At 37.0% G+C, this 70,826-nt stretch overlaps 6 protein-coding genes across 8 annotated transcripts; 3 read left to right on the top strand and 3 right to left on the bottom strand.

The window, feature by feature from the left end:
* Positions 1-1,817: 1,817 nt before the first annotated feature.
* LOC121254070 (axial regulator YABBY 4) lies at positions 1,818-4,004 on the bottom strand. The gene is made up of 6 exons (XM_041154033.1): positions 3,404-4,004; positions 3,175-3,312; positions 2,848-2,965; positions 2,697-2,745; positions 2,525-2,600; positions 1,818-2,340 (listed from the first exon to the last, which is right to left on the bottom strand). The coding sequence occupies exons 1-6, from the start codon at positions 3,485-3,487 to the stop codon at positions 2,242-2,244; spliced, it is 564 nt and encodes a 187-aa protein (XP_041009967.1). The 5' UTR covers positions 3,488-4,004; the 3' UTR covers positions 1,818-2,241.
* A 4,909-nt stretch (positions 4,005-8,913) lies between these two features.
* Positions 8,914-9,715, bottom strand: LOC121255958 (ubiquitin-40S ribosomal protein S27a-like). Its single transcript, XM_041156527.1, has one exon. It carries the CDS (start codon positions 9,559-9,561, stop codon positions 9,091-9,093), a length of 471 nt encoding a protein of 156 aa, XP_041012461.1. The 5' UTR covers positions 9,562-9,715; the 3' UTR covers positions 8,914-9,090.
* A 7,841-nt stretch (positions 9,716-17,556) lies between these two features.
* LOC121254813 (CRS2-associated factor 2, chloroplastic) lies at positions 17,557-24,639 on the top strand. The gene is made up of 6 exons (XM_041154981.1): positions 17,557-18,350; positions 18,453-18,580; positions 19,282-19,507; positions 19,987-20,114; positions 22,858-23,002; positions 23,920-24,639. Exons 1-6 carry the CDS (start codon positions 17,690-17,692, stop codon positions 24,333-24,335), a joined length of 1,704 nt encoding a protein of 567 aa, XP_041010915.1. The 5' UTR covers positions 17,557-17,689; the 3' UTR covers positions 24,336-24,639.
* An 892-nt stretch (positions 24,640-25,531) lies between these two features.
* On the top strand, positions 25,532-31,823 carry LOC121254814. 2 transcript variants are annotated; one of them, XM_041154984.1, is made up of 9 exons: positions 25,532-25,737; positions 26,577-26,931; positions 27,517-27,550; positions 29,035-29,259; positions 29,557-29,646; positions 30,227-30,292; positions 30,390-30,481; positions 30,635-30,682; positions 31,346-31,823. In XM_041154984.1, exons 2-9 carry the CDS (start codon positions 26,606-26,608, stop codon positions 31,461-31,463), a joined length of 999 nt encoding a protein of 332 aa, XP_041010918.1. In that variant the 5' UTR covers positions 25,532-25,737; positions 26,577-26,605; the 3' UTR covers positions 31,464-31,823. The 2 variants fall into 2 exon arrangements, with proteins under 2 accessions (XP_041010918.1, XP_041010916.1); XM_041154982.1 differs by having other exon boundaries at positions 26,566-26,931.
* An 813-nt stretch (positions 31,824-32,636) lies between these two features.
* Positions 32,637-36,635, bottom strand: LOC121256293 (signal recognition particle receptor subunit beta-like). The gene is made up of 7 exons (XM_041157038.1): positions 36,505-36,635; positions 36,124-36,358; positions 35,909-35,991; positions 34,504-34,590; positions 34,109-34,257; positions 33,724-33,855; positions 32,637-33,098 (listed from the first exon to the last, which is right to left on the bottom strand). Exons 1-7 carry the CDS (start codon positions 36,610-36,612, stop codon positions 32,909-32,911), a joined length of 984 nt encoding a protein of 327 aa, XP_041012972.1. The 5' UTR covers positions 36,613-36,635; the 3' UTR covers positions 32,637-32,908.
* A 29,443-nt stretch (positions 36,636-66,078) lies between these two features.
* Positions 66,079-70,497, top strand: LOC121255994 (ATP-citrate synthase alpha chain protein 1). 2 transcript variants are annotated; one of them, XM_041156571.1, is made up of 13 exons: positions 66,079-66,225; positions 66,387-66,529; positions 66,765-66,941; positions 67,120-67,281; positions 67,420-67,500; positions 67,647-67,698; positions 67,803-67,917; positions 68,053-68,134; positions 69,223-69,318; positions 69,439-69,540; positions 69,748-69,864; positions 69,956-70,072; positions 70,216-70,497. In XM_041156571.1, the coding sequence occupies exons 2-13, from the start codon at positions 66,431-66,433 to the stop codon at positions 70,285-70,287; spliced, it is 1,272 nt and encodes a 423-aa protein (XP_041012505.1). In that variant the 5' UTR covers positions 66,079-66,225; positions 66,387-66,430; the 3' UTR covers positions 70,288-70,497. The 2 variants fall into 2 exon arrangements, with proteins under 2 accessions (XP_041012505.1, XP_041012506.1); XM_041156572.1 differs by having other exon boundaries at positions 66,113-66,225; positions 66,393-66,529.
* Positions 70,498-70,826: the final 329 nt, after the last annotated feature.

Here is a 70,826-nt window from a genome sequence, read left to right as displayed (position 1 = left end):
AATTAACCACTTTATTAGTTATAATTAATGTGTTAATTTGCTAAACAAGCTGGTCTCAGGTCATGATGTGATCTCTAACATGAGTCCCATAATGCCATTCTTTATTTACACCTCCATGAACCATCACAAGGGAAAAAAAAAAAAATAGAAATATTTTAGTTACAAAGAGATCACACAAAAATAAACACATAAATTGATCACATGGCTTGATATAGTATGACGTTTGGTTGTAAAGTTATTTTTATTGTAAAACAGATTTAACTTATCATATAAAACGATGTCAGTTTGTGAGTTTATTTTGTAGGATCTCTTTGTAACTAGGGGTGTAACCGGTCTGATTTGGACAAATTTTAGAACCAACTAATATACATCGATTTTAGAAATTTAAGAATCGATATGGACCGATTCATCACCGAAACTGGAACTTTCGATTTTTCCAGTTCAATCTGATTCGATTTTCTAGTTTACCGTTTACATGTGTGACACTACATAAGTTGAGACTTGAGAACCGGTTCCTCTAATCCTTGTTCTGCATAAGTTTATTATTTACCCGTGTGGCACTACATAAAATTTTATGTTATATTAATTAATGTTATAAAATTAAAATTTATATGTTACATCAAATGTAATATTAAAAATTATAAAATTAATTTTTTGTTATATCAAATTTTATATTAAAATTTATAAGATTCATTTTATGTTATATCAAATGTTATATTAGTTTTATGTTATAAGATTAATAGATATGAATAATAAAATTAAAATTTCATGTTATATTTTCTATACAATATAACAAATTAAAATACATATATATCGATCAGTTCGGTTCAAACTAATTTTCAAAATATAAAAATTGATTTACCAAATCGGTTTCGATTCTTAAAAATCGATATTGGACCGGACCGATCTGATTGGTCCAACCGATTTTTCAATTTTTCTTACATGCTTCTAAAAAAAAATAAATAATAAAAAAAAACCTTGCTATTTAGGACATGAAAAGAGACCAATCGATTAATCCTAGAAGATTTTTGTTTTTTATTTTCTCACTCAATCAATGAATGGGTAACTAGTCTTGTACAGCTTGCAGTGAAAACCTCATTCCCAAGAGCATCTGCCAGACGACCTCTCTAATTGAGGCATATATTGGTAATCCCAACACCAACCCAGAAATAGAAACACATACGACTAGCTTTCTTTTCACCCAAAGGGTGTCACTGCCCATGTGGCCTCTCCGGCCCTGATCGGGGCCTTAATTTTATTTCACCAAAACGCTTTGGACCTGCAAATTTTTTTTATAGCAGAAAGTCACGCACCACTGCTGAAATCATTTCAATGGCTTGATTTCAGCGGCTGGCATCCATCAATTCTACAAAGACGTACGTATAGTAACTAGCTAGGCTTCATGAAGGCCTTGCCATGTTAGAATTCCCTAAAACTAAGGCCGACGACGTTGCCTCGTAAATATGATATAGATTTATGGACGGAACCACATGCCAGAAAGTGACCACCACCTTCGTAATATTCAAAAAGTTTGGATGAGTATGTAATATATACGTACGTACGCGGACTCATATTACATATAAAATTTAAGATCATCATGTGTAAAGTCTTCTACAAAAATTTACACCAAACGTGCAGGTTTTGGAACAATACAAATAATTTTCCTTGCCACGTCATCCTTAGCACACAAGAAAACGCGTACAGACAGACATGGATGTTGTTCATCATGAGATGATCATGAGAACTTGATGCATGCCAACGTGCGTACGTACCTCTTCCAAATATGGAGATATGAAAAAATGGAACCAAAAGCCATAACCAAAAGAAATATTCCAAACAAAATTCGGGATTTCATATTGATCATCAGCAGATCATCTCCATGAATATATATGCATGGTGATCATACCTTCCTCCAAATCATGACAAATTGAAAGCTAAACAAAATGTTCCTTGAAATTAATGATATACATACGAAACCTTAAAATTGATGGCGCCTGGTTATATTAAAAGATCGAAACATCTGTTTTTAACCTCCAACATGCGATCTGATCGTGATGCATGATTGATCATGACATATCATCATAACATGATGTTATAACAAACCCTATATTACAACCGATTTAATTTGCTCAGAAGAAAAAGTTGACCAATATCGGCAGTCCTCGATCGTGAATAAAGTGGGAAGAAACTGCTGATGATCATGATATTCGATGAGTTGAAGTGCTCTTTACCTCATGGACCTCATGATCGAGAGTCCCAATTTATAGCCATGTTTTCCTCAGTACTCTGACTATAGTGATCTTCATCTGCTTTGGACTGAAATGCAGGGCAATGAGCCCACTGATCAAAATAGTTTAACATGTCCAGCAATTAGTTTAAACCCAGGCCATTTGAAATTCAATTTTTCTTTGCATTTTTTTTTCTTCAGTTTCAATATCATGTTATACAATATATATATATATATATATATATATATATATATATATATAGATAAACCGCAGTTCTTGGTTGATCTAGAGCATACATTTTTGGCAGCTGTGCTGAAAGCTTCCTTGTGAGCCATGTTTGGATTCTCAGCCTTAAGCCTCTTGATCTCCTCTCTGTTACAATTTAATATTCATTACTCAAAGGCACCATATGTATAATGTTTGAGCTAAACTAGAGGAGTAAATTAAATTTAAAGATGAAAATCTTACTTAATGAAGCGGTTATAGGCTGATGGAGCTCGTTGTCTCTTCTCAGGGGCTGTACGTACAGAATCCAATCCAAATAGAATCTCTTAATTAGTTTTTCATCATTTTCAACTATATAAGAAAATAAGAAAAAAAAAAAAATGAAGGGCCTTACGTTTGTTAACGATGTGATTCCCGGAGATTACATCCTCTTCCTCATGGTCAGAAGAGGCCACCATGGATGGGCTGCGCCGGTCCAAGACCTTCTGTGCATCATTTTCCTCTGGATTTGGCTGCAAATTAGCAGTTCTCACATGAAAATGAGTACTTATTTAGACCCTGAGACAACGGATATATAGTCGAAACAATCAAAGAAAGACCGTAGACAGTGATATATATTGAGGGTACTATGGTACAGACATGTCGTTCTTAAAGTTGGATCTAATAATAAAGAAACAGTCACAAGGAATGAAGAACTCAAGCAATCACTAATATTATATACCTCTTCATGGTTGAAAGCTGAGGTTAAAAGATGGAGAGGTAAGAAAGAAGCATTGGTCATGTTGACAGAGAGGAGGCTTGTGCAGTGGCCGCATCTCACTGTTACCACCACGGACAAGCTGCTACATGGCACACTTACCTGCATTATATATAGACAGATGAATAGAAAGAAAAATGAAAGGGAAGGTGAAAGAAGGCGGAAACTAGAAGAAGTGTATATTTGTATGTACCAGTAAAATGGTCGTGCAGAAACCACATTGCACGTAACATATCTGTTCCGAAAGATCAAAGAGATGATTGAGAACTGATGACATCTTCTATGCTTGGTGGGGAGTGTGTATATGTTTTTGTCTTGTGTGTGTGCGGAGAGAGAGAGAGAGAGGACCTGAAATTGTTTGGTCAGATGAAACAGGGAGATCATTTATAGATGTTAGAGGACGCTCAGCTCACAAGGAAAGATTATCTTTCTTTCATGATTGTTTATCCTCGGTACAAGACTGTTAATTGTCGTTAATTATTGGTCAAAAGGCAGGTACTTGCATAGAATGACAAGGTGGGAAGATCATCAGTACATATATGTTTAATCATTTCAGAATGTTTTTGGGTCCCTAAACCAAATTACACTCACACCCCTGACCTGTTGAAATTCTCGGTCTTGCCATTTTTTTTCCCCCCCTAGAAATTATCAGTGGGAAACTTCTACTTCTGAGGTTGCAGAGGTTCAAAGTTCAATGGCAGTAGGTAATTGACTACAGTGCTTGTTTGTTTCATGTGTTGTTGTCTCTTTTAATACTAACCCTCCTTTCTCTCTCTCATTTCAGACCTCTCTCTGCATCACATGAAGTGTAACTGCAGAGACTTTTACTATGTTAGAGGGAAGGGGAAGTTTCCAGAAGGGTGCATGCAGAAGGAAAATGGCATCTTAGGATTTGTCTTTCCTGAAAGAAAGCAAATTTAATTGACAATGACGAAGGGATCACTCCCATTTTCTGTGCTCTCTTTGTTTATGTCACTTCCCATTTCTTTATTTTTCAGTTGTAGCCAGGTTTGGTTTTTAATGCCAATATCTACTTATCATTTTCATTCACAACCACTTTACTGTGTTTTTGACTTTCACCCATGTGCTTGCACATGAATTCTAGCTCAAGGATCCTCCTCCTTGAATCAAATGTCAAATCTGAGGAAACGAAGTTCAAAATAACTTTGATTCAAAGAATGATGCGTGATTGCATAAATTCCTCACAATGAAAGCACTGCTCTGAATCTATTATCATGTGGATCGATTGAAAAAAAGAGTCAGAAAAATGATATTATTTTACACATGCAACTAGAATGGGCAACCTGGACCTTGTCCTATTATCTAGTATATGGAGAACTGATTCTGACAAATATTGAATTTATGACGGCCCCTGGAACAAAATTAATATCATTTCATGTGATGGTGGCCGGTAGGAATCAATACTAAGGGTTGGTTTGCATTCAGGAACCATCTTACTTTATTTAGATGGTAAAATAAAATGAGATAATTTTAAATGAGTTGAATAAAATATTATTTTTTAATATTATTATTATGATGATAGAAATTTAAAAAAATTATAATGATGAAATCAGTTGAGATGTGATGAGATGAAATACTTTCACTATCCAAACAGAAGCTTAGTATTCATTCCTACCCAATTAAAAAATAATACTCTAATAATATTTTATTTAATTTTTAATTTTTAACTTTCATCTAAATTCATCTTATCACATCTCACTATCTAAACTGAGCCTTAAGAGACAATGAAACTTTGTTCTCCCTCTCCCAGCATTATTTTGGATTGGATTGGGTTATTTATCATTTAAATCAAATTGATTTATGTATTATTATTTTTTTTAATCACAACATTCACTGCATTTAGTTGGAATTCCATCGAACCTCAAGATATGCGCGCTGAGGTGGATGCCACATATAAAAAATAACTAAAAAATAAAACTAACATTGAACAGTAATAAAGATTTTATTATAAATTTAAAGAAGAATAAATAATAATCTTTTAAAATATAAACCTTTTTATATGCTGACGTAGAATGCGAATATGAGACAGACAGGAAAAGGTAGAATCATAGATAGATACCATTCGAAGTGGTGTGGGTGCTTGTCCTCGCTAGTATGATGAGCCCAAGTTATGGCAGCTACGAATGAAAGGAGAATGGGGATATTAACAAAGGGGATTTCCCAAGGATCTAAAACCTCCATCCCTTACCTCTATCGCTACTGCAGATGTCAAAGAAAAATGGAAAACCAGAACAAAAACAAAAAAGAACACAACCTTTAATATACTAAATAGAATATAACCATAACGAGTTCCTTGTTGTATGGCTTTGATATGTCATCATTCTACCATGGACTCGCATGGAACATCACTCCACCGTACCAACGTCATGGCATGTACAAGAAACGGGTGGATGAAACATTTTTAAAAATCAACAATTCACGACTTCCCAGTTGACAAAACAAAGGGCTAAATAGTGCCAGTGATTCTCTTTCTCTAAGCTAGTTTAGATTTCCAACGCCTTGAGAAATTGATCGAGATACCCCTGCCGCCGCGTGGGTGGGGGAATATCACCTAATTAAGCAACCCACCAATGTAGTTGCGGCCTATGGGAATGATACGCTTCTTTGCGACGAATGCTTCAAAAGGTGACTGCTGGTCACTACGTAATAAGAGTTAATACTCTACAAATGGTGTAGAAACACCCCCTTATCTTGTCAATGTCCATGCAGCCATCAAGCAGAGGGAGGTGTGGATCTAACAGGGCCACCTAAAGGTGGCTTTATGTGCGGCATCATGAGGTGATGGAATGGCTAAATAAGTTAGTGTGGTATTTTAAAGAACGACGTCCCTACTTGCCTTCCTTTATGTTGAATGAATTGAGCTTTAATCAAAGTTATATAGTTAACTTCTAAGCTAGAAGGATTTTGAATTTTGTTTGCACATCGAAGCGCAGAGTCGAGTTTCTAAACGATCTCAAAACCACTTATCGCACTCCCCCTTTTTTTTTTTTTTTTTAAATATGCCCAATGATTTCATATCCCATACATGAGGTTGTTTCCACCTTGGACACACTTTCATTTTCAATTCTAGGAAAGTTTGGATACCAAATTCATCTCAACTCATCTCATCTCATCTCATAATTACAACTTTTCCAAATTCACAAACAAAATACTATAAACAATTCAATTTTTTCAAATCCCAAAACAAAAATAATATTCCAACTCATTCACTATCCAAACCTAATTGTCGCTTCTTTTCCTTGTTGATTCTCCCCTCGTGTAAAACTGATCCTTTTGTAAATGTTAGCAATGACAGGCAATGTTTTTAAAAAAGCATTATCAGCATAAGCGCAACATTAATGACTTGGTGCTGATATGGTGGAAAGTGGAAAGACTAGTTACACGAGTTCTATTTCCAGAACCACCAATCTCAATACATCATGCCAATGAACAAATACCTGTAAATACAACTCCACTCACCTCTTGTTTTTGTAATCTCATTTACTAATTTGTCACCCAACACATACCCTCCCAATCCAGGCAGACCCTAAATTAGGGTTGGCATAGCCTGGCCGGGAGCATAGAATAGCAACATTACTATCAAATTTCTAGCACTCTCCCGCAAGATAATTGAGCTGACCAAATGAGTCCTCTCAGTCAAATACTAATCATTAATATTTACCTATTAAAGAAGATGCAAAGTTTTACATAATAGAATACATAAAACCCTAAAGATACTCATTTAATTGCCTTGAAGCATAAAAGATATGCCACGTCCTCGGCAACCCATGACACATCATAATGAGAAAGACATTTAAAGACCATAACTAGGAAGAAGGATAACGGCAAATAATGTTCCCTAGCCCAAAATCAAAGGGGTTAAGTGCAAGGACAACCTCATTCATTTCTTTGTAATTTAAAGTATACCCTTTTTTCTATAGAGTATAGATTCACATATACAATATATCATCACTCAACGAAGTAAAGATCAAGCCGACGGCCAAAAGACACATATGTCAAGGTTGGGTAATATATTCCAGTTCAAGTAAAGAACCGAACTTTAGTCAACAATGAAAAGGGCAAAGACTGTAAGAATTTGGTCTAGACCAATCAAGCTATAATCCAAAACACCATACTAAGTAAAACAACACATCCCATATCTTTGCCCTATTTAGGAAACTAAACTAGAACTTGTAATTGTTCAATTTGTTTAGAACAAGAGTAATAGTTAAAGTTATAACTATTCATTTGCACCAAAAAATACCTAGACCAACTTACTATGTCAAAAAGAGACCTAGAAAAATACTAACAATCGTCCTAAATTGCTATGTAATAGCAATTGCTCGTTTATTAATTCAACGCAAGATTTTCAATGCCTGTTCCCATGTGTTAATTTAATTCTCTTTTAAGTTTTAATACAGACCATGAGACACATGCGCACTATAGAGACCAATTTCTCCTCATAAAAGGCCTAATAGGAGGAGTGGGGTAACTTCTTATAAATACTAGGATGAATTTGTTCTAAGTCATGTGGGACTTCTCAACACGCCCTCTCATCGTGGGTAGGTCACAGGAGCCCATCATCGGTCAAATATTAACCTAGCTCTGATACCATGTTAGAATTGCATTCTATTCATCATTGTGCAAGTTACAATGTGGCCTAAGGTGGCTTTTCTATAGGAGGCCAAACCACTACAATGTCCTCACTTCATCAATGTGGGACATACCATTCATACAATCACATATACACTAACAACCCCCCTCAAACTCAAGGTGGATGAGAAATCAACTTGAGGTTGTCAACCAAATAACGAAACTGAGCTGTAAGTCAAAGTCAAAGGTCAACAGTTTGATGTGGACAACTGCTGACTTGGCAGGACGATGTGGAAGACTGCTGACTTGGCAGGACGACGTGGAAAACTGCTGACTTTGCAGGACGTTGTGGAAGACTGCTGCTGAATTGGCAGGATGACCCGGAAGACTGCTGACTTGGCTGGACGTCGTGGAAGAATAAAGATTAGAGCACTGCTCTGATTTGGGAGACTGCTAATATCGCAATCTACTAACTTAGCTGCTGACATGGCATGCCCACACGGCAAAATAAAGATCAGAGCACTGCTCTGCTTTGGTAGACTGCTAATATGGCAATCTACAAACGTGGCTGCTGACATGGCATGCACACATGGAAGAATAAAGATCAGAGCACTGCTCTGCTTTGGTAGACTGCTAACAAGGCAATCTACGAATGTGGCTGCTAACAGCATGCCCACGCGGAAGAATAAAGATCAGAGTAGTGTAGACTGCTAACATCGCAGTCTACTAACGTGGCTGCTAACATAGCATGCCCACGTGGCACAATGACGTGGCTCTGATAACATTTAGAGACACCAATTTTGCCTCATAAAAGGTCTAATAAGAAGAGTGAGGTAACTTTTATAAAGACTAGGATGAGTTTGTTCTAAGTCGTGTGAGACTTCTCAATCACGAGCTTTTACGGATTCATACTTGCAATTTTTATGCATACAAAATTAACACTTCCATGTATTTTGCTACTATAAACGAACAAAAAAACCACATAACCATAAGAAACCGAGAACCAATTAAATACCCAAGATAGGAAAAATAACAATGCATTAGATAAACAAATAAAAAATACAAATTGCAGAGAATCAACTAGAAACTAACCAAAAAGCATGCAAAATGTAATCCCAAAAGCACAATCAATCAAAATTAAGACGAATATAAATCGATAATCATCCCCAATTCAAGGAAATTAGGGAACAAAAAACCTAGCAGTTCAGATCCATAGCAGTATTCGCTATTTATATTATAAATAACGCCGCAGAAACAGAGAGTATCACTAACATCTAATAGCAGAATCTAATCACCACCAGCCTTCTGGTAAACATAGGTCAAGCCACACTTGCCGCAATAGTGGCGGTCAAAGTGGTTGGCCATGAAGGTTCCTGCTCCGCACTCAGAGTTGGGGCATTCTTTGCGGAGCCTCTGTACCTTTCCGGAGTCATCGACCTTGTAGAACTGGAGCACGGCGAGCTTGACCTTCTTCTTCTTGTGCTTGATCTTCTTCGGCTTGGTGTAGGTCTTCTTCTTCCTCTTTTTGGCGCCACCCCTGAGCCTGAGGACAAGGTGGAGCGTCGACTCCTTCTGGATATTGTAGTCGGCTAGGGTCCGGCCGTCCTCGAGCTGCTTGCCGGCGAAGATGAGACGCTGCTGGTCCGGTGGGATGCCCTCCTTGTCCTGGATCTTGGCCTTAACATTGTCGATGGTGTCGGAGGACTCGACCTCGAGAGTGATAGTCTTCCCGGTTAGGGTTTTGACAAAGATCTGCATGGTTTCCGGTGGTCCTGCGCGCAGAAGGGCTGCGCGGCCTGGTGGATAAGGAGGAGTAGGAGGCTAAAGGAAAGGAGGGATCTTATAGTAGGGAGGGGACGCTAGGTTTTGTGGGGGTGATGGCTGGAGTGAGATTTTTTTGTTTAGTTTGTGTATTGGGAATAATTGACTGTTATTTATTATTTTATTATTATTTAATATTTTATTATTATTTTATTATTATTTTTTTATTACTATTTACAGAATATTTAAGAAGAAAAATGATATATACATATCCTAAATGCACAAGCCTCGCTAGGGTTGTACAGGAACTGGCCAAACCGACTGTCTCCTACATGGACTGGCCATCAGATTCAAGAACCAGCCGAAACCTATGAAGAACCGGTCGGGAGGCGAGAGGATTTGAGGAAAAATCGATGTTGGCAGTTCGGTGCCGGTTTAAACCCTTGGGAAACTGCTGAATCAACCGATTCTTTTTTATTTTTGAATATATGTATATAAAAAGGCATCGTTTCACTTAAATGAGTGAAACGGCATCGTTTTTCCAAGTGGAAGTTAAAAAAAAAAAACATATAAAACGGCGTCGTTTATCTTTAAACCAAACGACGCAGTTTTGAATTAGGATTCATTAACCCCTCATTCTTCTTCTTTCGCATCTTCTTCTTCTTCCTCTGCAACCTTAAATCCTAAGCCTTCTACTCTCACTCGACAATGGACGCGACATCCCTCCATCGTCATAAAGATGCGGATAGTAGATTGAAGAATCGAACCGCGCTGCGTCGAGATTGATAATATCGGTTTTCTCTCCCCAATCGAGCGGTTTCAACTAGTCCTGAACTCTCATGGCAGACGTCGGTAGGGTCTCGATTTGGTGCCGAAACTAACGCCGAAACCATCGGAATACACCCCTAAGCCTCGCGCAAGTCCTTTGTAAAAAAGATGATCCCACTATGAAAAAGTGTAAAAAATTCACTTTTTCTTGATGAGGCCCACATTTTTATAAAAGACTTATACATTTGAAACTTATACTAGCATTACTCTACCTAATAATACTTACTTTTCATTAATATTCACATAATAGAGTAATTTTCTACGTTTATTTTGAAAACTGATAATTATGTAATAAAAATATAAAACTACTACTATTAAATGATTTTTATACAACTTTGTGAGATGAGATGAAAATTTTATAAATAGTAATAAGATAATTTGTGAATAATAGTGAGATAGTTTAATAAATGTGAGAGAAAAAATTGAATAAAAACTATTATAAAGTTAAAATATTGTTAGAATATAAATTTTTAATACTATTTTATTTAGAGATTTGAAAAAGTTGAATTGTTCTTTCTTTTATATTTAAAAGTTTGGAAAAATTGTAATGATTTAGTTTGAAAAGGTTGTAATAATTAGTTTGAAAGTATTTGTATTTGAGTGATATTTGAGAAGGAGATGGAATCATGATATGAGAATTTTGGGATGAAATTTTTTTCCAAACAAGCCTGTTGGTTTGGTTATATAAAACCAAACTATCTCATCTCATCTTATATAATCATTATAACTTTTTCAAATTTTCACACAAAATATATTAAATAATTCAACATTTTCAAATCTCAAAATAAAAATAATATTAAAAATTATATTATAATAATATTTTATTTAACTTTCAATAAAACATCTTATCTCATTTCATATGAACTGCGTAACTAAACGAGGCCTCAGTGTCACTCTTGTTTGGATACCAAAATCATCTCAACTCATCTCATTTCATCTAATCATTCTAATTTTATCAAATTTCTAAATAAAATACAATAAATAATTTAACTTTTTCAAATCTTAAAACAAAAATGATATTAAAAAAATAATATTTTAACAATATTTTATTCAACTTTCAGCTTTTATCTCATCCCATCTCATCTCAACTCATTATCCAAACCTTCCGAGATAACTAAAATGCTAACACGAGTATAATTTTATCAGCATTACATTATTTTAAAATAAAGCATACGGTTAGATGTAATATCAGTATCTAGGTTATCATATTTTTATACATCAAGGTCATAATTTTCAACTTCCACAGCATTAACACTCAAGAATAAAATGCTTCCAATTAAATACTTTCGTCAATCTTTCGTTAGAAAACTAACAGAGTGATTGCCACCTAGTGTACTAATTGTTGGGAGAAATCTTAACAGCGACTTAGAATAACCAAATCAATTACCAAACATCAGAAATAATTCTCTTCCACTTTGTATAAATTTGTTAGGAAGTAATTTAATAGAAAATAATCTAAAACAAAATCACACACACGCAAAGAGCTAAGAATTTTTTTACGTGAAAAACCCTTCAATGTAAAAGGAAAAAACCACGAGAACTAATCCAGTTGAACCTTCTACTATCAACAATGATGTGTACACAAATTTTCTCTCTAGATAACACTAGATGCATACAATCAACAATCATTTCAAAAAAACACTTTCTTGGCAACCAAACAGTGTGATAGAAGAGATTTCACCAAAGAGATGCGTTACTGTTCATGATCTCGAACACCATAAATACTGCTCCAAATTCGATCTCCACCATTCAGATTATAGAACCTTGAGTTGTGAATGTACCTGCAAAATCTCAGCTCAATTGGACGACAGGTGACTCCGATCATAGCATCTGATGAAAATTGGATGAACTTTCCTGTTTTTGGCTGTCTTTTCCTATCCCCAATCTCTCACACGTTTTTCTCCTTTTTGTTTCACACTCTCTTTTCTGCTAATAAAAGTAGCAGCACTTAGGTTTTAATAAACCTAATTAAACTGGGTCTAAACCCTCTTTCCATGTGGGCTTAATGGACCCAAATGGGCCATCCTACATATAAAAGGGAACCCACACAACAAATCTCCCTCTTCCCGACTATGTGGAGGGACTCACCATACTTGCTTTTACTCTGTATACTTCGAGTTTTTGCTTAAGTGGTGGTTTTGTCATCATATCTGACTCATTCTCATCAGCATGGATTTTTTCAATCTATAACAACTTCATATCAATTGCATTACAAATTCAGTGATACCTTACATCAATATGCTTGGATTTTGAATGAAAGGTTGAGTTCTTACTGAGATGGATGTCACTTTGATTGTCACAATAGAGAGTATACTTCTTTTGTTCTTGACCCAGTTCTTCTAAGAATTTCTTCATCCATATCAACTCTTTGCTTGCTTCAATTATGTCAATATACTCAGCTTCTATGGTAGACAAAACAACACATTTCTGTAGTTTGTATTGCCATGACACAGCTCCCCCTGAATAAGTAATCAAATATCCTGAAGTTGACTTTCTAGAATCAATGTCACCAGCTATATTTGCATCTGTAAACCCTTCAAGTATAGGTTTATCATTTCCAAAGCACAAACATACCTTGGAAGTACCTTTGAGGTATCTTAAAATCCACTTAACTGCATTCCAATGCTCTTTTCCTGGATTTGAGAGAAAACGACTGACTACACCAACTACATGAGCTATATCTGGCCTTGTGCATACCATTGCGTACATTAAACTACCCACTGCTGAGGCTTATGAGACTCTTTCCATATCTTCCTTCTCTCTATTTGTGGAAGGACTTTGCTTCATACTTAACTTAAAATGAGTAGCAATAGGAGACCTAACTGTCTTAACTTTATTCATATTGAATCTGTTGAATGCTTTTTCAATATATCGCTCCTGTGACATACACAACTTCTTCTTTTTTCTATCTCGGTAAATTCGAATACCAAGAATTTGCTTTGCTGGCCCCAAGTCCTTCATGGCGAAGGACCGATTTAATTGCTTCTTCAGATTTTTAATTCTTGAAGAATTCCTAACAACAATCAAGTGTCATCAACATAAAACAGTAATATTATGAAGTCATCATCGCAAAATTTATGCACAAATACACAATGGTCAAATGTGGTCTTCTTGTAGCCTTGCACTTCCATAACTGACTCAAATTTCTTATACCATTGTTTGGGCGCCTGCTTTAGACCATATAAATTTTTCTTTAGTCAAAACACACAATCTCCTTGCCTTTCACCCTGAAATCCTCTGGTTGCTCCGTATAAATCTCTCCTTCTAAATCACCATGTAGGAAGGCAGTTTTCACATTCATCTGTTTAATTTCTAAGTCTAGGCCAGCTGCTAAACCAAGCACCACACAGATGGAGAACATCTTCATAACTAGAGAGAAGATCTCATCAAAGTCGATACTTTTTTGTTGACTAAATCCCTTAACAACAAGTCTAGTTTTATATCGTGGTCAGGAAGTGTGTTCATCTTGTTTCAATCTATAAACCCACTTGTTCTTGAAAGCTCTTTTGCCTTTGGGCAACTCTACCAGTTCAAAAGCGTGATTGTCACGCAATGACTGCATCACATCTTGCATGACATCAACCCACTCTGCCTTCTGTTCATTTTTTATGGCTTTTGCATAACACTCGGGTTCTCCCCCGTCAGTCATTAACACATACTCGTCTGTAGAATACCGAGTGGAATGATTTCGATCTCTGATAGACCTCCTGAGTGGAACATCTGGTAGCATCTCTAGTTTCTGGCAACTGACCAAGGGTCTCATTCTGTAAGGGAGCAACTGCATCACTTGGACTCTGTTGGTCATCTTCAATAGCATGTTCAACCTGTGGTGGCAAATCTGTCAATGGCACTGGATCCAAGTTAATTGAACCATCATTGCACCGGATCACTACTTTATCTGTCCTCTCAATATCTTGTATGGTTTGATCTTCAATAAACACAACGTCTCGGCTTCTCACTAGTTTCTTATCAACTAGATCATATAATCTATACCCAAACTCATCCAGACCATAACCTAGAAAGATGCACTGTCGGGTCTTCACATCGAGCTTAGACCTCTCATCCTTTGGAATATGCATAAATGTTTTACAACCAAAGACACGTAAGTGATTATAAGTAACATTCTTACCAGTCCAAACTCTGTCTGGTACATCAAACTGAAGTGGAACACATGGTGTCATATTAAGAACGTGTACAACTGTACTCGAAGCCTCACCCCAAAAAGATACAGGCAATTGTGTCTATGAAAGCAAACATCTCACTCTCAGACCAAATAGAAAGATAAAAGAGGCGTATAGTAGAGAAATCCTATTCAAAACAAATTACTACCTCAAAACATATCTAATAAAATAATAACAATAAAGATAACAATAAAATAGTAGTAGTAGTAGTAGTAGTAGTAGTAATAATAATAATAATAATAATAAAATCACACTTTTGGGGTTGGAGTGTTACAATGGGTTTTGCTCATAAATGGATTGAGGTTATTGTGAGGTGTGTCTCATCTGTTTCTTATGCTCTTATTATAAGGGATTCCTCAGCAACCCTTCACTCCTTCTCGTGGCATTAGATAGGGTGATCCATTATCACCCTATCTTTTTATTTTATGTACTGAAGCTCTTAGCAGCCTCTTCCAGTCAGCTGAATCCTCAGGTGCAATTACAATGGTTCCTTTAACTTGAAACCAGTTGCACATAAGCCACCTCTTTTTTGTTGATGATAGCCTTCTGTTCTGTAAGGCCAACCCTTTAAAATGGAGTAGATTAATTCACTTACTAGACATTTATGAGCTTGCTTCAGGCCAAAGATTAAACAAAGAAAAGACCTCCATATTCTTCAGTAAAAACACCAATCCAAAAGTCAAGGATATCATTATTCAAGTTGCTGGTATTCAATCTACACAACCTTATGAAAAGTATTTAGGCTTGCCAGCTCTGATTGGCAGATCTAGATCAAAGGTTTTCAAGAGCATTCTTGATAGAGTGAGGGGCAGAATCAGTAATTGGAAAACGAAGTTCTTGTCCCAAACTGGGAAAGAGATCCTTATCAAGGTTGTGATTCAGGCTATCTCCACCTATTGCATGAGAGTTTTTAAGGTTCCTAAGAACATTTTAAGGGAGCTCAACAGAACCATGCATAAGTTTTAGTGGGGTCAGAAAGCTAAAGAAAGGAAGATTCATTGGTGTTCATGGGATAAAATGCGAATGGCCAAAGCTGTTGGTGGACTTGGGTTTCGAGACTCAGAACATTTCAACATTGCAATGTTAGTAAAGCAAGGCTGGAGATTAATTCAGAATCCTCATTCCTTGGCTGCTAGAGTTCTTTCTTCTAAGTACTTTCCAAATGGTGACTTCTTAAAAGTTGGTTTGTGTAAAGTTCATTATCTCATTTGGAGGAGTATCATGGCAGCCAAGCCCCTACTTGAAGAAGGGCTTCTGTGGCGAATTGGGAATGGTAAATCTACCAAAATCTAGCATGACAAGTGGCTGCCGCTACCTACTTCCTTTAGAATACAAAGTGGGGTTCAAAGACTTAATTCCGAGGCAAGAGTGGTAGAGCTTATTGATCCAGACACAAAATCTTGAGATTTGCAATTGATCAAAGAGATTTTCTCTAAAGATGAGGTAGCAACCATATAGAAGATTCCACTGAGCCTTTGTAATACTCTAGATAACTTATATGAAGATGCACAACTAATGGCATTTTTCCTATAAGAGTGCCTATCATTTGCAACTTGAATTTCAACAGAGGGCTAAAGGGCAATCTGGCTGTTTTGAGAAGAAGGAAAGATGGGGAAAGTTGTGGAAACTAGCTGTTCCAAATGCTGAGAAGCTCTTTCTTTGGAAGGCTTGCAATGATAGTTTACCAACAAAGAAAAACTTATTTAGAAAGAAGATAGTCGATGAGCCAAATTTTCCAATCTGCTTATTGCATGAAGAAAGCATTGGACATGCAATATGGGAATGTATTCAATGAGAGATGTTTGGGGCCTATGTTCTATGCAACTACATCAGAGAAGCATCAGGAATCAAACTTTGAGAGAACTAATGTTCAGCTTATTGGAGGAATTGAATGAAGAAGTGTTGACAAAGATGGTTGTGGTGGGATGGAGATTATGGAAGAGAAGGAGTGAGGTGGTTTTTCAGAAAGAGTTTACTAGTCCCATGATCCTTTTGAAACTAACTAATAAAAAATTACAGGATCTCAAGTTGCTGCACAACAAATCCTTAGTAGCTTCAGAAGCTGAGTCTATCCCTATTGCTCAATGAAAAGCCCCTCCAAATGGTTATTATAAGATCAATTGGGATGCTGCTATTGATCAGAAGAAGTGTAGAGTTGGCATTGGCACTGTTATTTGAAATTGGAAAAGGCAAGTCATGGGCGCTATGAGTATGAACAAACCCCTCTTTCCTGATCCACATCGTTTAGAGGCATATGCTACTCTTCATTCTATTTTGTTGGGAATTGATATTGGTTTGAAGAAGATTATCCTTGAGGGTGATGTTTTTAATGTTGTTAAAGAGATTAATGAAGTAAGTGAGCAATTGAGTCAAGCTGGTATGATAATCTTAGATATGAAAAAAAGAGTCTTAACAAATTTGAAAGTTGGATAATGAATCACACCAACAGGTCTACCAATCAGGTGGGTCATTGTTTAGCTAAGAAGATCTTGATATTGATGATGTAATTGTTGAGTTTGAAGATGTCCCGATCTTTATTGCTACTCTATTTGAATTATTCTTATGAATAAGGACAATGCTACATCCCCCATTGGGGTGTAGAATTGTTTTACATGTGTTTTTTTTTAAGTTAATTTTTATATAGATATTTTAATACTTTTAAATATTTTAAAAAAATAAAATAAATTTAGAACATCATTAAAAAATACTTCCTTAATTAGAAAGTAAAAAAAAAAAACATTAAAAAATACTTTCTTAATCACGAAGTAAAATAAAAAATATTTATAATTTTTTATTTTACTTCTTAATTAAGAAAATACTTTTTAATAATATTATGATTTTTTATATAATAAACAAATTTCAAAAAAATACTTAGAAATACATTGCTAGATCACAGCGGGACAAAAAAAAAAAAATACTTAGAAATACATTGCTAGATCACAGCGGGACAAAAAAAAAAAAAAAAAAAAAAAAAAAAAAAAAAAAAAAGCCCAGTCAGAAATATCTGCCGTGTCGTCCTCGGTAGCCATCTCCCTTCCTCCCTCCCTTATCCGTAGTTGTACACTGTACAGATATATGCAGAGAAGCATCTTTCTTTCCGAGAGCTTTTATTGTCGATGGCAATTATTACAGCGTCGTCACTGCCAGGCCTCAACCTCTTCTCCTCTCTCCCTTCGACACCACCCCCAAATGACCCCTCTATCCCGACCTCCTCAAAGCCTCCTCCCTCCCCGCCTATCCCTATACCCAAATACCCTCCTCCTACTCCTCTCAAAAACTCCACCAAACCCCCTACCAACCCCGCCCTCAAAACCCTCCACCGCCGCACCAAATACTTCAAGCCCGTCAAGGAAGGTGTCATTGCCTCCGACGGTGACCGCTCCGTCATTGTCGGCGATTCCGGTGTCTCCTATCTCCTCCCCGGAGCCCCCTTCGAGTTCCAGTACAGTTACTCCGAGACCCCCAAGGTCAAGCCCCTGGCCATCCGCGAGCCCGCCTTCCTGCCCTTCGCCCCGCCGACTATGCCGAGGCCCTGGACTGGGAAAGCCCCATTGAAGAAGAAGAAGGATAAAAAGGTTCGGCTCTTCGACTCGTTCAACCCTCCGCCACCGGGGAAGATGGGAGCTAAGCAAATGGAAATGCCGGGCCCGCTTCCGTTGGGAAAGTATCCGAAGGATGGGAAAACGAGGGAGGAAATACTTGGAGAGCCTCTGAAGAAGTGGGAGATCAAAATGTTGATTCAACCCCACTTGAAAAATAACCGCCAGGTCAATCTTGGTAAGGTTTCCGTCGGATTATTCCTATTTGCTACGCTGTTTGATGCTCTGTTTACGTTCGTAAATTTCTGAGTAAGATTTGTTTAAACTTGGATGGATTTAGGAAGGGACGGGTTGACGCATAACATGTTGGAGCTGATACATTCACATTGGAGGGGGCGGCGCGTTTGTAAAGTTCGTTGTAAAGGAGTTCCCACTGTAGATATGAATAACGTTTGCCGTCATCTCGAGGTTATTACATATTTTTACCATTCTCTAATCTTTCTCATTTTACTAGCTTATTACTTCTTAGGTGTTGTTTGGACAATGAGGTGTTTTTTGGACAATGAGTTGGGTTGGAAATTAAATAAAATATTATTAAAATATTATTTTTTAATATTATTATTATTTTGAGATTATATTTTACGTGAAAATTTGAAAAAATTATAATAATTAGACGAGACGAGACACTTCTTGTATCTAAAAGGGGCCTTATACTTTACGAGAAAGGCAATTGAAAGAGAATTTAGGTGGCGGAGAAAGAGAATTTCATAAAATCCCGTTACACCTTTGAGAGATGTAATGAGATGGTGGGTGCTCAAGATGCACAAGCTATAACAGGCTGCTGAATGTGGCTACATATTTTGCTGAAAGAGATACACCTAGATCGCCTTAGTTGCCTCTATTTCTGATCTAAGTTGAATTAATTTCTTTATTTTGCCAAATGAGACATTTATCTTGCATGAATGAGTTTTTTTTTTACTATCAGAACAATGTATAAAAGGCCCATTTTTTACGCTTCTAAAATCTTGATGTCTTAGAAGTTGCTAACAAGTCATTAAATTTTTTTCCCTTGAAGGGATGGTCAAACTAAATGTGCAATGTACTTTACTCTTAAGTTACTAAAGAATACTCTAGCCTGCTTTGTGCTCAAGTTTTCCTTATAATGCCAGGAAAAAACTGGGGGAAAAATCATTCATCGTGTTGGTGGTGTAGTTTATCTTTTCCGTGGCAGAAACTACAATTATCGCACTCGTCCACAGTACCCAGTGATGCTCTGGAAACCAGCTACTCCAGTCTACCCAAAACTTATCCAAGAAGCTCCAGAAGGACTTACAAAAGCTGAAGCTGATGAATTTCGAGAGCAGGGAGAGAAACTTTTGCCAATATGTAAATTAGGTAAATTCACCAGGACTATTACTCATTCTTTTGAACTGTCACCTTATCAGAAAGGTTGTTTCTTGTTGATTTGATTCATGGTTTGTTTGTTTTATCTGTTTCAAGTAGCTAGAGCCATAGGATGTGAAGGACACTAGGAAAGCTTTTTGGATAAGCAGAACTAGGCTGAACTAAGGATTGACTAATCCATTGATGTTTAGTCATGGCAGAAAAATATCATCAGTTTAAATATGGGTTCTGAATTTCTGAATTTAATCATGACCTCTCACACTTATACATACTTTGTCTATGCGAAGCCATTTGCTTAATGTTCGTTGCATGTGTATGCTGCAAGGTGTTATTGTTCTTTAGGTTTGCTATCATGGTGGAGATTTAGAGTTTCAAATATGACAATGTATAAATGCGTCATCTACGCTCCAGTTCTGTTCTTTTCAATTCCTAGTCAATTAAAATTATGTCTTCCTTCTTTCACATTGCAGCAAAAAATGGAGTATATATCACCCTGGTGAAAGATGTTAGGAATGCTTTTGAAGGAAGTCCATTAGTGAAAATTGACTGCAAAGGGATGCACGCAAGTGATTACAAGAAGTTAGGTGCTAAGCTTAAGGTATGTAACATTTTCTGTTATTCTAACTCCTCAGGACTTGAACCTGCACCCTTGTGCTTTGCAGCCAAAGACTTTACCTGTAACACCCCCTTCCCGTAGGCTAGGAGTGCCACGTATTTTCCATAAAAATAATCCGGTAATAGATCCCATAATTTCATAATTTAAAAAAAAAACTGAACTTTTATTATGCGGAAAAATGTCTAATAAAACTGTCTTCCAAAACATTAAATGAAATAAACTGAAATAAATTCATGTCATAAAAACATGTTTATTTTAGAAAGTCTGAACTAAAAAAAATAAATGCTCCTTCTACTCCTGGCCTACCTGCTCGTAATCATCATCTTCACCTGGGTGGTTAAAAACATGAAAACAAACTAAAATGAATCGATGACTCAGTAAGAAATCTATCACAACGTAAACGTAATAAACATAAGATTTTCATAACAACTTTCATGCTGAGCTTAAAAATTCATGACTGTTCATGCTGATGCTTATGCTATGTATGACTGTTTTAACTGAATTAACTGACTGATCTGACTGATTTAACTGATTTATCTGACTGGCCAACACACTTAACCCTGTGTGCAAGGTTGTGCACTGGCCCCACATCCCGCTGCAGCAAGGGGAACCGCTGATAGTATTCTAGCATACTATGATGGACCACGACTAAGTTCATGGCTTGCACACCACCCTGAACTGAACTGAACTGCATTGGTATCATGCATTTGAATGGCCATCTTATTAACTGATCTGATATTATCTTACACTTGAATTTAAGATGGCTTAAGTGTCTTATACACATGAGATGCATGACATACTACATACATAATCATAAATTCTGAATTAAAACATGATGCGGAATGACATGGTCGTATGCTATGCTAGATGACATGCTTGCATATGACATGAGCGGTTCATAAATAGTGGCTATCAATGAACTGGCTTGGATAATACATACATATAAGCTAACTGTGATGACCTAATTTATGATCAAATTTACTTACCTCGCTGTGTGTCTTCTTGAATAATACTTCGTAACTTGAGACCTATATTCAATAAATAACTATCACTAAATTGTTTGGAAAATAAATAAATGCTAATATCTTACTTAACTAATTTCGGAATTCTAAAATATAGTCAAACCAATATTTGTTTAACACTAAAATCAATAATTCATAGTATTTAAATTACTTAAAATACTAATTTATAATTTAGTAGAAATACTCGAGCTATTTAAAATAATTCACAAAAAAAAACTTAAATTCTTAAACTAAGTTTCATTTCTCAACATAATTATTAAATCTTATAAGAAACTTAACAAATTCCACTAAATTCTTAACATAGAAATTTGATTAAAATCTTACTAAATTGACAAAGGAAATTTAACTCAAATATTAGACTTAACATTATTCTTTAAAAAACATATTTCTAATTCTTTAAACATTTTTATAAAAAAAAAGAACCTTTAATTAACTATATTTATTTAATAACTCAACTAGTAATATTAAACTCAATAAAAATCACTAAAATAATTATTGAAATAAAATAAGATCAAGTTCAATTAAACATCATTATAGTCTGTAAAAAGGTTAAAAACTCTGGCCCATAATAATAATAATACAACAAGAGCCCAATCAAAAGAACAGGCTCAACACACGTACGCACAAGGGCTTAGGGCCCAACGGCCCAATAAGACCCACGGATTCTTGAAAGAATCCGAAAACCTGGCTAATAAACAAAGGAAAACAGAGAGTTGAGAGAGAAAGAGTCTGCGATGGAGGAGCTCACCGAGGGAGAGGGGCTAACTCGACGGCAGTTCTGGTGGCTGGGAGTGGTCGGCGGCGCGACTGGGGGTTCCAACGATGGTGCGGCACCGAGTGAGAGAAAGAGAGAGAGAGTTTAGAGAGAGGAACTACTAAACCGAAACCAAGAGAGAGAGAGAGAGCTGTGGCGGCCGAGGCCTTACCGGAGAAATGAGTGGCTCGACGGGGGTTGTGGGTCGGCGGCTTCTGTGTCGTCGAGGAGAGGTTCGGCGCCTCTTGAGGTGGCCACCGAGGAGAAGGGGCGACGGCACTGGTTCGGCAATAGGGGTTTTTCGCAACTCACAAGTTTGTCTTCTCATGCACAGGTAAGCACGTTTTATAATGGTAGGTGATAGAGAAACCCTAGAAGAGCATAGACGTGCACGTGCAAGAGAGTGGAGACGTGCATGTATAGAAGATACCAGGCAACAGAGTTGGTGTTCCACTAGGACGTTAGCAAAACAAACAAAATCACCGAGAGAAACATACGGGTTGGGTGGTTTGAAGTTCTCAACAGAGGCTAACAAAGTGATGAGGTTCGGTGACTAGAAAAAAAAAGTTTTAAACTTTAAATTTCAAAACAAAACCGTAGTACATAATCTGATACACTTTAGAAATCCTTATTAAAACTAAACTCTAACAAATCATAAATCGCAACTATAATAGAAAATATAAAGATAAAGTACATATAAATTCTGATAAAACTATAATCATAAAAATATAAATTCTAAAAATATAAGTTTACTAGAAAAATTTACTTATATACCCTAAAACCAAAACTGGTATGTCACATTACCATCGCACCAGATGATGGCCCCTTTAGGCATTCAAACAGTTAGTTAGTAGGAAATGTATGTTGTGAATGTTGTATGATTTTGTTTACTTTGTTTATTGTTGCTTCAAGATTGTTTTCTAACCTTTGTCCTCTCAACATGGGATAGGAATTGGTTCCTTGTGTGTTATTATCATTTGACAATGAACAAATACTAATGTGGAGGGGACGAGATTGGAAAGCAATGTACCAAGATGCTCCTTTAGCCTCAATGCCCTCTGAATGTGGGATTGCAGATGATATCAATTCTTCAGGTATGCACTAGAGAAGGGAAATGATGAGCCACATTGTGATTGCACAACTTTCCTTTGTATCTATAATTTTTTGGTTGGTAACTGAAAGTACACACAAGTCAAGGGTCCTACTGCCTGCTCCATTGTCATACTTCTGATAAAAGATGATATTATGCAAACATCAAATTGTAGTAGATAACATCCAGTTTGGAGGGCACTTCATTTTGGATGTCATAATCATAGGAAGACAATATGTTGCTGAGATGGGTTCTAGATGATGGAAAAGGTGATAAGTTTTGTGTTCATAGTGCTCACTGTGTATTGGATGGTAGATCTTTTGCACAAATTAAATGTATGACTGAATCTTTAAGAACTTAAAAGAAGATATCTCCACTCCAATTTCAAGGAAGCCTTTGTTGCCCATTGGATAGGAAATGATTTTGCATAAGGCAGGTACCTGATTGCATCCTGCTTCTTTTGGAAAAAGTTAAACAGGACCTAACCAAGTGCTGCAAGAGAAGTGGATTCCTTGATAATGCAGTACCAAGAACTGCATTATACTGGACTAAAAGTAATCCATGTGCTTCTTTTGTTTTCTTCCCCTAATTGCAAATTTGAACATTGCATGTTCACCTGGGTTTAAAAATCTTAGACAATTAGTTGGGTAGTTTAGGAGTGGCATGATATTAGCTTGTAGGGGCACCCCCCCCTCTCCCCTTTCTCCAAAAAAATAAAAACAAGGGGGCCCAGTTATGAGGTTGGTTTGAAATGTGGTATATGTTCCAAAAATAGGAAATTGATATCCAGTCCACAAAAGATTAACTTTCCCCAGCACTGTTTGATTTTGTGGTTATCTTGTCAAGTGCCCACCAATGTTTGATAATATTGTGACACGATGATTGTCAATGTTAATTTTCACTTTTCATAATTTTTCGCAGGCAAAGATGATGATTGTATTGATGCTGATGCCAAAACAGTGAGCACTAGCCCTAAAATGATGGCGTTGTGGAAGAATGCAATAGAGTCCAGCAAAGCTTTATTGCTGGATGAAACTAATCTTGTTCCTGATGCTCTTTTGAAGAAGGTGGAGGAATTTGAGGGTATTTCACAGGCCACAGAGCACTCCTATCCAGCATTAATCTTTTCGAGCAAAGGTGGAAGAAGCAGCTCAGTAGCAGAATCTGAAGATGATCCTCAAAGTGACGTTTATACTGAAGATGACATCTACAGTGATAGTGATGACGACGACGATTACGTAGATTATGATAGTGATTCATTTGAAGATGTGGACTCATCAGTCCCGCTGGGTTCCTTACCTGTCGATACGATAGCAGAAAAGCTCAGATGGGAATGAAATTGCAAAGAAGGATCTCACAAAAGTACAAACGTGGGTTTGCGAAGTTGCTTACTTTTTACTAGAAGAAAATGAGGAGCTTGGTAGCTTAAGATTGGAGGGAGGAAAGGGAAGAGTAGAAAACGAAAATATGGGAAATGTATAGATATGTTTGACGGGACAATCTTGTTGTCTTCATCCGTAGCTGGATCACATGGGTGTTGCCTAATCAAATATTTTGGGCAATGAAGATGGAATTGTTGCACTTGCCCCAACTGTATCTTTGTAGATTATGAAAATCTCTATAGCAGCATTTCTTTTCCCAGCTTCTAGTTAACGAGATTATAATATTCAACCTTGAAGTCAAAAGGGTGGATGGAAAGAAAGGGCACCAAAAGGATGAAAAATAAATGAGAACTGTTACAGATATAAATAGATTATATAAAATAAATTTATAAATTAATGTGATTTTATAAAATTTGTTAAATTTATTTTATAATAAAAATAATTTTATAAATATATCATATCAAACTTATTAGTGTCAGATTGGGTAGAATCTCACTTCTAGAATATGATAGATATTTAAGAGAGAGAAAAATAACATTTGTAAATGATAAACAAAAAAGAGAGAGAGAAAAATATCATTTGTAAATGACATGAAGAGAAATCCCAACTTCAAAACGGAAAGGGTGACGTAAGTTGGAATTGAGCCATTAGATTAAAGCCACGTGTCCGAAGAAGTGGACCCAAGCCGGAGTCTAGAAACTACGGCAACGAAAATGAAAGAAAGGAAGCAAAGAAAGACGCTAGGAAGGGGAAGGCGAAGGGAAGGAAGTGGTTGCGTTGGTGTTATTGGTATTAGTAATTTCGAAAAGTTTATACAAAATAATGAAATTTGTTAGATTTATTTTATAATAAAATTAATGTGATAAAATAACGTATTATATTAAGTCATATTGATTTAAGTTTATAAGATGACGTGTCGCTAAAATATTTTTCAATTTCGAAGAATGAATTTGTCCAAATTCAAAGGGGCCTGAGGCGCTCTCTCGGTAGTCCTCACACTGTCTTTGGTTTGCTTCTTCCGTCTGCAAATTGGATACTTCCACCCAATCCTTTCAAAATAAATTTATAAATATATTTGATATGATAGATTAAATGATAAAAATATTTTTATAAAATAGATATCAATTTATTTTTATGAAATCACGTAACATTTTATTGAAAAAAAAAAAGAGTGTATTCTGTCTTTATCAACTGAATCTTCGCTAATCCAAGAAGATAGTCTGCGCCATCAGACAACAAAAGCGCCTCTCTCTCTCTCTCTCTCTCTCTCTCTCTCGATCGATTGCAGCAAAGGAAGAAGCAAAGCATCTTCCTTTGCATTGACGCCTCTGCCCTCTGCATTTCATTTGGCTAAACCGTAAGTGCCACACCTTTCCTTTTCGTAGGAATAGACCTTCTTTTCTCTCTTTTTTCTTGTTTCAATGTTATTTTTTGGGTAAAACCAATCTAAAGAAAGGAATCTCTGTGGTATTTGGTAATATTGACAATAATCCATATGATATATCAGTCCTTAGTTCTTCTGCTTGTTCCTTACGTGCGTAACACGAATTTTGAGTAGCTTAAAAATTATTATTATGATAAACTACTAGCTCGTTAGTGGAATTTGATTGCCGTGTAGAATAATGGGGATTGAAGTTTCGACTATTGGGTTTCTATCCGTATATGCATACTTTGTTTTGTAGATTTGCTGGTTCTTCAAGTTTTTAAACTCTATAGCCTGGTTGTAATCGAAGTGTTTGCGGGATATTGTCTCACTGTAACTTCGTTTTTTCCTCCGAATTTATTTTTTGAACTCGGTTTTGATCTAGAAACTTGTTCTTTTTTATTGCTTCATTGAATTATTTGGTTCCGGCCGTATCTATTTTGGTACAAAATATTTCAATTGGGAAACTTTGATCTTATTTGTGCTTTTTTTTTTTTTTTTTTTTTTTGGGGGGGGGGGGGGGGGGGTGTTCAAACAGAACTTCTCTCGAGTTCATTTCTTTTTCCATCACAAGGCACACGCACTTCTTCTTTTTTTTCCTGTCGCCTAAACAATAAACCAATAACTGTATGCCTTTCTTCCCTGAAATGTGCCATCATTCATCTGCATGCTGTAGCCTGCCATTTTATACCAGCATATGGCTCTAGGAAATAAACTCGAAAATATGATGAATAGTGGAGCAAGTGATAATGGTGTGTTTAGTTTCCTGACAGGATCCTCAACCCATACTTGGCAGCCTGTCATGACTAGTGATAATACAAACACTCTAACTTATTGGTTGAACTGGAGGTTCTTCCTCTGTGCACTATGGATTTTGGCCGCAATGGTTCTGGCATCAATTCTAATATGGAAATATGAAGGCTTCAGCAAGCAAAGACCTGACAGGAGAGAAAACCAGCGAGAAGTAGTGGGGTCTTTGTATGAAGATGAAGCCTGGAAGACGTGTCTCAAAGGACTCCATCCTGGCTGGCTGCTTGCTTACAGAACAATTTCATTCATTGTGCTTTTGGCATTGCTCATTGCTGATGTTGTTGTCGCTGGAGGTGGCATTTTTTACTTCTATACTCAGTAAGCCCTCCTTTGCCCACCTATTCATCTTTCATCTGTGTAATTTGGCATACTTCCATGTAAGACAGGTTTCAAAGTGCCATGCTCAAATAAGAAACCTCCTTTAAAGAAGTCTCCTCTAAATTGTATAATATTTTGGATGTCACCATTTGATTCTTGACTGCTTCAGTTTTTAAATCTACATTATTCTTCTCCTCACAAAACCCAAGCAGACAATCTAAATTTTTTTGGGGGCTTTATTCAGCTTGCTAGAAATAGAGGATGGTATATGGTATACTTCTACCCACTTCAATGGTTCACAGCTTCGATCTATGGATTTTTTAAAACCCCCGGAACATAATATATTTTCTGTCTTAGTTGTTTACTTATATATATATATATATAATAAAAAAATAAAATAAAATAAAAAAATCTGTCTTAGTTAATAATGGGAGCTTATGTCAGGGAGGGAAAGGTCTTGTGATTGGTTTCTCATTAAGGGAGTATTTGTATAAGCAGCTGTCAAATATCAAGTTTGATCAGAGGAATAAAAGAAACTGCCACTTTTGCTGATTATGTTCCTTGTGATTTTTTCGTTGGCAACAGGTGGACATTTTCTTTGGTCACAATCTATTTTGGGGTACATTTTCTAACTCTTGAGTACTCATACAGATTCTTGCTTTTACAGTTTAGTAACTTTGTATCGTGATCAAATTAAAAAGGAGTCTAAAGTTTGATAGAGATGAAATTGTGAAATTATTCTCTCTCTGTGTTTGTTGGAATAATTCACTAATTGTCTGTTCTTTTCAATTCATCTTCTTGTCCACCTTTTTTTTTTTTTTTTAATGTATACATATATAAAAGACGACGGTACCCCATAATCCCTCACTTGTGGCGGACGAATACCATGGTTACAATTCTTCACCTTAGGGGTTACATTATAAACACCCAAAACCAAGGTGCAAAAGCATTATCAAATTCTTATTCCTATACAAAAAGAAATTCATTTACTTCAAACGTATGAAAGCCAAGCTCTATCAAGTACCAAAGCACCTCGCACATTTCGTTGTAGATTGTTCCAATAATAAAAGCAAGTTTCTCCTAGCGCTCCTAATTTGGCTAAACTGTCTACAACTTGGTTAACTTCCTGAAATATATGTTGAGGTGAGAAATTGCATATCCTCTGCATATCTCTGATCCGATCACCCAGCTCTCTGAAATACCATGGACAGCAACCTTTTTCTTGCACCCAACTAACCACCACCTGTGAATCCGATTCCAAAATCAACCTCCAAGCGGTTTTAGTTAAATGCACAGCTGAATGCCTTCCGGGAAGGTTCTCATCTCAGTCCCTGTGTTGGTACCTTCCCCATATCAAGCAGAGAAGGCCACAAAGAACTGCCCCCCTTTCATTTCTCACCACACCTCCACCACCGCAAGGACCCGGGTTACCAAAATAACACCCCTCTACATTAAGGGGAGGTTTGGATAGTGAGTTGAGTTGAGTTGAGATGAGATGAGATGGAAGTTGAATAAATGTTGTTAGAATATTATTTTTTAATATTATTTTTGTTTTGGGATTTGAAAAAGCTGAATTGTTTATTGTATTTTGTTTAGGAATTTGGGAAAGTTGTAATGATAGATGAGATGAGATGAGATGGTTTCTGAATCCAAACAAGGCCTTAGTTTAATCCTGCTACCAGCCGGCTTCCTCTAGAATTGGACTCTAACCTTCGACCTTTGATCCTCTATTGTCAGTATCCCAATCTGCTCAAGAATCTTCTTGTCAAAACCAGAAATCTGTTTCACCTTAGTTATTATGCACACAACATCAACTATCAGGCTATCATCATCCTCACTTTAATACAGACACTCTCCAGATTTTGTGGCTTCCCTTCCATTCTTGCTTGGCATCTTCTCACCCAAAGGTTCCCACTTATGATTCCCACTTATGATAGAGGGGAGAATCCTGTTCACACATGTTTGATATCACTACTTGGCCGTGCAGTTTTCCCATGGAAAAACACAACAACCATCTGTCTGTCAATGTTTCAAAATCTATTGGAACTCCATTTTGCTTGTACATCACCAATAAGTTACCAATCTCTCAACTGTAATTTGTAGCTTGGGTCTTCACTCTCCATTTATGGTTGTTGCAAGCGCAACAAAGTTGGAGGGAATGCAGCTTATCATGCAAGTTTAGATGAAGAGCGAGGAACCTATATAGCCCCCACAGTAGGGGAAAGTGCAGATATGTCCAATATGTACAAGACTTCAGATACCAGTGAAGAATCTCACACTCACCATACTGCGGGTGTATGGGGTTATATCTTTCAAATCATTTTTCAGGTATTTGTTTTCAACATGCCACAGTTTTTTTTTAATGAATTTAAACTTGTATGATTCTTGAGTTTTTTGTCTTCTCAGTAGTTATTGTTACATATATTCTATTCATTATGATCCTTTAGATGAGATTTTAATCTTGATTATCTGATTCTTTAGCAGAGAAAAAAGTTCCAACTTTCCATAAATTTCTTCAGCATCTTCCCGCTATTAAATAGTAGTGGGAAACGGATTACCTAAATTGTGCTTATTTTTGGCTTTGGTGGACTAGAAAGTCTGTTGAATTTTATTTTCTACCTACAGATGTGTGCAGGTGCTGTGGTGCTCACCGATTGCGTATTTTGGCTCATTCTTTATCCCTTTCTAACAGCCAAAGATTATGATTTAGATTTTGTAAGTACAAACTTAATATCACACTTGCCGTGTTGCTTCCTTTGTTTAAACTATATATGTCACTGCACATGTGATCAAAACCTTATTCAGACCCCTTTCTCCAATGTTCTGGCTTTATTAAGGTTGACATAGAAAGTTCAGACTTGACAGATATATATGTATATATGTATGTGTATATATATATATATATATATATCATTTGGGAAGTGTTTAGACCAAGGTAATTGGTTCTGCTTGAACAAAAAACTTAAGTCAGAGTTGAGCCTTGACATTTTCATTGGATCTTAAGTCAACTTGCAACTAGAATTCTCTGCCCTCTTCCCATTATAGATACTGAAAGCAACAAAAGGAGTAGTGGGTAGGAGAAAAATTTGGGGGATTTAGCAGTTGCAAGTTTTCTTTTATATCTTGTTCCCGCAATTTAGCAAGTCCGGCCTGAATACAAACTGAAAGCAAAGTGCTTGCAGTTTCATGCCAATGTCATGATCTTCAGACCTGTTTTTTTCCTCAAATATGACTTGAATTGTTCTTATATCACAACTGGTTCCATCTGAGGAGTGTATTCACCTTTAAACTGCAGTTGATTGTTAGTATGCACTCAATCAATGCCATTCTCCTCCTTGGTGAGACAATTTTAAATTGCTTGGTAAGGGTTTCCTCGATGATTTTAGCAGTTTTTCTTCCCTTATTTTAATATCCTTATGATCAGTTAAAAATGACAACTATATATCTCCTTGTTCCAGCGATTTCCAGTGTTTCGGATAGCATATTTTGTGCTTTGGACGGCTATATTTGTCATTTTCCAATGGATCATCCATGCTTGTGTTTCCATATGGTAAATATTTACCCTGTTCTGTTCTGTTAGTTAGTTATTGTTATAATCTTATTTTTACTGTTGTTATCCCTTTTTTATATATATTTAAAATATCACTTTATGTGTAGTTGTTCTGCATTGCATTTACACCTTTTCCCTCTCATTTCTCGACAGGTGGCCATATCCATTTCTGGACTTGTCATCTGCGTATGCTCCGTTATGGTATGCTGTCATGATCTACTACTATTCTTGAACCACCTTATTCTGCACGAAAGCTTTTCACTTTACTCATCATGAAAATATTGCCATTGGGAAAAAATAACTCCCAACATAGAAAGACATGCTATTTTCCAGAAACGGATACTAAATAAAGTTAAGAAGAAAACATTTCTATTGCTAATTGACTCATATTTGGTCCATCAAAATGTCAGCAATTTGCATCAGTAATATGATTATTCATTGTGATGGCAAGTATATAACTGAATGCGTGCAGTACTTATCACTAGAATCATTGTTGATTCTATGATTATGTGTAAGATGTCAAAAACTTACCACCAGAATCTTAATATCAGATAATCATTGCCCATATCTTATATGAATTGGTCTCATTAAGTGTTAGGTTCTATACAATACTTGCTAGACTTCATATTAATCATTTCAAGGGGCAAATCTGTTGGCAATAATATGCCTCAACACAGAAACAAATATATTATGCTTCTTTTGGGGGTGGGGGGAGACGATTGAAAGGGTGGCATTACCTGTTCTATGATTTTCAAGCTTCAGTAGGCAACTTTTAGGAATTGCAACCGTTGAAACTAGGCTCACCTAGATATATCTACTGCTTCTCATGATAGTATTGTTTTTGTTGCCATGGTCGTTTTACAGGTACTTTGGAGTGGGTTTGATGCATATACCCTGCTATGGCATATTTGCTTTAATTGTTAGATTGAAGCACTTGTTACTGTCAAGATCATTCCCGGATGGATATCAGAGTAGTAGGTGAGGAATTAGATCAGGCATTGCACCGCCCTGACTCAGCCATGTCAGTATTAGTAGGGCACTGGTTAACCGTATACAAGGGCAAACGCCACCCTGGCCGAACCATTTCATAATTCATATTTGAAGATTAGTAATTCATTCTTCTTACTCTGAGTGATTGCTGCAAAGGTCGTTGCTCTTTACATCAGGTGGGGAATGGGAAAGAAATTGGGTATATAAATAGTTGATTCTTCTAGGATAAAATTCATCAAACATGTATTTTTGTCTCCGCCAGAGGCGCGCAATTGTACTAAATATGATTGTGCTTGCATAAGTCACCAAGCATTTAAATTTCTTACAACAATTCAATTATACTTTTCCTTTTACAACTAGAGTGTGAGGTTGGTAAATGAATTCACCTAAAGTTATCCTCGGCCATATAGACGTTGTATTGTAAAGTTACTGCTGCTCTTCCATAAGAACTCTGATTTTGAGGGGTAAGAAAACTCTGATTTTGAGGGTTTTTTTTTTTTTTTTAATGAGATCTGTGCATGATATTGTGACATCTAGCTCAATCCTTTCTTCGTTTTCTTTATTTATTTGTTTTTATTTACTTTGATTTGGTTGTCATGGTGCTTAACATGCTTTTTCACGTAATCTAGCACGCGTTCGTGCATGATTCATTGTTTGTTTATTGGCACAATGCTTTGCCTACTGCCTACATGCACCCCTCTGAGCGAGATAAAGCTCTGCATCTTTAGACGGACAAGTAACTGCTTCAGGATACAGTATTTTATTGTTTGGGAGAAGTGATACAACAACTATTTAACAATTACATAATAAAAATCGAAAAAAAAAAAGACTAAAAATTAATTTTTATTGGTTAGTTGTATGAAAATGACCTAATGGCATTTTTACATTTTTGATATGCTAAATGGATAATGCGACGGATAGTAGATGGATACTAAGACTGAGACTGAGAGGGCCATATGCACTTTGGCAAACATGCACTCAAATGGCAGAAGGCCGTGAAACGCAGAGATGAGACATAGAACGGATGCTGTGTCCCAGACTCCCATCTGTTATTCACTTTTACTCCATATTCTCATATGTTCAAGGTCCTACATTTAAATAAATAAATTGAGCGAACATCAACAAGGAAAATATCCATGAAAGATTATGGATAATGGTCAGGCAGTAGGTCTATAACCCCTTGGTAGGGTTGGAGGAGGCATGGTGATGCCCTTGGTCAATAAATTACTCAAAGATCTTTTAATTAAGAAAGATATCCTCATCCATTTCTCTCAGTCAACCGCTACGAGTTCACAGTTCACTGCTCACAGTTCCTCTCCCCCCTCTCTCTCTCTCTCTCTCTCTCTCTCTCTCTCTCTCTCAAGTTCAGTAACATGGGGCAAATATCCAGGCAGGCAAAAAACACCACGCATTCAAGAAATTGGAGAGAACATTTGGTTAGGGCTTTACGTTTTCTCTGAGAAAATGTTCCACCTGAGATACGTCGCCAGTCAAACCAGAAGCTTCTGCAACAGTAACTTTGTTAGAGCACTGAGAGAAAGAAAACACTTCTCCAGGTACCCCAAGTGTGAAGTCATTCGCAATGTCAGCTTCTGATATTGCACTTCTTGATGCCCTTAATTTGTCGCTGTAAAATGAAAGAAAGCATGGATTAGAATTTAACGAGGCAGAATCATAAGTATCATGTAGCAGTTTAAGTAAGCAAAGAAAATATATGACTGCCGTTTGAGTAGCTCTAGAATTTAAGTAAGCAAAGAAAATATGACTGCCGTTTGAGTAGCTCTAGAAGGATTATGGATGGCAATTACAACCACCTGACTGTAACCAATATTTTCTTGGAAAGCAATTGATGCCATGGTGTAAATTTCTTCCTCGTCTATAGGTTGCATAGAAGGAAATTTAATGAAAAGTAAATTGTTAGAATGAACAGAAACAAGAATCCATATATAACACATCGTTCAATATTAGAGCACCATTCAGTGAGCTAAGAACAGAAAGACAATAAAATAGAAAGTAGATTACAAGGCTACCTCTACACTAACTCAGGAGACAATCGCATTGGCTATAACGAAAGGAAAATTTTGGGGAAAATGAATTTACTGGACTAATCTCTCTTCCACATCTTTAAATATTATAGAGCAAATGAAAATCAAAAGGGAAAATCCAGAAGTGCAATCCCCTCCACAGCTTAAAAAATGAGTAATAAATGTAATCAACCAAAAACAACAGATAAAAGAACTTAAAAGCCATACATTTCCTTCTCCATCTGCTTCCTGATAAACTCCTTGGTATGTGCTGTCACTTTGTCAGTTTTGTTGCAGAGAATGAGTACTGGAATTTTCTTCTTTACAACACTGGCCTTGGTCAAGATATCATACAGGTACCTTTTGAAAGTAGTATCAAATGTTACACATCTTTGTAAGCAATATATACTTTTTTTCAGTTCTATTTGTCATTTGCTCACCAACTTTGTATCACTTATTAGGATGGATCTAAGACTCATTGGGGAGGGACCCTGTAGGGTCCAACCCAAGGTGCCAGGGTGATATGAAGTAAGCAGGTGGTGGTGGGTTTTGGGGGGATGATTTTCTACCAGTGTAGCTTTGGAAAACATAATGAATATGTAAATAAAATTACTCTGAAGCAGCACGGCAGTTTGGTAAGAATTCCAAAGCATCCACCACAAAAACTATTCCTGCTGCTTGAGGCAAGAACTCATCCAGTTTGAGTCGAAGACGAGAATGCCCAGGAACATCAACCAGATGGACAGGTTTTATTTTGCCCTTCTGTCAAACACAAGGTAAGATAGGTTTCAGTTTAATGAGTGTGGTGCAATGATCAATTAATAAACAAAAATGAGATGAAAAGAAGCAAAACGCTATAATCAATCTTATGTTCACATGGCAGCTGAAAGGATTGGGATTCCTCTCGCATATACAAAAGACTAAGCATGATCAGATAAATAAATATGTACAGAAGAAATTTGGAATCGTTTCTCATGCATCTGGGCATAAGGAATTAAAATGTAATACCTTTGTTGTTTCAGAATGAAGCACAAAAGTGCCCTCATTTGGTTCCATTGATGTAACAGCACCCTGATGGGAAGAGCCATCTCGAAGCTGTCACAGACATAAAATCAAAGCATAAAAGTGAAGGTATAAACGAGACCTTTGTATATGAAGTAATCAATAGTAATAGGAGGTGCATATGGGAAAGTATCTACAAATTCTAAGGAACACCAGCTAAATCTTGTTGATAAAAAGTTCAACCCCTCGAAACCTCAACCACTGTGCTATAGCAAAAAACTAAGCATGACAGCATCCTCCTAGAGACAACATTGCACTTTTTTCGCTAACTGCAACACTGCAATACACCAAAAGCTTCAGAACAGAATTGGCATAACCATAAACAAGCCAAAGTACAAATAACAGTACTGTCAGGCTGGCAAACACGGCAAAATACAGTTCCCTAAATTTTTGAAGCTTCCCAGCAGCTATTTTTAATAAAAAAACAAGCACCAACAACACCACTCATCACCACACCTTATCTTTTTGATAAGTAACCACACCTTATCTCATTTCTATGTTCACATTTATGTGTGATTTGAAAAACGTTCTGAGCCTAGTGTTTTTTTTTTAAGTTATTTCTTCTCTGAGGTTGCACGCAGAGGCCAAAGAAACAGAAATAGGAGAAGAATCTAGTTTTTTTTTTTTATAAATAAGCTCAGCAAGATTTTGTAATGACATGTACTCCAAAAAACTATGTTACTAAGGCGTTACATGGGTTACAGGACTAGGGTGAAAAAAACTTATTACAAGACCTAAAGAACTGGCTTTGGTCATGCCCAAAATAGTTGACCTTTCTTACTCTTGGAGAGGGTTCGTAAGATGTGCACAAATTGCAGCAGTGTGGAAGATGGTTCCTACTGGCCTACTATGGTGCATTTAGAAGTAAAGTAATGATGGGAATTTTGAGGAGTGTTAACAGACACTGAAGGAGCTTTATTTTTAACACTCTATTCCTTTGGACAGCCTGATTTTAATGGGCTAATTTTTCATGATTTTCTTGTATCTTTTTCTACCCCTAGACAGATGTCTCTCTTGTATCACCTCGTGTACTTGGATGCGCCTTTTGCGTTGATTAACAAAGTTTTTTTACTCATTAAAAAAAGGACTTGATATAACCAACCATCAGGGCTTAACGAAGTGTTTAAGAAACGTGTGCAGGACTCTGCATCAATCCCTTTATTGGTTTAGTACAATTTGTAAAAACATATAACGAGCAACAGGACATAATCTTGACTATCAACTCGTACCATGAGCACTGTAAGACTAATGTAGGAACATTCTTCAAAATATATCACATCTCCTACAACTGGATGCATTGAGTTATTAAAATCTTGACAAGTTAACACATATCAACGATGCCAATGTTTACCTGATAGAATAGAACAGTTTTCCCACTCCCACTAAGCCCAGTTAGCACGATGGTATTAGATTTCGTGCGCTTGAACACCCGAACTGCCACGCAAAGCGAAACGTCATGAAAAAAACAAATCAACATTTGATACGAAAAAAACACACCAGATTCGCGGATGAGCATATTGAACATAAAAGTATAGCCCAGTAATTAAGAATGTGACAGAATAATACTCAAAAGGAGCAAAAGGGATGTGAATAACAAGACAGCGATAGCAGAGTAGAGCTGGGTTGGTGGAATCTGCTGAATGTATTCAATCCCTTGGTTCAACCATTGCTCTAGTTGATTCTTCCACGGCTCCAGTTGGTTCTTCCACTGCTCCAAATGGTTCTTCCACTGCTCCGCTCCTGCCATTTCTTCTTCCACACTTAAATCTCCGCCTCCTCGGCGCTGGTGAAATTCTGAGATCCAAGGACACGAACCAATTTAAATGTTTGTGGCATTTACAGTGAGAAGAGGGAGGGGAAAAAAGGAAGGCTTGGAATTCGAATTCAAAAAGCACAGGAAAATCGAGAAAAGCGTATGGTCGGAGATCTCGATTGAGTCAGAGTTACCTGGTCGGAGATCTCCCCAGAGACTATGGGGAGTACACCTTCAGAAAAGCAATTGAAAGACACGAAAGACTCTCCGACTGAAAGCCCTAAACACGATATATCGATCATTTTTTCCCAGGATTACCCTTTGTACCATTAAAGGGTGCGGTGCTACTCTGCCGCCTGAGTAGCACCGCTTATTCTTACGGATAGTATGTTTTGTAATTTTTTTTTTAATTCATATTTTTTTAATATTTTTAAAAAATAAAAAAAAATTATACTAATACATTTAAAATTATTTCTTTAATCATTAAATAAAAATTAAAAATTGGAAAAAAATCCCAAGCAGTCCCCCAGAACGGTAACTTTAAGGCGGCAAAACAGCTTTTTTCATTATGGTATGGATGGTATTTCACCTATTTTATACTTGTTTTTTCAATAATTCTAGTTGTTCCAAGGATTTACACAATGGGTTTCGATATAATTTTTTTTATTTAGTAATTAAAGAAATATTTTTTAATATGGTGTATTTTTTTTTTTATAAAAGATCTTTAAAGATATAAAAAATGTATGAAAAAAATCAAATAAAAAAAGAGGCCAAATATTGTTCTCTGTAGAATTTGTTGGACTAAACTCTCAATAGGTGTAGCATGACTCTTGTTTTTTATTGGTTTATTATCATGTAGCCTAGCAGTCAAGAAACACCAAAAATCTTCATTAATTACTTAGATTATTCAAATATAACTTTACTATAATTAAGGATTAGCTGCGCCCATCAATCCAGCCAAACACAAATTTTAAGTAATCCCCACCCACGAGAATGAAAAATATCACTAGGCGTACACATCAGAATATTTCAAATACTGCATATGTATCTTATTTTTATCTCACTATAATAAGGTGTCATTGCTTATCAAGTATTGAATTTCGTTTTTATAAAAATAAAGGATTATCGAATGACTTCTTCCTTTTCAACTTGTTCTTACAAAATAGATTTTAACAGTTGGCACTATCTGTAGAATGCGATTATTCTCTACGTTGAAAGTGGGAGAATTATGATTTTCTGGCGTACAAAATCATACCCGAATGAGCAAATAAAATTTCCCTCAAATAAGTGTTTTTGTGATAACCAGAAACTTACCTAAATTTTATCTGTAATTATTTTCGTTGTCTTAGTATTATTTAGGGCAATGAGAATAGATATAATTAGATAGAGGCCTTGGATTTGTAGTTAGCAACTCAAACCTAAGAGAAGGCCAACCAAGCCCATGTATATTCGGCTACCATAAGAAAATCCAAGCTCAAAAACCCTAGAAACCCATAGCCCATGACCAAAGCCTTTGCCACTAGTGCCATATGTTATGCATGCATAGCACTATATATTTGGGCGTGATAGTGGGCTAAGAGAGAGAGAAAAGTGTTTGGAAAATCAAAGGAAGTCATGCACGCCAACCCTAATTTGATTGCCACTTGTCTTGCATGCAAGAGGTCTTCTAGAAGAAAAGAATGATGCAATGACCTAGAAGAGGCCAAAAACCACTCGGCCAACTCATCCAACACGCCTACACCATGCCATTTAGCAAATGTCTGGGTTCCAATATTGATTTCCATGGGAAGTGACGCCTAGGGAAGACAAAAGGGATTCTTTTCAAGGGATTTGTATAGGGAAACCCAAGGACAAATAGGAGTTTTGATTTTCCTACACCCACATGCCCACTTAAGTGCTTTTTTTAAGATTTTGTCACTTGTCAACCATGCAAGGAGTTTCTAGAAGGAATGAAAATGGACATTTGTATAAAATGACTAACCTACCCTTATATTTTCGGCCACTACACCCAAGGGCACACTCACACACACCAATTGTCACATTAGAGTTACAAAGGAACCATTGGTAAGTGAAAGGTCATCGAGGAAAGGGGCACTAGAAGATAAAGAATCAACATGGGATTTGGAGAATGAAGTGGACGGCTAGGGCAAGGCACACGCCTATGCCATGTGTCACACATGCAAAGTTTTTCTTTTTGGAAGATGAAAGGACTTGGTGATTGTTTTACCTTTTTGCCTTGAGGTACATTGCATCTAGACAAAAATAAAAGAGACTTAGAGGACAAAGGGTTCCGCCAAAACAAAGGGTTACACGCCACAAACAAAAACCTTTCTACATTCCCAAAGCAATCTAATGATCTAGAAGAGGAAGAGGATTCAGCTGGAGGGAAATATAAGAGTACACTTATCCTTCAAACAATGGATCACAAGCAACCAATGAGAGATTGAGGAGAGTTCTATAAAAGGGGAAGAGAGACACACGCCTAAGGGTTTTTCTTTCTTTGCCATTTTTGAAATTGTTCATGCTCTCATCTTCTCCATACTATTTCACACGAACACATGAAGATTTCTCACTTTCTCTCACTTTCCTTCCAACCAAACAAGAGAATCACTCTTCTCTACTCTCAAGAGAGGACCATGGCACTAGCAAGGAGGAAACCATGGTGAAGATCTCGTATTTTCCTATTTTCTCTTCACACTACTCACACCTAACTCAAGAAGATGACGAAATCCCCAAAGAGTTCTAGATTCTTGTAAAGCACACACGATTTTAAGGTTATTTCATCTTGAAGTAACCTAGGGTTTTCCAAGAAAAGAGAGGGAGCCGAAACTTTGAGGTCGTAGATGCTTCACACAATCGACCACCCACATGAACTACACACATGTTCAAGATTTAGTCAAGAGTCACACGAAATTTGAAAGGTTTTCATGTTTAAAAACCTTAGAACCGAATGGTTTTGAAGTCTCAAAGAACAAGTGACAACCCTAGAAAAATCTCACACACTCATGTACACGGATAAGTGTTTGGAATCCTTGTTCTAACGAGTTGTACATCTAATTTACAACTTGTTACTGTTTTCTCGAAGAATTTTTATAAGTAAACACTCAACTTAATTTGGTTAACATGCATATATATTTGTGTAAATCTTTCTTTGTTATTGATTATCTTTGATTGTTAATCTATGTCTTGCTTGGTTGAATACATTGTTTTGACTTTGTATAAGATCATGAAAGAGGTTATATGATTCGGATCTACATTGAAAATGTCATGATTCACATGAATATGTTTCGGTTCTGCTTGAGGTTATGTTGATGCTTCACATATCATGAAGATTCAGTTATAGCAATGTTATATGTTTCGGATTTTTGTAAGACTGCCATGATTTCATGTTTGCTTCACCCTCGCCATGACTTTTATCTACTATGCTTCAAGTTTGGGACATGTTAAAGTGAAATTTCTCTATGTTATATGCCTTTGATATTTCAGCCAAGTCATGTTCTTCTATGTTTATGAAGTTATTTTGATATTTCATATGTCATATGTTATCATGCCATGATTTGAATATATTACGCTTGATGATTTCATACACGGCATATCATGTGTCACATGTCTAGTGTAAGAAGGAACATGTCTTAAGTCTCAAGTCACATGTATTTGGGTAAATGGTCTTTTTAAAAGAAAAATAAAAGTGTCTAAAAATATTTTATCACGACCCAAATGTTAGGATGAGAGAATGTCCTAGTGGAACTCCTATGTTCACTCTGGAGTGCTTAATAATAGTGGTAATTTTTCAAAACCGATTACGCCCCGGTTACCTTCCTAAACAGGTACATCCGGTTTTACCAGTTTTCGGTCTAGTCCGGTCCAATTTTTTGATTTTTTTTAAATGTAAAAAACATATAATAAAGTATTACTTCTTGTGATAAAATGTTATTAATAATTTAATATATATATATTATGTTTAAAGCATATGATGAATTAAATTTTCATCTTTAAGATTAAACTTTTATTTTATAAATTATAATAACATTATCTTATATATAATTATATTAATAAAATATGATCAAACAAATTACAAATGTTCATATTTAAGATTAACATTTTATTTTATAATTTATAAATTATAATATGAAATTATTTCATATATGATATATAATTATATATTATATATAAAACTTATATATATAAATATTTTGTATAATATATAAAATTAATTTATATATATATATATATATTTTTTCCAACCAGTCCGGTCCGGTTTCCCGATTTCCCGGTTTAAATTTACACTCGTAGTGGTAACCCCTAGGTTGACAAAGAACAATCGGCTTGCCTTAAATGGATCTTTTGAAAAGGATGTCGAAGCGAGGTAGCACCTAACACTAGTGAGTGCCATGACTAAGGCTAAAAACTTGACGAAGTATTGTCGTGTTATAATGAATATGAATAAGACGTATTCACCACGATGTACGGACCGTTGGTGGTGCAGTAACTAGTAGGAACACGTGATGCTTAGGGGAGTCATGATGTGTCCACCATGTGTTATAAGAACAAGGCAATGAGCTCACAGGATATGGATCACGCAATATAATATAATATGATACGATACGATATGGATCACGTGATATGATAAGATATGAAATGATGTCAAAGAATATTTTTCCGAAAAGTCCAAAGAATATGTTACATTTCTTTTGAAAAAGATCAAGTGCATATGTCAAGTTCTGGGTCACGTCAGGTGTTAAGTACATGTTCATGCATGCATTCAACGGTTTACCACTTGTATGCTTATGTTAATCATTTTATGTTGTATGTTTACTTGCTGAGATTTCTCAAAATCTCATTGTGATCATTTCTACTACCATTCTCCACCCGGAATGGTAGAAGTTGTGACAGGTTTAGAAGATCACTCCATGGTGAAACGCTAGAGGACTATAGTACCCGACCAGTGAGGAGGTACCGAAGAACAATGAGAGCTTGTCGAAGCCCTCCTTGTTGGATAGGATACAAAACACCGATCGACTCATTTCTGAGGCACTGCAGCTCATTGATAAGCTGAAGAGATTAAGGAATCAAGACAATGATCGATTCTTGGAGAAAAGGAAGAAGCCCGATTAGAAAAGAAGAAAAAAAAAAGAGGGACCATTTTCCTGGTCCAAGAAATATATTTTGGATGTTCTAGTGACTTAAGTTCTTTTGTGATCGTCTCTTTGTTCTAGGGAAAAAGGTTTTGTTAGTTACCCTTATTTTGGGAGACAACGAACAAAAAACCCATTGGTACTTTTGATATGAATTTTATGTTAAAGGCAATGTTTGGGTTATGCATAGTCTTACAGTACCATGTGCTATGGCAATTGCTTTAGGCGTGGCCTAGTTTCATACGACTCGGCAATCAACTGGGGAACACTTCTCTTAAGTGTCTCAATCCTTCATCGCCTCAACGCGATCAAGTCCATCTCCCGCCAAAGTCGATACTCCATGCTCACAACCCGGCGATCATAGGAGGGAATTCCTCTCCCAAGTGTCTTAGTCCCTCCTCACCACCTAGCACGATCGAGTCAGCCTCTTGCCTAGTTTAAAGCTGATGCTCTGTGCTCGCACCCTAGCTATCTCAGGAGGAAACACCTCTGCCAAGTGTCCCAGTCCCTCCTCGCCACCCAGCGCGGTTGAGTCAGCCTCTTAACTGCTTCAATGTCAAGCTTCGCTCTCGCATATGGATAGCAATGTCAGCACAACATCTTCTCCAACAAATGTCGAGTGCTTACACTTGAGCCACAACCATCGCGAGCAGGTTACCTCCAGGAACGAGCCTCCAGGCTCCAGAACTACTTTGCACGGGTTTCCTTTGGGAACAAGTTGAAGGACTCGATAACTGCTTAAGATTGACCCAGGGGGTTGACGGGCTTCCTAACCACTTAAGTGCAGGTTACTACAAACAAACTCTAACATCAATACCAAAATGAAAACATCAAACAACAACTCACGTCAAGGGGCAGAAATCCACTGAACGCTCGCAAGAATACACGCCTTTTACTTTCAGTTAAATGTTCGTACTTAAGCCTAGCTCCTCGCTCACATCTAGCGCATTTGAGTCATCTCCCACCTAGCTCTACAAGTCGAGCTCTGTGCTCACACCCAACGCAACCGAGTCATCTCATGCCTAGTTCTACAAGTAGAGCCTCGCACTCGGCCTGAGCTTGCTCGACCCCTGGCGGCTGTGCCTGGCCCACGGTGAGTGAGCAAGCCAATTCCTATGCTCGGGGATTATCATCATTTCAGCAAACAGAAGACCAAGGATCAATTTTTGAGATTTATTTTTTCTGCAGGTAGCTTGATTTGAGGGTTCTTAAGGCCTTTTGTTGAGCAAGACGACTCTAAAGAGTCGCGCTGTAACTAAAATGGGTAAAAATAACTTAGGCCCAATATGGCATCCCAAGCCCGATCCACCACAAGAGGCATTAGGAAGCAAGTGGTAAAAAGGAGATGAGTGGACAAAGACTGAAAAGAGAAAAGAACAGTGTCAGAGGGAAGTGACAGAAAGGAAGGAAAAAGAGAGAGAAGTAGGGTTAGGCATGCAAGCTGGGTAGTGAAGTGACATAAAGCAACTATTGACAGGGGCATAAAAAAAGGGATTTGAGATCAAATATTAGGGGAATTCTAGGCGACAGAAGGCAAGAGTTTCTTCAACCTCTAGATGAAAGTTTCAACTTTATTTATTTCCAGATAGCAGTGTCACTGACCTTGTATGTACAATGAGTTATCAGAGACTATGAAATACTGTAAAATACACCATTTATAATGGGTTTTCCTACAAATGACATGTGGACGTAGGCCCTATACCGAATCACATAAATCTGTGTATCTCATTCTCCATTTATGTTTTGTTGTATTTATTTTCTATTTTCTGAAATAACATATGTATGGACATCGTACCGCCGCTCCGAATCAGAGTCAGGGACTTCAAATGACACTAGCCAAGGCCCGAATCATCACTGTGGATCAGAAATGACTTCTTCTCCCTTTCCAACCTATTCCTATAAAACAAGTCTTAAGACATGATCTAGTCCAAAATGAAAATGTTAATAGACAGAAGTAGGTACAATGGAAATGCATCTAAATTTCCATGTAAAAAATATTATATAATAAATCTCTATTTATTTATATCCTATTGTGATGACGCGGTATTATTCCACAAATCCAAACCCATTTCTATATTTGAATGCATTGGAGCCATATTCATTATTCATCTGGTTTAATTTAAACTGTAAAAACAATGAATTTCACCGTGAATATATGAAAAATACTCAGTGAAGCAAGGCCACCTACGCGGTTGCTTGTGAGAACTTGTTCGAGAAGAAATGGTTCAGAGCTTTTTGAACAAACTTTGGCATCTAAAATCAATGGTAGGGTTGTTCCTTAATTAATCCAAGCAGACATCCAACGACATGCATCAAAAACTAAGGTTTTAGTTACTTTTTTTTTTTTATTTACGTATTCTTTCTTGAATCTATTTTGGACCATAATGGGAGGGACCAATTTTGGGACATATGAGGAAACCCTCCATTTTCGCCCTAGGTGAATAGAATTGGCCCCATAAAACTTTATACTCTGTAATGTAATGTTAGGGCCAGAGAGTTGAAAATATACGTCTTTTGTAGCCACTAACACAAGAAAACTCAAGGAACAAAAATGTTAACATGCAGAGGGATCATGGTACAACAACAATGGTGTATTTTCAAGTAAATATCATTGGTAATTATAACACCCCGCATTTTAGTGTATTTTTACTAAAAGATTATTTTTATTTATTTAAATTTTATTCTCGTATTTTAAAATTGGTTGGATTTTTAATGAGTTTATTTCTATGATTTTAATTGGTGAAAATTAATTTTTATGTGTTTTCTTAATATTTATTTATTGTTGTGCATTTAAATTGTTTTTCATATTTAATTAATTACTGTGGGATTTAATTATTTCAATTTGACTTTACCATTACGTTTAAATTATTTTATTTAACTTGAGATTTTGAAATCATTTCCGTTGGATCATTTTTGTGACCCAAGTTATGAGGATTGGACCTCATTTCTTTTCCCTCCATTTTTCTTTCCTCTCATTTTCTTTTCTTTCTTTTCTTTTTTCTTTTTTCCTCCTTATTTCCCCCTCCCCGCACGCGCGACCCAGCTCCCTCTCTCTCCCTCTCTCTCCCCGTGTCCGTCACCTTCACCCAGACCGTCGCCGTCGCGTCGCCGTGCGCGACACCGCCCGGCCGACCAGCTCCCCCTCCCTCCGGCGACCTCAACCCTCAAATCCCAGCCCCTACCTCGCCGCCAGTAGCCTGCACGCACCCCACGAAGCCGCGGCACTCTTTCCGCCGCTGCGCCGCCGTCGCACCACCATTGGCCACTATCTTCACACCACTTCATCCTCGACCTCTTGGCAACCCATTGGACCCAACCCCAGCTCCGATCCGCCACCGGTGAAACTCCACCATCTACATTTCCGATTTGGGTATTTTGGTCTTCTACCGCCCATTGCGCCGCCACCCACGGTAAACCACCACCACCACTAGCTTCACCGACCTTCCTAGGCTCTACTCTATCAAATTTGAGTTTTCGTTTGTCACCGTTGAAAATTGGGTATCTGTGACCCACGGCCACAGTGTATTTTACACTGTTCGACAGCTATTTTTCCACTTCGAGCGCACCAGTGATCCTCGGAAAATTATTATATAGCATTGTAAGTATTTCTCCAAAGAACTTTCGTAATTTAAATGTATTTTTGCACTAACCCATTTCACTGTATTTTTGGCATGCCGGACTGAGTCCGAGGAGTTCGGGGGTCGGATGGATTTGTGATTGGAGTTGTTTGGTTGGTTTGGTTTATTTGGTTTGGTTGTTGATGAGTTGTTTTGATTGGATTTGTTGGGATTGGTTCTGGATGGATGTTGGATCAGTGTTGGTGCATGTTGATATCATTATTTCATGCATGATCATGTTTGTAAAGAAAACTGAATTTTCGTGTATTGCATTCATGTTCATGTGTTTATGAAAACTGGGTTTTCATGTGAGAATGGATTTTGGGTGCGTGTGTATCACGACCTCAAGCCGAGATGGGGTATTAACTCGGTGGAGCTCCTCTGGTTACTCGGGAGCGGAATATACTGAGTAACGTTCCCTACATTGTCGCCGGGCGACAATGGGATCGGACGAGATGGTCTCGTGCCGACTCTGTGGTCCTTCTGCTGGCGGGGACTAGAGGATGTCTGGCCACGTACTCGCTGAGCGCGGAACTGGGCATCGCTCGTTGCGTAGTGTGGGTGCTTGGCCATGTACGCGCTGGGCGCGGAACTGAGCACCGCTACGAAGCCAGGACGTGCGGATGGTCCATAGGGGAGGCCATGGTGCATATGAAATTAATGCATGGTGCATTTAAAATTAATGCACTATTTTCTGGGAAAATAGTGCGAGTTGGATTTCTGGGTAAATCATTTTCTGGGAAAATGTTTTACGGATATTTTGGGCCAAAATGGGATTTTGGCGTGTGTTGGAAAATTATCATTTTCGGGAAAAATGATGTCTTGTGGAAAAATGCATATTTTTCATGTGCATGCATGTTAGTTGCATTTAATGCATTTTATATTACGTTGTTATTTGGGGTCATACTTACCTGCGATACCATTTTGTGGTAACACAGATTTTGATGCAGATGAGGAGGAGGGCGAGCCTGAGAAGACGGCTCCGCCTGAGGAGTGATCTGGGATCACTCGTTTGTTTATTTAAAATTATTGCAATATATTTTATGGATGACTATATAACTGCTATTTAAATCTTTACTGATGTTTGATTGTAAATAAATTTTGGTACTTAGTTGACTATCTGCTGCGTTATTTTATTTGTACACTGTTGCATGTACACACACTGACACTTCGTTGGGATGTGTGACCGTATTGTCATCATCCCGACGTCACGATTCCCGTTCTTTTGTACGTGGGAGTCGGGGCGTCACAGTAATATGATGTGGTGAAGTACAAAATGAAATGGTACTGCATCAATCTGTGCATGATAGAAGAAAGGAAATGGGTGTGTAAGAAGGTGACAAAAAGTGTTTTTTCTGCAAGCATGCTAGCTTTTTTAACTTGACCAAACTAATAACTATACCTAGCAAATAGAGAGAAAATAGATGGGCATGCAAAAAAGTTGGATGAAACCAAATTGATGAAAGGGAAGCTAAAATTTGATGGTGCATGGAATAATTAAGGAAAGTAAAATTGGTGGAGTGGGTGTTGTGTTCCGCGATGAAGATGGTGGATTCTAAGCTGACATTATTGTTAATGCCAAAAATTTGCACAACAGACGGAAGGGAGGAAAGAATTATCCCTAGCCCACGAGACGATTCAGGCTTCGATAAAATGTTCTTCAAGTTTATCCATAACTTAAATAATAAATAAGTGAATAAGAGTAAATAAAAAGAGATACAAAGATTTACGTGGTTTGGCATAATGCCTACGTCCACGGGTTGTCTGGGGGTGAAATCCACTATAATGGGTGATTTTATAATCTCTCTTGACGTCACACATCTCACAATACAATAGGAGAAATTAGGGAAGATCCTTTGGAGTCGGAGTGAAGTTTCTGAGTAAGGAGCTTGTGGAGAGTCTATGGAGAGTTCGTATGATTTGTGGGGGATCTCATCATATATATAGAGGTCTATTTCTATGGTTGGGTCCAACTTGCCTTTTGGCCTTTTCCCTTTAGAAGTCTAAGTCCATTTCCTTTTAGGAGTCTGACTCCTCATTTCTCTGTTAGAAGTCTTTGTGTCTTTCCTCTTAGGAGTCTGAGTCAACTTGTCCTATCTTTGCATGGTTTTATCTCTTAACTTGATTCTCGGCTTTATCTCAAGACTAAATTGTAGGCTGCTGATTTGACCCTTACAGATACCCGCGATTCTTAAGGGCGATTTGCTGGAAGGCCTTGAGAATCTTCAAATCAATAATCTGCAGAATGAATTTTAAAAATTGGTCACTGGTTTGATGTTTGGTCTCTAGTTTTCTGTTTGTTTTGTGCTAAGCAGTGAGGAGCTCAGCTTACAGAGATAGGCGAGAGATGTACTCGACCGCATTAGGTGTGAGCGTGGAGCTCTGCTTTGGTGAGAGGTGTACTCAACCACAGTAGTAGTGAGCACAGGGCTTGGCTTTGAGTTTGTTTATTTGTGTAGATGTTTACTTGAGAGATTGTTTATTGTCAGTGAAGAGTGCATATTTCCATGATTGATTTTTTGTGTATATTTTTGTGATCATTTTTGCTTTTGTTGGTAGTAGTGGATTTTTTGCCTCCTTAGTGTAAATTGTTGTTGGTGTTCTTGTTTTGTTGTTTGTTGGTAGTGGTAGATTTTTTGCCCCTCAGTGTAAATTTTTGTTGGTGATCTCATTTTGTTGTTGGTGCTTGTTGGTAGTAACGCACGCTTAAGTGGTCAGGGAGCCAGTCGTCCCCCTGGATCCATCTTAGATGGTTGCTAAGCTCGTCGACACGTTCCTAAAGGACACCCCCGAGGCGGTTGTAGATTCTAGTGGCTCGTTCCCAAAGGTAACCACTTGATGCGGTTGTAACAAGAGTATAAACACTAGGCATTTATTGGAGAAGATGTTGTACTTGTACTGTTTTTCATGAGAGAGGTTGGGCAGTCTAGAGAGTTGCCCACATGTTAGGCACCTAGGAGGTCGGGCGGTCCCTAACCTTTCCTGCCTGTTGATTTGCAACTCGAGTATGTACTCGACCTTTGGTGGCTAACTGTAGTGGTCGAGCGGTCCCTAACCTTTCTCGCCTGCTGATTTGCACTGCGAGTGTGTACTCGACCTTTGATGGCTAACCGTTGAGTAGGTCGTGGGGTCTTTTGACCTCCACGCCCTTGTTGGTTACCCCCCAAGTGTATACTCGTCCTTTGGTGACTAACTGTTGGGTGCACCGCGAATGTGTACCTGACCTTTGGTTGCTAACTGTTGAGCGGGTCATGGGGTCTTCTGACCTCCACACCCTTGTTAGTTGCCCCACGAGTGTATACTCGTCCTTTGGTGGCTAACTGTTGAGAAGGTGCTCGACATTGTTGTGGCGGGAGGCTGAATTCGACCATCCCGAGAGGTTTTCACTTGAAACCAAATAGGTTAGCCTGATACAAATTACAAGTTTGAGATTTGTAAACCTGAGCCATTCCTCTAAAGTGTGATGAAGGCTGGTGACACATGGGCAATGCCCGTGGGTAGTCATGCTTTGGCATTGATGAAGGCCTCCATAGGCCTTGATAGAACCACATATGCTTTCCACGGAGACCTTAATCTAGTTGCATGGTGGAGATGTTAGTTCTATTGCTCACCATGAGGCATTGGTCTAGTTGCTCGCCGAAGGCGTTGGTCTTGTTGCTCGCCGAAGGCGTTGGTCTTGTTGCTCGCCGAAGGCGTTGGTCTTGTTGCTCGCCTACGGGTGTTTGTCTTGTTGCTCGCCTAAGGGCACGGGTCTTTTTTCCCTCCAAGGGGCACGAGTCTTGTTGCTCACCAAAGGGCGTTGGCCTAGTTGCTGGCCAAGGGGCGTTGACCTTGTTGCTCGCCGAGGGGCATTGGCCTTGTACGATGGACTACTGAGTTGCTGGCAAGGTGGTGCCATTGTGGCGAGGAGCGCGGCGATGGTGGCTAAGAGCTCCCATGGCGTGTAGTAGCCTTTTGACCCGTGGCAAGGAGGTTTGCAGCAGGTGGAGTTTCCATGGTCGAGGACAACCACAATAGAGATAGGGCTTACCAGCAAGTTGGGCGGTGGCCGCTAGGGGCTTCATTGGTTCACGACAATAAGGAACTGTCGGGAGGAGCTTTCATGGCCAAGGACCAAGAGTTGTGTGAGTCTTACGGTGGTGTGCTGTTGTGACAATTACACGGAGCTTTACGGAAGATCCGCCTGGTGGGCGAGGATCACCGTAAGGCGACATAAGGCGTCGGAGGTTCGTGGCATTGCCGTGGGTGGCACTACGAGCTCGCAGTTCGGCTAGGCTGGAGAGCACGTTGTGGTCGACATTGAGCAGCTCCAGCAATGAGCTTTGGTGGTTGTGGCAAAGATTGACGGCTAGCAGAGCCTCCATGGCTGGGAGGACCTTCTTGACAGTGGCAAGAAGGGACGATTAGAGAGGTGGCAACTACTGGTGGTCTGCAGCTCACGACTGTCTGGACGTGGTTCTTCCCATCTACTATTGGGACGACTAACGACTGGCAGCGAGGATTCCGGCAGAAGAGCTTTAGTGGTCGAGCTCCTTCTTGAAGGTGGTAGAAAGCGTCGACTGGTCAAGTGGAGGTTGTTGGCAGCCTCTCTAAGCTCTCGATCCTCTAACAGCTCCTCCCCATTTGTTATGCGGTCTCCGGCAGCGAGGAAATGGTGGGAAATCCCCATCGGGGCTCCGTTTGGCTATCCGGCTGGGCGCGGGTCACGCCATGCAAGGGAAGGTGGTAGGCAGCAAGCCCACCACGTTAAATGCATGGGTGCACCTCAGCGTGTACCCTCTATGCTTGTTGTGCATGGCATGCACAGTGCATGCCATTCAACCTAGTATTTTCTTCCCTATGTACAATAAAAAGTCGAGTGGAAATACCAATGACAAGTTAAAAGTCAAGGGGAAACTTATCTGCATCTTCAAAGACAATCTCATAAGCAAAGAATCATCCTACTCCCCATTCCGGTTCGAAGAATAATAAATCGATCCCACAGACGGTGCGAACTATTAAAGCCAAAAATTTGCACAATAGACCATAATGGAGGAAAGAATTATCCCCAGCCCACGAGACGATCCAGGCTTCGATACGATATTCTTCGCGTTCATCCATAACGTAAATAATAAATAAACGAATAAAAGTAAATAAAGAGAGACACAAAGATTTATGTGGTTCGGCATAATGCCTACATCCACGAGTTGTTTAAGGGCGAAATCCACTATAATGAATGATTTTACAATCTCTCATGACCTCACAAATCTCACAATACAATAAAAGAAAATTAGGAAAGATCCTTTGGAGTCATAGTCGATTTTCTAAGTAGAGAGCTTGCGGAAAGTCTATGGAGAGTTCGTCTGATTTGTGGGGGATCTTCTCATTTATATAGAGGTCTATTTTCTTGGTTGGGTCCAACTTACCTTGTGGCCTTTTCTTTTTAGAAGTCTGAGTCTCTTTCATTTTATGAGTTTGAGTCATCCTTTCTCTGTTAGAAGTATGTGTGTCTTTCCTCTTAAGAGTCTAAATTTCTTTCCTTTTAGGAATCTGAGTGAGCTTGTCTTATTTCTTCATGGCTTTATCTCTTAACTTGAATTTTGGCCTTCTCTCAAGGCAAAATTGTAGCCTGCTGATTTGACCCCTACAATTGTAAAGGTAGTTTCAGAATGTAGTAAATGCCAAATTCACTGAGATTTAACAAGGATAGGACAGCCCACAAAACTAACAAACAAACAAAAACAAAGCGAGAAAGAAATAAAACAAATCAGGAAGGACACGTTTTGGAACCTCAACTGAGAGTACTAGCAGCCGGCTTCCTATACACACTTATTCTTCAAATTTTGGCAATTTATGTGGGGGAAATTCTCATTTCCTCCTCCCATCTGATTCCTTATTTTAGGGTTTCACTTTACGTTATGTACAATATTTCCCCATCAATGGGAAACCACTCTACATGCCTTTTCTCATTTTTAATTATTTTCGAGTGCCCCTCTCTCTCTTCCCCTCCCGCGGCTTCAATGTCCCTCCCGTGAAAGAACAATGATCGTCTCTCTCACACTCTCCCCTTACGCAGCAGACCCTTTGCCATTTTTATGAAATAGGTAAAATTTTCTCTCATGAAGGTTGAAAAACCACATATTTTGGTTTCATCTCTCACAAACTCACACACATAGTCCATGTCTCTTCTTCATGCCGTCAGCTCTAAGATAAATTTTGTGCTTACAGTTCATTTCTGCTCTACCATTTTGGGCTCTATAATTGTTGAATGTTGAGGTTGATCTCGATGACCCTAGCCCACTATTACAGATTGGTTTCTATGTATGCTTTCCTAGGGTTTCTAATGGCAATTTGTGAGTAGGTTTTGAAAAAAAATTTGTATAATCAGTGACCAAATTTTAGTTTTTTTATTTGTATTTTGTCAAATTGATGTGTTCTTCTATTCAATCTAGTTTTACCATTTCAGTGTACTACGAATTTGACATGCCATTTGTTTCACTATCAATGATGAATCCATATAGATTTTGGTTCTTTTTTATTTCTGTTTTGTGAAATTGATGTGTTATACTATTCAATCTACCTTTGCCATTTAAGTGTGCTACGAAATTGACATTTTGCTTTGTTTCACTAGGGCTGAACATTTGTAACAAATTCAATGAGGCTATTGTTAGGGCTATGTATGTAACAAGGCTGTGATGATGGTTAGGTTGTAGTTAGGCTCTGATGATGTTAAATTGAATATGATAATTGTGTAAAACCACAATTTCTATGAATGGGGCGAGCTCGATATGTCAGGGTAACCCGGATGGTCATAAAGGCAACCGTGTTGTAGCCATTCAAATTTGTGTTATGTTTGAGCCAGATGCCAAAATAAAATGACCATTCTGAGCCTCCTCTTAAAATTTCTTTTTCCACTGTTATGTAATTTATATGGTTTTGTGCTATGATTTAGCCATGCTATCAGTTCTATTGGTTGGATTAATTTGCCATTTTGGATTATTTGGATTAATTGGTTGGACTCATTTGCCATTTTCTCTACTCTATGAATACATCCATTTATTTCTGGTCCGGCTCCCTATACACACTTATTCTCCAGATTTTGGCAACCAATAGAATTGGCATCCAGCTCCCTATACACACTTATTTTCCCCCAAATAAATTGCAATAATTTGGTTGTTCTATTATTTAGTTCTGTTGGTTGGATTACTTTGCCATTGCTTTCTAGTCTGTTATTAAGATAAATTGGTTGGGTTCATTTGCCATTTTCTCTACTCTGTTAATGCATCCATTTATACTTGGTTGAATTATTTACTACCTTTTAGAGAAACTTGTTAGGTCGTGATACCATTGTCTTTTGTGATAGGAAATGTATATTTCCCTTGAATGTTTTTCTTGTTTGGTATGATTTTGGTTGTGTATCTCCCTCGACTATGATGATAACAAAATTGAGTGGAAACACGAGAAATTTGTAACATAATCCATGGCTGGGTAACTCGGATGGCCAATCACAAAGGCAACCGGTATGTTTGGGGCCTTCGCAAGAGAAAGTTGAGTATCAATAACAGAAATGCTCACTATTTATCTATGAACTTGAAGCAAAACAAAAGCAACACTACCCAATGCAAGGGTTAAGTAGTAGTACTAGTAATATCTCATGCTCAGGAAACTATTGTCAAAATGAATACCCAGGAAACTAGTAATATCTCACGCTCATGCTCAAGATTATGCTGAGATGTACTAAACTTTTGGGCCCGATCTATGGACATTTTTAGTAGTTGTAATTATAATATAATTTTATTGTTCGCACTCCATGTTTATGTTTTGGAGCTACTGTGAATGGGCAATAGTAGTACTTGTACGTAGAATTGAAAAATATTATGGATGTATTTTACCTCTTTTCAATTTTGTATTTTAGTTATTGAAAATGAATCCATAGTTTATAAAGTGTGTAATTTTTCTTAACGTAGTAGTTAAAAGCATATTTATCTATTCCTTTCCTTCGGGTGTGCCTAAATATTAGATCATCTCAATCATCATTAGATCAAAAGGAAAACAATAATCTTGTTTTTTATTTATCCATTACAAATAAAATACCGTTGGAAAAGACGAATTTTTATTATATGTAAAATCGTAATAATTTCAAAACTATTCTCGTATCGGGATAAAAAATAAGTTTCGTGTTTAAAATTTACGTAAAAGCTAATATTGCTCAACATAGAAAAGACACAAAAGAGTAAGTAGTTAAGATTGTAAATGGAAACGAGAAAAAATAATAATAAAAGAAGAATAGAGAAATATTATTTTAATAGAATGGAGAAAGTATAGGAAATGAGATGTAGGATGCTATTGAAATATTAATAAAATTTAGTATAAAGTTTTAGGAATTATGTATTTTAGCTAAAATTTAGGGAATTTTATAGGGAATGGGATGTGAGTGCTCTAAAGTCTTAATATGAGTTACATGTAATATTTAAAACAAAAACTTTATGTACAGTCACTTTTCCATACTCCTTGCGCACTCTATTAATGTGATTAGCTGCGTCACTTTTTTCATATAAAATAATTGTTTTGACCGATCACATAGGTGAAGTGTGTAAGAAGTACGCAAAAATGACTCTATGTAGCAGAATACTATTTAAAAGGTCCTAACTACTGGTGGGCTTCGACTCCAATGGAGTCGGGCTGCCCACCTTCGACCTCCGACTCCAACTAGGGTCGGAGGTCAAAAGCTAGTCCGACTCCAACTCCAATCAGAGTCGGAGCTCGGATCTCCGATCGGAGTGAAATGAGCTTCCAACTACGGGGCCCCAGTTGCCATACTCAGATTGGGTCTGGGCCGTGGGCCTAATATCCAAGGTCCAATCTTAAAATTTAGCTTGGCCCACTCCTATTTAAAAATCTTTAAAAAAACAAAATAATGTAAAAAAATAATTAAAAAGTTCTAAAATATTGTAAAAAATAAGTTAAAAAACTAAAATTTAATTACAATGACTAAATCAAACTACAAATCGCAAATGATAAAATTAAATTTAAAACTATAAATCACAATAAATTTAAATGTACAGCACCAAAGTAAATTGAAATATGAAATAGCCACAATCCCCCGCATCAGTTTTGACAGCTCATGCATTTGAGTCGATAACTCGATAATGATTTCCTATTTTCCTGCAAAGGGTTTTATTGATCAGATGCACTATTTTTTCTTTAATCATTTAACTATAGACTTCCAAACCATTAATCAAATGATATATGACATAAAACACATTATGAACTCACCTCCACATCTAACTCTAACGAGTTTTGCATGATGGTAATCATGGTATTGAGTTTCTCACCGATAAAGGGGTCATTCCACGGTGCGTCCGTCTTGAGCTAATAATCTGTGTGATGTTCGCTCGAGCCACACTAGAGCGAAGGCTCGATCGAACAATCTATGTAACGTTCGCTCGAGCGAAAGTCACCTGGAACAAAAACAACCGATTTTTCCAAAACCTAAATCCCTCAAATTTTAGATTTAACAGCCTAAACACCAAAATCATTGAAATGAAAACCACCAATCATTGAAATGAACAAAAAATTATAAACATTTCACAAAGGGAGGAGGAGGAATAACAAATCACAAATTACATTTTTAAAATTTGAGGAGGAACAACAAATCTATTCAAGGATGAACAACAAATCATTCTTACAATTTGTGATGAACTCTGGAAGATGGTTCGCGACAGCTTCAGGTGATGACGAATGGTGGGGGAGGTGAACTCATGTGATTGTGGAGACAAAGGGATTGTTGTAGTGTTGTGAGAAAGTGAGGGGGAAGAAAAGGGTCCTGCTTTTTGGACCCCCTTCTTCTTCATGAAATGACGTCGTTCCCCTTAAGTGAAACGACGTCGTTTAGTTACACTTACCTGACCAAAATGTCCCCTGTTTTCGACTACTGGACTCTAAATTTTGCCAACTCCGACTGCATCAGAGTCGAAACCCTAACAGAATTTGACCAAAGTCAGAATCTTGGAAATTTTGCCCATCCTAGTCCTAACCCCATCTTATTCTCCATTTAAAAAGATTCTTTATCTTAGATGAAATCCATTTTAAGCTTTTAGGTGTTAAGTACTAATTAAAATAATTTTTGAGCGTTTATTATTAATATTTTCTTTTCCCATGTTCTCAATTTTGTGACTTTGATCCTTATATTTGTCAATTTCTTGGATCATAATTTTCTCTCTATTAACTTCTCTTAATGACAAATTTGTCATGTGGCACTAATGAAATCTATAGGTTAAGGGTTAAGGGAGCGGTCTCACCACAACTCATACTTAATTGGCAAAAGGGCACCGCCCTTGATCCAAGGGGTGGTCTTACCACCATTTTACGGTTAGTTTGTTATGAACTCACTTCTGATACCTTCTTTTTTCTGTTTGTTTATGTATTTAGGATGTAAACTAGAAAGAGAAATGTCGTAGGAGGAAGAAGAAGGATGTCACACAAGCTGTTTGATGAAATGGCTCAAAGGCCAGAAAATAGTATTGTCAATAGGGTTCTTCGAAGGAATCCCTTAACCTCCAAATTCCACTACAGAAATATTATTTTTGATGCCTTACAGATTTCCCATTGTTTTCCTTTTATTCATTCCACTTCAGACATGTAACTAACTCTTCTATTTGCTAAACTGACTAGACTTGACTCAATGGAAATAACATATTAATTAAACGCACCATTTAGATTTCAGCACCAAATGTTACGTCTAACTTGGACCCAACTAAACCCAATACCCCAAAACGCACCGTTTGAAGTCTTTAATCCTCAAATGGTGCATCTTACACTTACTAGTCCCGACCCATATGACTAATCAAGACGTTGCGTAGCCTTCTTTTGTAACTTGTCCTCTACGCACCGTTTCACTTCAGTCCTTCACACATCTTCACACACGACGTCGTTTCCACTTCACACTTATTTCACTTCACTTACTCGACTTCTTCTAATCTCCAGCTTCTTCTTCTTCTTCTCTATTAGAGTTCTAGCCACCAGAGTCATGAAAAAGTCCCTCCCATTACAACACCTTGCCCATAAGTACCTTGGTGATGGCATTGTCTCCTTGCCTTTTCATGTGCCTGTCAAGGATATGCTTTGGCACCAACTTCACTTCAACCATCTGATCCGTGGGTGGCAGGGAGGGAAAAACTTGGACTTAAGACCCAAGCTTTTTCTTCAAGCATGATACATGGAACGTTAGGTGGATCCTTGAGGACTCGGGAAGCTTCAATCGGTAAGCTACTAAACCTACTCTCTTCTCTATTTGGAAAGGCACATTATATCTGGGGGCTAATTTCAAATTGTGTCTCAGTGCGATGCTTTTCTGTCTATAAGGTTGCAGTTTTAAATAAACCCAGTCGTCCACTTCAAATACTCTCTTTGCTCTCTTTTTATCTGCATATTGCTTCATACGGTTTTGTGCTTCTCTAAGATTGTTTTTTTAATAATTGAATCACTTGGTCTTTGATCCTTAAGACTTGATATGCCGTAGCATTATTGCTAGTTCTAGGGACATAGGACAATAGAGTTGGAGGGGTGCCCATACACTGCTTCAAGAGGGGGTCATTTTTGTCGAAGTGTGATATGTGGTGTTGTACCACCATTCGACTATAGACAGCCACTGTGACCATGTCTTAGGTTTAACCCCTACGTAGCACCTCAGATAGCATTTCAGACTCTTATTGAGAGCTTCAGTTTGGGGGTAGTAGGCTGAGCTGAAGTCTAGGGAATACCCTTGGGAGTGAAATAGTGTTTGCCAAAAAGAACTTAAGAAAATGGGGTCCCTATCTGACACCACAGACCTAGGGAACCCATGCAGCTTGAACACATTTATCATAAACTCCTCTGCTAATGTTTGGGCAATGTAGGGATGGGCTAGGTCTACAATATGGGCATACTTTGAAAAATGATCCACCACCACTAAAATGACATTGAACCCCTTAGAATTAGGTAACCCCTCAATGAAATCAAGGGCTATATCAGTCCAGGGCTGATTAGGAAGGGGTAAAGGTTACAGCAACCCCACTGGATGTGTAGTCTCATACTTCACAGCCTGATAAGTCTCACACTCCCTAACCACCTGCTTAATATCTTTCTTCATTCCCTTCCAATAGAAGTCACGTTTAGCCCTTTGATAAGTCTTTAGGTACCTTGAGTGGCCAGCTTGTGGATTGTTGTGAATGTACTGAAGTACCTTCTTTTTAAAATCTGAATCAGGAGCCAATACTAATCTTCCCTTTTTTATAATCATTCCTTGTTGTAAGGAGAATCCCTTAGAAATTCCTTGATTGGTGTGCAACTGTTTACACAATTCTCCGAAGAGTCTTGGTAGCTCTTTTTTAATTCTTCTATCCAAATGGCCTTTGGAAATTAAATCATAACCAAGCATACAATCTCTTGTAATTCCTCCTCCTTTCTAGATAGGGCATCAACCACCTTGTTTTCCTTACATTTTTTTTTTTATTTCAATAAAGAAATCGTATCCCATCAACTTGGAGATCCACTTTTGTTGGGCCTCGGTACCCACCCTCTGTTCCAGCAAGAACTTGAGAGTTTGCTGGTCAGTTGTCACAATAAAGGACTGCCCCAATAGAGGCTTTCACATTCTTAGGCTCTGGCCACTCCAACATTGTGGCAATTTTAGATGCATCAACCATCACTCCCTTAGCATTAATTATATGTACCAAATAATCCACTTCATACATTGCAAACCTGCTCTTAGATTTCTTTGCATACAAACAGTGTTGTTTTAGCATGTTTAAGACATCCCTTAAGTGCCCCACGTGCTCCTCCCGAGATTTGCTATACACCAATATATCATTAAAAAATACAAGCACAAATTTTCTCAAATAGGGTTTGGAAACATCATTCATCAACTCTTGGAAGGTGGCTGGAGTGTTGATGAGGCCAAAATACATCACCAAAAACTCGTAATGATCCTCATGGGTATGAAAAGCATTCTTTGGAATGTCACTAGGCACTACCTGTACTTGGTGATAGCCCAACCTTAAATTGAGTTTAGAGAAAATTACTGAGTTAAAGAGCTTGTCCAACAACTCATCTATGACTGGAATAGGGAACTTAGCCTTCACCGTTTCCTTATTAAGGGACCTATAATCCATACAAATTCTCCAACTTCCATCGGCCTTGTGAACCAGCAAAACATGTGATGAAAATGGACTAGAGCGGAATCTAACCACTCCTGACTTCAACAACTCAGGCGCAATCTTCTCAATTTCTATTTTTTAGTAGTAGGGATATCGGTAAGGTCGATTGGTTATTGGTTGAGTGCTCTCATTGAGGATTATTTGGTGGTCATGGTCGCGGGTGCACTAAATACATCTTTAAACTCCTCCAACAATTCAGAAATTTGTCCATCCAATTTTTCACCACTCGGTTCCCTTCCCCCATCACATACAATCTGTAAGAGAATTCCTTTCCCCTTAGTCATATTTGTCTTAAGCATTTTGTCATTATCCTCCACAACTGGTGAATTTAATTTCACCCCTCTTAATTCTATTGGCTTTTCTAAGTTATAGAACCCAAGGTCTCTAACCATTGGACTCCTAGTACAATATCACATCCAGCTAGATCTAATAAATGAAGAGGAAGTTGAAGCACATTACCTTGTACCTTCAAGTGTACAGATCTGCACATTCCTTCACTGCTTAGGCTTTGACCATTAGCTACTCTCACCTTTAGATTGACTGAATAGTCCACAGCCAACTGCAACCTTGAGATCAAAGTGGAGTCAATAAAGTTGTGTGAACTACCCGAGTCCATTAATATCACCTCGTGTTCCCCCTTGATACTTCCCAGTAGACGCATGGTTCTCACTACAGGTGTTCCTGATATAGCAGCCAAGGAAGTCTTAAGCTCCTCCTTGTTGCTAGGAAGTACCTCCACCCGGCTCCTCCTCTTCTTCTTCCACCACTTCTTCATCCCCTTGCAAAAAATAGATCCTAGGAGTTTTGCAAGTGTGGGCTAGATTCCATTTCTCATCGCAATGATAACATAGTCATTTTCGCCACTTCTCATCCATTTGCATGGAGCTCACTGATTTAGAAGCCCCCATAGGTTTCCTCCACTTGTTGTAACTATCACTAGAGTAAGAGCCTCCGAAAGAAATTCCTGTCATTAGAGTGTTGCCCTTCCCCTCTATAGGTTTGCTGAACTTTCTAATACTGTTGAGATATTCTTCTTGCATCTTTGCTAACCCATATGTTGTGTTTAAATTTACAGGGTTTAACATATGGACTGGAATTTGCACCTCATCCTTCAAGCCACTGAGGAAATAGCTCAGTTTGTAAGCATTCGAGAGACCCCTCAATCGATTGGACAGTGCCTCAAATTGGGCCCTATATCCCGCCACATTGCTGGATTGTTTCAGTCTAGTCAAAGCCTCCATTGGATCGATTGGATCGTCATATGCAGTCAGCCCGAAACGAATGAGCAAGGAACAGGTGAAAGTTTCCCAATCTCAGCATAGTCCCTCCTCCACAACCTCCTAGTACCACACCAGGGCTTCACTATCCATATGATAAAAGGCCATGAGTAATCTATGATGCATAGTTGTCTAGTGAAAGTCAAAATAATGTTTGGCCTTGAAAATCCATGCTGCTGGGTTGGATCCTTGGAAATGGGGAAAATCGAGTTTGACCCCTCTAAGATTCAACCTTCTTTGATTTGGGTTCTCATGCTCCAACTAAACTTCATGTTGTTAGGGAGGAATGGTGTGGTGTTCTGTAAAAAAAGTACGCATCATGTCTTTGATTTCCTGAACATCTATTTTCAATTCAATGATGTCTTGATGATGATGAGCAACTTGGTGTTGTAGAGCCTTTTGTTGTTGGTTTTTGGATCTTGTATTTTCTACCATGGATCGGTGGATACTGATACCAGTTGTTATGAACTCACTTCTGATACCTTTTTTTTCTGTTTATTTCTGTATTTCGGATGGAAATTGGGAAGAGAAATGTCGCAGGAGGAAGAAGAATGATGGCACACAAGTTGTTTGATGAAATGGCTCAAAGGCCAGAAAATAGTATTGTCAATAGGATTCTTCGAGTGTATCCCTTAACCTCCAAATTCCACTATAGAAATATTATTTTCGATGCCTTATAGATTTCTCATTGTTTTCCTTTTATTCATTTCACTTCTGATTTGTAACTAACTCTACTATTTGCTAAACTGACCAGACTTGACTCAATGGAAATAACAAACCAATTAAACGCACAATTTGGATTTCATCACCAAACGCTGCGTCTAACTTGGACCCAACTAACCCCAATACCCCAAAACCCACCGTTTGAAGTCTTTAATTCTCAAACGGTGCATCTTATACTTATTAATCCCGACCCATGACTAATCAAAACGCTGCGTAGCCTCCTCTTGTAACTTGTCCTCTGTGCACCGTTTCACTTCACTCCTTCACACATCTTCGCACACGACGCTGGGAGTCATGACATGGTCCAGATACAACCCACCGAAATTATCATTATTTTGTTTCGATTATATCAAAGAGTCAAAGGTGTTTCGATGTTTTCATGGACTATAATGAGCACAAATAAACATTTGCGGTGGATTATATTACGGAAAACGTTAGGTTGTCTCGTTAATATATTAAAAGTGTATTTTCTTTATTTTTTATTTTTAAACAAAAGAGAGAGACACGACATGTACATTTCCCATTCCATATACGAACTCTACATATTACATATTACAAATGATTGAAAGGATGGGAAAATTAAAATGGAAAATTTTAGCAGTGCTTGATTGTTGACTTGGACTGAATCACATGATCCAACTTCCAAAGAGGAGCCAAGTAGCAAAAAGTCAGTAATCGCATTGCATCATTGTCAAAACACAATATATACGCAGCAGTATTATTATTGCAAGTCAATATTCAGCAGTGTCTGCACATTAAAGTTCTTTAAAACCCCCCCAATATTCAAATATACACACCCACAAGACTTCAAAAGAAAAAGTCCCATGTTTCACGCGATATATATATATACATATATACGTGTGAGTAATATTATATATAATCGTAGAGTATGTAAGTATCGTGCAGTTATTTTAAAAAAGAATAAGATTTATTATTAAAAAATTAATTTTTTTTCATGTAGATTCTATATTTATTTATTTTTTTAAGTAATTATACGATACTTGTACACTCACGACTGTAACTATTATTTATATATATATATATAATTAACATGTCTCTTTCATATTTCTTTATTAATTTGTACTTGGTTCCTTCTGGTTCACAAGCCGCCTCAAATTTTTCTCAAGAAAGTTTGGACGTGTCGTTCACACATGGTTCGCCCATAAAATAAATAATATTGCCAGGATATTATCTGTGTTGTCAATTTCAGGCTTGGTGACGAATATGTCCATATTCCTAATTATTATTATGAACGGTAGTAAAATAATTTATTAATAATAATGAATAGTTTATAAATAATAGTAAATAAATAATAATAAAGTAGTCTGAAACAGTTTAGCTTTCAAACAAACAAATAATAAAAAACGCTGGAAATTTGCTTGGAGTATTCAAAAAGTCAGGATTTATCATATGGTTTTATAACCAATTTAGGGTCCCCATGTGAATGTAACTCTAGAGAAATGGAATATTAGATGCAATGTCCAAAGTCAATGAGAATATTGGCATTGGATTCATCAAATGAATGTCATCTTTAAAATTTGATGAATTTGTATTTAAAATCACTACATTAGATTCAACATACACTAAAATTTTTAACTTTGAGCTATAATACATTTAAGTTTATCTCCAAATTTAAAGACTAATTGTTCACACTCTATAACCATTATTTTATTTACTTAAATTATTGTTTCCCAATTTTGAGTTACAGTATATTTAAGTTGGAAAACAATAATTTAAGGATCAAATTAAATTATTAATTAACATATAGTTAGTGTAACTGTAAAATATGAAAAAATAAATTAAAAATATTATTATTAAAAAAAATATTATATTATTATTTTGACTAATCCAATAGTTAATTCAATGTGAAGTTATGACAGAGAGATCTAGCAGTTGTACAGTGTTGACCATGCATGGGTGGTATTATATTAATATAAGCTGCATTTTATACTTTTTATTTGGTTTGGCAAGCATAAATTTAAGTAGGAGTCCTTATATTAAAGAATTAAAAATAAATAAACCATATTGTGAGGGGAGAAATCTCCAAGGCCAGGCCAGGATAAGGCCCGAGCTCAGGCCCACGTACGCTGTCTGGAGTGAGTCAGGTGGGCCCCAGAGGCCAAAAAAGAGAGACAGATGACAGAGTGTCTTGACAAGAGGACGAGCACAATAGCCTAACACCATGATTGGCCGACCATCAGAGACATCTCCCGGACGGCGTTGGAGGACGAACGAGCTTATCTAAGACCACGCCGCATTTAATGGAGCAGGAGCGGGCATGCCATGCCAAGCGCCACAACCACACTACATTTAATGAAACAGGAGTGGGCACGCCATGCTAGGTGCCACAACCGTGCCGCATTCAATACATCCCAGGGTTGGCACGTTACGGCATACCCCATGGGTGTCAGCGACAACCCTATTCAAACCTAGTAGGTTTGTAGGGAAGTAGGGACACCCGATCCCTGTATGAAGTGGCACACCGGTCACCATCACCTTGGGACTCACCCCGAGCAGGTATAAATACCCCTCTACCGATAAAGGGTGACTAACTTACATTCTTGAATATTTCTACACTTATTCTCCCTAACTCTCATTTTCTCTTCATCTTCTACCTTGAACTAACTTGATCATCGGAGGTACAACGGCCCATAAACTCCCTAATTCTTCATCTTATAGGAAACAGATTGAGCCCCAACAGTTTGGAATTGCTCAAGCTGCAGAACACGACATCAACACATATAATACGATCGATCCTGTAAGAAATTAATAAGTACTTTGAGTGAGTTTTATGGATTTAGTTTGAGCATGTTAGATGAAGGACATGTAGCTCATATATATAACAGTTTTAAGAGTACTGATATTGGATTAGCCAAATCACTTCAAGTCAAGTTATGAGTTACAATAAATGGAAAATCAAAGCCATATTTGTTGAGTTATTATTCACCTACCAAAAGAATATTTTATTAAAAAATATTCTCATTTTTCTCACTCACTCCCACGTCTCTTCTCTCCCTTCCTTCCCTTTTTCTTCATTTCTTCTTCATTTTTGTTCCTTTCTTCTTCATGTTAAATAATTTATTTGGACAGTATAAATTAAATTATTAATTGATATATGAAGTATATTTGTAAAATATTAAAAAAATATTTAAAAAAATATTATTATTTTAACTTTAGAATGGCTAATCCAATGTGGATTAACCTCTTCAAAGATTAAAAACCTCAAATTTTAGTCAAAATTTAGACTAAGTCATTGTCAATGCTCTAATAGGAACGGGACCCAAGTCAAATCCAAATTATACTATTCGTGTAGTATCAAAAGAGTCACACAACACATGTTATAAGATAAAAATATTTTTATTAAAATAATATTACTTTTATAAGATATTTTATAAAAATATCTCTCATTTTAAAACATTCTTGTATAAAATATTGGGAAAAGTTATGCATGTTTGTCATTTTTATTATATATTTTATGAATATTATTGGAGATACTGGTTTAATTAATTAAACAGAAATATTGACCTTCGTGATGACGGATTAATTTCTTCTTGAGTAGATAACAAAGTTGGTATTTTCTAACTTGCTGCCAAAATACCAAGGCAGCCGATTGACATTTTCATACCATATACTAATTATTAATATGTTAAATGAATTATTTGCGTGGAAATGACATATTTGACAGTGACTAGTCTAATCCAGATCAAAATTAGTGTGCCTATTAAAGTCATTTTCGTGACTAATGCTCATCATGTGAATAGAATAAAATAGAATACAATTAGTTAGCCTGACTGCGTTTAAATGCTGAATTAAATTGAATTGAGTTGAGTTGAAATTATAAAATATTATTAAAATATTGTTTTTTTATTATTATTATTTTAAAATTTGAAAAAGTTGAATTATTTATTATATTTTATATTAAAATTTAAAAAAATTATATTGATAAGTTGAGATGAGTAACCAAACTAAGCCCATCATAATTGGATTCAACTTGATTTTATTAGGACAAAAAAAAGTAGCAAAATTATGACCGAATTTGATCAACCTTGCAAATAATCTAGTGGTTGGTTTTCTCTCCAAACTTCAGTTGTACTCTGTACAAAATAAAAAAAATATTTTAGTCACAAAAGGATTACATAAAAATAAACTCATAAATTGATATGACTTGATGTGGTACGTTTAATTGTAAAATTATTTTTATTATAAAATAGATCTAATAAATTTTATGAAATCACATCAATTTATAAATTTACTTTATATAATCTCTTTATATTTATAACAGATCTCAAAATAACATTTTAGTTATTATATGTGCGGATCTCTTCAATAATATTAAATATTGTAAGATCCGTGTATTGTCTCTGTCGATTTCGATCAGTTATGGAAATTAAGCACCGCTTGAAGCTCATAGCAAACCAAAAAAGCGTACATTTAGGACTCCTAATATACCTCTCTGTCTGTATTCTTCTTGGATCCAACGTTTTACCACCGATCAATGTCTTCCTCGGACCACAGCGATTACGCTTTGGTTATGTTTTAATGTTGAGATTATTTTAATTTATTTTAAATTAATTATTAATAAGATTTATTATTTTTTTAAATTTTTTATAAAAAATTAAGTACATTTCAATCTATTTTATACATTTAAACATATATTTTAATCTATTTATATTCAAACACATCTTAACGTGACTTACAAAATATTACTTTTTAAACATCAACTCAAATCATTGAAGATCATCTCAACTTCCAAATGCAACCTAATTAAAAACAAATAAACAAACCAGGAGTACTGCTACGGTCCCGAATTTGAGACCAAAAGTGTCCCGAATAGTGCAATTTTTTTTCTTCTTTTTTTCTTTTTTTATGTATTTTTAAATCATCATAAACATTTTTAAAAAATAAAAAATTCAGAACATTATTAAAAAATATTTTTTTAATCATTCGGTTAAAAAAAAAAAAAAAATCCTATTGGGGACATTTTTTGGGTCCCGCAAAGCATTTCTCAACAAACCAGAAATGTTTTAAACCGTACCGTACTATTAGCGTTCGTTATTTAAAAGAATAATAATATTGGAAAATACACGGGGAGAAGAAATGGGAATATAAACAATGTTACAGTTCATGCATTATTCTCACGAATAATTATAAAATAATTACACTGCAAATATTTTATAAAATAAGTTGATAGTTCGAATTAATTATTTTATTCCCCACTGGCCTGCGATGTAATAATTATAATAATGTAATAATATATATTATTTAAGAAAATAATTTTTACAGTTTTAAGATAGATAAATAGAGGTACTCTCTTTAAAATAAAAGAAATATTTTAGTCACAAAAGAATTATACAAATATAAACATACAAAATGACGTTACTTGATGTGGTACGTCAAATTATAAAATTATTTTTATTGTAAAATAGATCTAACAGATCACATGAAACTAAGTTAATTTGTGAATTTTTTTTTGTAAAATCTCTTTATATCTGTAAAACTTATCTTAAAAAATAAAATTGGATAAAATTAGAATCCAAGTAAAAAAATTTATTTTTAAATAATAGACGTAATTTTTTTTCAATAAAAGTATACTAGATTTAATCACCTTAGAATTATATCTACCATAACATAATGGCAGCCACAAAAATCCAAAACAGTTGCGGTTGAAATGTTGGAAAAAGAAAGAAGAAGAAGAGAAGAAAAAAAGAAAAAAAAAAAAGAAACGTTGGTGACAAGTCGGGGCGGCGGTAGGTGAGGCATGTGTGGAAACTCCCACACCCTCGTATCTAACTGATGACTTGCTTCCCGCTCACGATCCCAACCCAACTAACTCTTCATTTTTATAAATTCATATTAATATATATATATATATATATTTTGTCGAAAACAAGGAAAATAATAGCAACTACTACTATATAAATAAATGGACCAGCCAGGAAGTCTCTTGAGTTGTTGTTAGAGCCTCTCCTGCTGCCTTCTCCGTTCAACGTACAGTGCTCTGACTGATTCCGCCTCTCTGCTTTGCTTCCTTCCCGCTTTGTTGCACTCCATGCTGCTTGTTTGTTTGTTTTATTGCGAAAATTGGTCTTTTCTTTTGGAGATCTGATCTGTGTGCGTTTTGATCTAGATCTTTCGTTGGATATTCGTTGGTTTAGATTTTGGTGGGAAAGAACAAGACCAAACTGGTTGAGAAATGGCACGCAAGAAGATCAGAGAGTACGACTCCAAGAGGTTGTTGAAGGAGCACTTCAAGAGGCTCTCCGGCAGAGACTTACCGATTAAATCGGCACAGGTGAGTCGCTGAGATTGCCGCAAGTTTTCGGTTTCCCGCTGAGTTGTATGAAATTATAACCATATGATGTTTGAGAAAACTTCTATATCAACTAGTCTTCCATAATTTCTTTTTTTATTTGTTTTAAATCAGGAATATACAATTTCGTTTCTTTAATTATTTCTCTACGATTATAGGTTATGCTATTGAAACCTAATTACCTGTTTGTTTTTTTGCGTTTATGTTTATGCCTTAGGTCACCCAATCAACCGATTTTAATGAACTAGCGCAGAATGAGCCTTGGCTTTTATCGACAAAACTTGTTGTGAAACCAGATATGTTGTTCGGAAAGCGTGGAAAGAGCGGTTTGGTTGCCTTGAATCTTGATTTGGCTCAAGTTTCTGCTTTTGTCAAGGAGCGCCTTGGCAAGGAGGTGTTTACTACTTCTTTTATCCCGGCTTTCTTCATTTGAGTAATTATGTTTTATCAACCGTTTACGCTGTTAACTACTATCGGTTTTGGCTAAATCACTAGTCGCGTCTGCAGGGATTGTTTCATTCATTTTAACAAATTCGAGTGTTTGCATATATTTATCTATATTTAATTTACAGGTAGAGATGGGTGGATGCAGAGGACCTATTACAACATTCATAGTTGAACCTTTCATCCCGCACAACGAAGAGTTTTACCTTAACATCGTCTCGGAGCGTCTAGGGAACAGCATTAGCTTTTCAGAATGTGGAGGAATCGAAATCGAAGAGAACTGGGATAAGGTACTTAACTACTTATTTCAATTAAGTACTCGGAAGCACTTTTTTAATTTTTGTAATTGTACTTTCTCTGTGGTTTCTTGAATTCTTTCACTCTTAAAAACTCCATAATTTACAAAGGAAAGTATATACTTTATGCAGGTTAAGACTATATTTGTCCCAACAGGAGTATCTCTTACCTCAGAAGTATGTGCTCCACTTGTGGCAACCCTTCCTTTGGAGGTAATTGCAGTAGATGATTCTGCTTAATGCGTGGCCAAACTTTGTGTATTGAATTTCACTCTTACTGCTTATAGATAATAGCATTAGCCCAGACTTGGAAATTTTAATGACAATTTTTTTTTTTTTTTTTTTTTTTCTGTATCCAGATCAAAGTGGAGATTGAGGACTTTATCAAAAGCGTTTTTGCTCTATTTCAGGGTAAAAGAAAAATATTTGCATATCAATGATATGTTTTATTTACCAATAGGAATTTGATCAACCTATGAACTATGGAGTTAACAGTTTTAGTTTCTGTGTGCCAGACCTGGACTTCACTTTCCTAGAGATGAATCCATTTGCATTGGTTGACGGAAAGCCTTATCCTTTAGATATGAGAGGAGAGTTGGATGATACGGCTACTTTCAAGAACTTCAAGAAGTGCGTTCCATTTTCTTTATTGATGGTTGAATTTGCTCTTAGTTTCATCACAAACCAAAGAATTCCTGCAAATCAATACCTTTTAGCGCACAGCCTCCCGCCTTTAATCTCATTTTACTTGACTTGATTTTTCAGGTGGGGAGATATTGAATTTCCATTGCCATTTGGAAGAGTGATGAGTCCTACGGAGACCTTTATTCATGGACTGGATGAAAAGGTAAGAGTGGTGCCTTAGCCTTTATCTATAATCTGATTCCACCCACTAATCATTTCATTGAGAGCAAAATTTAAACAAGAATAATTTTTCTTTCATCTCTCTCTCTCTCTCTCTATTTAAGAATTTTGAGATTGTTATCTGTTGCTGAAATATGTCTACCACTACTACATTTGGATGAAATAGTTGTTATTTTCCCCCCATGATGTTGGATAATTATTTGAGTCTAAGGGCAGGTTTGGATGCTTGGAGTATCTCAAAATTTTGTGAATAGTAGTGAATTGGTTTGAGTGAAGATGTTTTATTGGGTTTTGGGGCAGAAGAGAAAAAAAGTTGAATAAAAATATTATAAAGTTAAAAGTTGTTTAAATATAATTTTTTAATATTTCTTTTTTTTTTTTTTTTTTTTTGAAGTTTGTAAAAGTTATATTAATTTTCTGTTTGAATAATGATAGGTAATGATTATATGGAAAATATGAAATTTTGAAATTCAAAAGTGTTTTGTGTTTGAGTGATGTTTGGGTATGAAATTATGAGAAGTTTTGAGAATTCTCATAGTGTCCAAACATGGTTTTTCTTAATGTATGTCTTTTGGTTTCCACAACTCGTGCGTTTTTAGTTTTATAACCAATGGATTTATTGAGATTATTGAATTTTAGCTGAAACTAAAAGAGCTTATTAGTTATGACTACTGATGGGTAGAGTTACTTTGGCACACTATAAAGGTTTCTTGGTCCACTTAGCAAAGTTTGTGAGGTTTGCTATCACTAAAATACAAACATAAGAGTAAGGAAAGAAAAGGCTAAGGTACTCGGCAAAATTTTGTACATCAAGATGTTAACATTGACGCTCTATTTTAGGTTCTATTTTTTGCATAATGTTAAGAGACTGCTAATTTTAAGTTCAAGGCATTTATATTGATCTTGGCTTTGGGATTTTTCACTCTAAAAATTATAGCATCTCATATCTCAATATCTCTCTCTATTGTTTGTATTCATATTCTCAGTGAATCACTTTGCTACCCTTCTTTATGAGTATCTTACTAACTTCATTAATTAATGAGAACTTAATTTATTTTTTGCTTCTCGCAGACAAGTGCGTCATTGAAATTCACGGTTTTGAACCCAAAGGGACGAATTTGGACTATGGTAGCTGGAGGAGGTGCTAGTGTCATCTATGCAGATACGGTGTGGCTCTCTTTGTTTGGAACTAGAACTCTTCTTAACGGGAGTGTGACTATAATAATTTTCAACATTTTTTACCTTAGCATAAATTTTTTGGGTGCTGATCATTACTGCTTAATCCAGGTTGGAGATCTTGGCTATGCTTCTGAGCTTGGAAACTATGCAGAATATAGTGGAGCTCCCAAGGAAGAGGAAGTGTTACAGTATGCCAGAGTTGTAATTGATGTAAGGACATACCAGCTACTCTTTTCAGTGCTGTGTCACTACCATATCAAATGAAAATATAAACTCTAGTTTGGTACTTCACCGGCTTGATTTGCTCCCATAAAATTACATAAATATATCACAGGGACCGCATTTGAATTTGTGTGCCTTCTGAATTTCATTGTATCTTCCATGTGGCTCCCAATTAATCTCATTGTTCCTCTACAGTGTGCAACTGCTGATCCTGATGGCCATAAGAGAGCCCTTGTAGTTGGAGGAGGAATAGCTAACTTCACCGATGTTGCAGCTACGTTTAATGGTATAATCCGTGCCTTGAAGGAGAAGGTGAGCTCAACCTTAAAAAAACTTTACTTAGTTTGTCTCTATTCCTTTTCCTGTAGTAAGACTAATTGATTGTTGAATGTACATAAATCAGGAGTCTAAACTTAAAGCAGCAAGGATGCAGATATATGTGAGGAGAGGAGGTCCTAACTACCAGAGTGGCCTGGCAAAAATGCGGGCACTTGGACAGGAAATCGGAATCCCAATCGAGGTATTAATATCTATACCCCCTTCTTTAGAGCTTTGTGTTGATGTATGAACCCGCAAAAATTGACCTTGAACAAGCTTTATGGAGATATTAGCATATTCAAAGGAGCAACGTCTAAACATCTTTGTTCCTATTTTCTCTCATAGGTTTATGGCCCCGAAGCAACAATGACCGGAATATGCAAACAGGCGATCGAGTGTATCACTGCAGCTGCATAAATAATTCTTGAAGATTTTATCTCTGTTGTGTTTTTCATTTTTGTGGCAAGTTTCAGGTGTCTTGTCAAATCTTCCATTTTCCGTATGCCAGAAACCTTGGGGAAAATGTAATTTCATATATTAATGTGCCAAAAATAATGGTGTCTGAGAATTATAGATGTAATCTGTGTAATGGGATTGTCATACCATAATAAAGAGCTTAGACTGATACACCTTTGTCTCTCTTGGGTTACCATGTAACTGAATTTTTTTCCTCAATCACTGATTAGTGTTGTAATGAATGTGCGAGACATCTTCCATGCAAAGTGTGAGTTAAGAATGGCACTTTCTTTTGTTCTCTTTTATTTTCTCTTTTTCCTAGAAGACAAGCACAATGATGTGGTTAAAATGTAGAGTTCTTCTACTCAGTAGTCTTACACCACACATACACACACCTGCTAAAAGAAAATAAATAAATAAATAAATAAAAAATAATAGCAGATGTGTGATGTAGGGCTGCTGAATAAAATTTTTCTAAAATATATTGGTATGGACTTGAT

This window comes from Juglans microcarpa x Juglans regia, chromosome 3D (assembly GCF_004785595.1).
Source record: "Juglans microcarpa x Juglans regia isolate MS1-56 chromosome 3D, Jm3101_v1.0, whole genome shotgun sequence".
NCBI classification, from domain to species: domain Eukaryota; kingdom Viridiplantae; phylum Streptophyta; class Magnoliopsida; order Fagales; family Juglandaceae; genus Juglans; species Juglans microcarpa x Juglans regia.
The sequence above is the reverse complement of the archived record's forward strand: the minus strand, read 5'-3'. Positions and strand labels throughout refer to the sequence as shown.

Bases quoted from the DNA above. Each gene is read 5' to 3' on its own strand.
- LOC121255958 (XM_041156527.1), bottom strand. From the start codon at position 9,561: ATGCAGATCTTTGTCAAAACCCTAACCGGGAAGACTATCACTCTCGAG.
- LOC121254813 (XM_041154981.1), top strand. From the start codon at position 17,690: ATGGCAATTATTACAGCGTCGTCACTGCCAGGCCTCAACCTCTTCTCC. The intron at 18,351-18,452 runs GTAAGGTTTCCG...GGATGGATTTAG, and splicing joins TAACCGCCAGGTCAATCTTG to GAAGGGACGGGTTGACGCAT. The intron at 23,003-23,919 runs GTATGCACTAGA...AATTTTTCGCAG, and splicing joins AGATGATATCAATTCTTCAG to GCAAAGATGATGATTGTATT.
- LOC121254814 (XM_041154984.1), top strand. From the start codon at position 26,606: ATGACTAGTGATAATACAAACACTCTAACTTATTGGTTGAACTGGAGG. The intron at 27,551-29,034 runs GTACATTTTCTA...TGTAATTTGTAG, and splicing joins TGGTCACAATCTATTTTGGG to CTTGGGTCTTCACTCTCCAT. The intron at 30,683-31,345 runs GTATGCTGTCAT...GTCGTTTTACAG, and splicing joins TCTGCGTATGCTCCGTTATG to GTACTTTGGAGTGGGTTTGA.
- LOC121255994 (XM_041156571.1), top strand. From the start codon at position 66,431: ATGGCACGCAAGAAGATCAGAGAGTACGACTCCAAGAGGTTGTTGAAG. The intron at 66,530-66,764 runs GTGAGTCGCTGA...TTTATGCCTTAG, and splicing joins TACCGATTAAATCGGCACAG to GTCACCCAATCAACCGATTT. The intron at 68,135-69,222 runs GTAAGAGTGGTG...TGCTTCTCGCAG, and splicing joins TTCATGGACTGGATGAAAAG to ACAAGTGCGTCATTGAAATT.
- LOC121256293 (XM_041157038.1), bottom strand. From the start codon at position 36,612: ATGATCGATATATCGTGTTTAGGGCTTTCAGTCGGAGAGTCTTTCGTG. The intron at 35,992-36,123 runs GTATTATTCTGT...TTTGCGTGGCAG, and splicing joins ATCCCTTTTGCTCCTTTTGA to TTCGGGTGTTCAAGCGCACG. The intron at 34,591-35,908 runs GTAAACATTGGC...TGTCTGTGACAG, and splicing joins AAACTGTTCTATTCTATCAG to CTTCGAGATGGCTCTTCCCA.
- LOC121254070 (XM_041154033.1), bottom strand. From the start codon at position 3,487: ATGTCATCAGTTCTCAATCATCTCTTTGATCTTTCGGAACAGATATGT. The intron at 3,313-3,403 runs GTACATACAAAT...TATATAATGCAG, and splicing joins TCTGCACGACCATTTTACTG to GTAAGTGTGCCATGTAGCAG. The intron at 2,341-2,524 runs GTATGCTCTAGA...TATTTTGATCAG, and splicing joins TCAGCACAGCTGCCAAAAAT to TGGGCTCATTGCCCTGCATT.